The 72,089-nt window shown below is 34.7% G+C and overlaps 1 protein-coding gene across 2 annotated transcripts; it reads left to right on the top strand.

The window, feature by feature from the left end:
• The first annotated feature begins 10,398 nt into the window (after positions 1-10,398).
• LOC149807854 (nitric oxide synthase, salivary gland-like) lies at positions 10,399-49,637 on the top strand. 2 transcript variants are annotated; one of them, XM_089971384.1, is made up of 26 exons: positions 10,399-11,433; positions 12,799-12,941; positions 15,772-15,934; positions 17,099-17,190; positions 19,339-19,480; positions 20,856-20,995; positions 21,793-21,967; positions 22,222-22,323; positions 23,181-23,375; positions 25,106-25,203; positions 26,135-26,279; positions 28,455-28,559; positions 28,970-29,019; positions 33,044-33,163; positions 34,410-34,584; positions 36,155-36,296; positions 36,630-36,708; positions 37,154-37,347; positions 37,685-37,854; positions 38,587-38,797; positions 39,132-39,219; positions 40,064-40,203; positions 40,820-40,977; positions 43,862-44,053; positions 44,800-44,967; positions 47,571-49,637. In XM_089971384.1, the coding sequence occupies exons 1-25, from the start codon at positions 10,714-10,716 to the stop codon at positions 44,923-44,925; spliced, it is 4,065 nt and encodes a 1,354-aa protein (XP_089827510.1). In that variant the 5' UTR covers positions 10,399-10,713; the 3' UTR covers positions 44,926-44,967; positions 47,571-49,637. The 2 variants fall into 2 exon arrangements, with proteins under 2 accessions (XP_089827510.1, XP_089827509.1); XM_089971383.1 differs by having other exon boundaries at positions 10,401-11,433; positions 44,800-44,971.
• Positions 49,638-72,089: the final 22,452 nt, after the last annotated feature.

Below are 72,089 nucleotides of genomic sequence, written 5' to 3' on the forward strand. Positions count from 1 at the left end.
GCTGTATAGGAAAGGTATACACAAACACAAACAAGAATACATACCTGTTAGGCTAACTGATTCATAGCTTTTTCAAGAACTGTGGTGACTATGAAAAGGCTGTTTATTTCTCTGGTTCACCTGCTGACCATACATCCTAGATCAAAATCCAGGCAGACATCGTCTACTCTATCGATCTCAATCACATTGGTTAATGGAGATGGAAAACGCTAATGGGAAATATGTTGCTTCACTATCCCAATCTTAGTTTGAGGGACTGTGGATAATGTTGTTGCTTTCCTCTGAAGTCGATGCTGTGTTTGTAGATGTTGTTCTGGTTGCTGCATCTGTTGTTGCCACTGTGTTGCAACTTCAAGGGTCAGTTTTGAGTTTTGGGGACCCTTATCAACGGCTGTTGGAACGACACCTTCAACATGGCCTCACCGAACAGATTGACCGTATCTTAGGGTGCTTTCTTCTTCTCCAAATATCTGTATCATCCTCTACTCTTCTGCCAGAGTTGACATAATCAGTTGGTATGCCGTTTTTTTTTTTCTGGTCATCAATATGTAGCCAACGCAACACTTGTTATGTCTTTATCACGGACATGACGTACAACACACTCTACGAAAACTTTAATTAGTTCACAAAACAATACCAATACATGTACAAATAATTATTGCGCGGGCCGCAATGAAATTATATCTCTACATTTTACATGTAAACAACTTATATTCCACACAAACACACACTGGATAAGATTCAGTTTATTTTGTGACGAAAGACAAATACTGCAAACATATAATCCTGCTAAGCACACACTTTCACATTATTAACGGTGGGAAGTCCTTTTAGAAACACAACTATATTCTTTCATACAAACAAGCACATACGAAGGGAAGGATTTTTCGTTGGGGAAAGACAAACACATACACAAACAGCTACAAGTTATGAAACATACATTTTTGACAAAAAGTATTAGCATCTCTAATTTCTAGACAGTTAAGTGGCACTGTGAAAGGCCGTATTGTTTTGGTGAATCGTCACTTGTAACTCTTGCGGGGAAGACCCGTCTTGCTGGAGACATAACCATACGATAAGGTCTGCTTTCTCGAAATGAGAAAGGGAAAGCATCCACTCTACTTTCAATATATTCTTCCTTTTGCTGCAGTTGTTACTGCTATGCCAGGTGCTGCTTTCTCTTTTGTAGCTGCCTGTGTCTCTCCAACCACTTCATTTCTTCGTGAATAAATCGTATAATATGGCTTGCATCATTTTCAAGAACACGATGGTTTTCCTTTCGGCAGGCATCTGAGTCAGTCTCTGCCTGATATTATGCAAATGCACGTGGCTGGATTCGATCATGTCACCATGTACGACATTTTGTTAGCTATTGACGAGTCAAGAATTGGTGTAAAATAATCATGCGATTTAGCAATGCGTTCATTAAAATAAACATCACGCAGAGTGATTAAGAGAAGGATGAGAGAGCATATTCATACAGTTTAAATAAAAACTAACATACCAATTTTATGAACGTTTTCGAGTCGGTACCGACCGCCAATGATGCACACACCATTTACCAAAAGACACACACTATCACAATGTTCGTAAAATCATATTTCTATTTTATCATGGTGTCTAGAATACTTTTGATAAAACATAAGTCGTTACATGTTCTAAGGAATATCCAAGAATGAATTACAAACAATAATGTCCACATACAATGGAAACTGTTCCTTTCAGTCTTACATTATTGAATCGAGTCGGTACAGCATTTACTCTTATAAAGTCAATGTGGTTGTCCTCCACAGGATGTGATTAATACGAAACAAAATAGTCTTCACTGTGATCGTTGGCACGTAGACGGCAAACCAATTAGCTCATGGTTGATGACAGTCGTCTGTGTTGATGACGTTGTGTTGAATGTCTATATGTTTGCAACCAGGAGGTTTGTTTCAGCACACACAACATCAGTGCAAGAAGAAGTGTACGAACTGTGCGCCAGAAGATAATAAATTTCCCAGGTATCCATTTTCTTCACAGGTAAAAATGGCGCATCCATTCACATCAGAATTTATCCTTGAAGATGTCTGTCAAGTAAATCGTTCTACAGCTCGCCTACGTACTCTTTGTTAAGAAAGCGTCTAGATTTCCAGAGAAGTCATTTAATAAAAGGATTTGTCACTGAAGTCTTTATAGCACTGGCTAAACACTTTATAGCACTAGCATACATACATACATACATACATACATACATACATACATACATACATACATACATACAGTGGTTAGAGCGTCCGCCTTGGTTGCGAGAGGTCACGGTTCGATCCACGGCCGTGTCATACTAGCAGCTGCCTCGCTTGGCGCTCAGCATTAAGAGGTTAGTGTTAGGACTTGTCGGCCTGGTGTCAGGATAATCAGTATAATGTGACTGCGTGGGACATCATGCTACATGTCTGTGGCACGATGCCTCAGTGCTAGACATCACTATAAACTGTCACACTGCAGACATCGTAGCGATATGACTGAAAAATTGTTAAAGATACGTTCAAAATCCAAATCACACGTACACACACATAAATATATACATTTATTTATTATTGTATAGACTGATTAAACAAATTACATACAACAATAAAATTTAGATTAAATACGTCTAAATTTAAAGTATCATTTTTGGACATAGAGGTCGTTAAAAATGAAATTAATTACATCACTACCATGGTTCATTTTGAAAACACGAATATTCATCTATATGGTGAATATTCTTCATGCCATCCTATATCATGCACAGACGGGATACCAGATAATCAAGCACAACGATATAGAATAATTATTTCGGATTATATTGTTTTTAAATCTTCTTTGACAGAGTTAGGTCAGCATTTTCTAAATAGAAATTACCCAATTGACGCCATTAATTCTGCTTTCCAAAAAGTATCTACTCTTACACAACTTGAATCTTTACAATGTAAAATCAAAAATAGAAGTGAAGATATCATTCATTTTGTTATTTAATAGAATCCAAGTTTGCTTAACATAGATAAGAGTTATCAATACATATAGGGATTTAATAAAATTATCATGTAAATCAAGTGTTAAGTCGCTACACGAAAGCAAACCCACACTTGCTTATAAAACAACTAAAAATCTTAAAGGTTTCCTAATTAACTCTAAACTAGATAAAACATCATATAAAATAGGATCATCACCAAAATGTAACAGTTCTAGATGTTCGAACTGTATTAAATTATGTTCCCTTTTTACAATTAGTTAAGAATATTTATATATTATTTTAACTTTCAGAAAATCTTAACTAGTGAAACTGTAAACTAATGTCATAAAAATAAGTTTAATAATTCTTTAAAAATGAAAGGGCATTTTAAAATTATTTCTCAATATAGTATGATCAATTATTTATAAAATACTTGATTACAAGTGTTATGCACATCATAATCTTTTATTATATACATTTAGTTCTAAAGACATATTGAACTGGTCAACAATAAATCAATATACAATATATTAAAATATTTATTTATATTTTTATTTGGATTAAATGTGCATTATATATATATATATATATATATATATATATATATATATATATATATATATATATATATATATATATATATATATATATATATATATATATATATAACTGTAAATCTATATTTATTCAGATAGTTTTGAGATAGTTCTCAATAGATAGACGTGTCTTTAAGATGCAATTGTATGCAGTCTTTTGTATTAAAATATCATCTATTTGTACTGTAAGTGCATATTTCCATGTCAACTATTCGTTGAAGAATATGACAATTAGGTTACAAATGCAAACTATTACGTCATCTTGGTTATGTCATATTATTTATAGCATTGATCACTTAGAAACAAAATTTATTATATGCTCATTTTATTCTCAAGTAACTTTGCATTGTCAGAATCGTTCAATATTTTATTGAACTCTCGCCAAACTTTATATTGCACTCATATAGGAACTACTATCTATTGTAAACAAACAGTGGACGCAGACGCAAGCACTTCTGATTTATGGACACAGACGCAGTCGGCGGTTTACATTTTGGTTGATTACATTTCTGTCTGAATGAACTAAAGCATATGTTTCGTGGACTGTCACATACCAGCTGCTTTGCTACATTCTGAGTAAACCTTTTTGGTACAATGTTCGCATTTAGGCGGGCGATTGACGCCAGATTTCATAAATTTGCTGGGTACTTACAAATAACATGCAATTGACAAGGCATAAACAGTCTTATTTACCTGGTAATAAGAATGGCAAACAATATACTTACAGTTTTACATCATAAATTTCCTGAAAACGGACATTCTTAGTTTTACAAATCCGAATTACATGAGCCATGTCATGGGTTATCAAGCTTGATTACATATTTCGAAATTGTACTGAAATTTCGACTATATTCCATGTGTAATTACAAACTCACTACAGCAATCAAAATGTAATGAACATTAAATTCCATAGTGAGATTTTGATAAACTCAGTTGAAAGACTTCATTTTTCTCCAACATTATTACTTAAAACTTTTAAGACAGAACAGAAACACATTTGCAGATGTCAATACGCTTCTTCCTCGCTGCATCAATCCGATATATTTCATGTAGAATTGTCAGATAAATTCAGTCCATAATCACGAAATTTCGTAGAATCGACAAAACGTCAAATTCTATTAATTTCAGATCAGAAAGAAAGGCTGTTGCAATGCACATTCATCCAGAAATATGTCTCCAAATTTCAATCTTAAGTAGACAAAACGATATTTTCTTTCCAAAGTTATGTTTAGCGCGCGACTAAGTTCAACTTTATATGGGCGGAGTTATGTGTGCATTAATAATGTTGTTGTTGTGTAATGATGATGTTGTTGTTGTTGTAGGGTTTAACGCCATTTTTCAGCATACGATAGGCTATACATGGCGGCCAGTATTAATGGTGGAGGAAGAACCCGGGAAAACCCCTGAAAGAATCACCGACCCACGAGAAGCTACTGGCAAGCTTTCTCACATACCCACATTGGCTGAATCCGAGACTCGAACCCACGCAGATATAGGTGAGATGGCAGTGATTCATAACGGAGAGCGCTTTATACCACACGGCCACTCGGGGCCCCTTGTGTAATGATGAATGTGCGCTTGTGTATTTAGTTTGGAATACGGTATACATTTAATTACTTTGTTTCCTGCAATGTATTTTGTTTATATAATTGCGCCTTAGGTAGAATAACAAAATTAGCATATAATAAAAAGTTTACTGCATTTTTATGGGAAAATATGAACACGTTTTGTCGGATGGATATACATCACTCCCAAGGTCGTGCAGTTTTTCCGTTAGAATAACTCGTTCACATTTTACCATACATATGCATTAACCTATAAATATTTAATTAAGTTTGGATTCCGTCTGATGAAGCAATAAAGCGAAAACTGGCACACATTATACGTGTTTATTTTTATTTGTTTTTTATTATTATCATTATTATTATTATTATTATTATTATTATTATATATATATATATATATATATATATATATATATATATATATATATATATATATATATATATATATATATATGTGTATGTATGTATGTGTGTGTGTGTGTGTGTGTGTGTGTGTGTTCCTATATGTGGGTAGGCCAGAAGGGTTTACATACATCATGTCAGGATCTACCCTTGAATCAACAAATAAAGCAAAACGATAATTCGTGTAGTGGTTCTAAGTACGAATATGTAATGATATCCTGTCTTACTGTGCTAATATGTGTCATTTCTTCATATGGCGACACGAATAAAACGTTAGGGTGATAGAAACATAGAAATGCACACATTTTTTGCACATAGACTTATTATAACAAGAAAAAGAATCTATCCAACAAGAGGCAAAACACGTGCTCATTTTGGACGTGTCTTTTATAATGCACATCACTGGGATATTTTATTAATATGGCTGATTCGTTCCTGTTAAGTACATAATAACATATCTATTTAGAGTGCAAAAATTACTACAGTAGAATGGTGCGGGAACGACATCATCAGTTGCAAGGATCATGATTAGTGTTCTCCCAGGCGGCATTTTGGCGTAATAGCTTTGAAAATACACAACCTTTTTTAGGAAATTATCTTTATACAGCTTTTTGCAAAATTGAAAAAATGTATTGAAAACATTTCTACAATTGACTAAGTAAATAAATTTGGAAAGGAAAATTCACAACATTACGCCGCCTAATATAAGAGTGGTGCACACACTTAACGACCTTCCATCTAACTTGTATCATTTAAAATATAATATCTGTTTTTAAAGAAAAAAACACACACGAAAAGAAGTATTGAGCTAAATTAATTTTAATGAATGTTTCGTTTGAGTGGATGGTTGAAACCCTGTTAGGATACAACTCTGAGATCTGTGCAACACGGTTATGCTAGCCCTGGAGTAGTGATTATTTGTGTGAAGAGTTTTCATTAAAAGCTCTATAATGTGCCACTATAAATGCATATGTTAGATCAACGACGACAAGAACAATTGAGTTCATCAAAAAGGGCGGACCTTTAACTGATTTTATTTATTTATTTATTTATTAGTTTATTTATTTATTTATTTATTTATTTATTTATTTTTTTATTTATTTATTTATTTATTTATTTTATTTATTTATTTTAGTAAGGTCCTATCCGAAACCGTGTAAATCTAGCACCTACTTTGAGAATTTGATTGCAATCGCCAGCTATTATATTCCTGGGAAGAAGTTTTACTAACCCACGGGCATTGGTATATATCCGCAATACTAGTATATATCACCAGTAAACCTGGTCACTTTAGTGGGTTAGGTCAGAATATCATGTCACCATGATCACTTTCATTTCATTTAGTCCACACTAACATGTTTGAAGTATATCTATGAGAAATGCTTATGGTTTCTACAGCTAACGTCTCTGAGCGGAAAACGTTTTTCTTAACATTTCTCCTTGTAGAGAAAAAGCAAAAAAAGAAAGAAAAAATGCTTCTTACTTGTCTTTGCTTGCAAGAATTGCACACGTATGCAATCTAATGCCCCTCCCCCCGCCATTTTTTAAAACAATCTTACTATACCACAACTGCAATCAGTTGTATTGATCTGTATGAAAGTCAGCCATATATATATATATATATATATATATATATATATATATATATATATATATATATATATATATATATATATATACATACATATATACTGATCAAATTCAAAGCATATTAATAAAGATGTTAGCACATTTTGAATTTTAAATTTGTTCAATGCTGATGTCAGTTCTTCGTAGTGTATATGTGCATGATTCACATTATTATTTTTGTATTTTGGTGATGTTTGTCAGAGATGAAGATTGTGAATTTAACGTTAGGAACAACATAATTTACACAACAAACAAATCGTTATATGCTTCATAAAATGATCAATTTATCGGTAAGATACGAGTAATGGTTATATATGCCACCATTCCGTGTCTATCGTACATTTTTATTTATTTTGTAGTTCTAATTTTTTCCATCAAACGCCTGTTCTATCTTTAGCTACCCTCATGCCCAAAATCAGCCTTTCGTTAATGTGTGTCCCAAATCACGATCTGAAGAAAAACTAAATAAAAAGGAAGGAATCCTCCACATTGACAGTCGACATTTAAATATTTTGGTTTCTACTAAAAGTAGGAAAGAAAACTGCACGTATATGATACGATGTAGTTGAATGTATAAGCCCACAATACAGTTTGTCTTCGTTGTTTTATTTCGGTCCGAAACTTGCGCATGTGTTAGATTATACTCTAGATGGTTTCTTAAAAAAAGTTTCTTCGGTAAGAAAGCTAAACAGGTCTCGATTGAGCTGCTAGTTTTGTATAATCTTGACCTTTACTATGCACAGCTATTGCAAAATATTCGGTTGTTGAAGATTAGAATACATTAAATGTTTAGTTCACTGTTTCACTATATGATATGTATATCTGTTCCAGTAGATATAAAGTCATTACTATATAGCATAAAAAGTGCTCCTACAATCATTATCATTTGACATTAATGTGGGGCCGAGATCGGCTCTTTTACAATCTTTTCATTTATACTTTGAAATCATAATCTTAAATAATGTAACAACTTTTGTATAAAATATTCCATACGAATTTCTGTCTTATTTCACAATCATGGTATATGTTCAATGGAGCATATATGTCAAGTTAAATATAGGTCATATTTGAACATTGATTTAGTTAAACATTCTCCCTATTTTGCATTGTCCACGTGCGACAACCAAATATATATTATTGTAATATATTTTATACATGTAACATTAAAAAAATAACCCTGGCTGTTACATGTGGACCGTGTCTATTGTTTGAAAACATAACTTTAAACATAATGGATATTTTATAGCTAAATGTGATTTCATGAACACTTGTACATGACGCCATGTTACAATAATTCAAAATATAAGTTCCAGGTTTAAGATTTTCAAATACGATGCATTTTTTGTCTATGATTTCCTCAGATAAGCCAACCTTTAAAAATAACAAAATGTTTGTGTCAACAAGAGCCCGTGTAATGCGTACCCTTCTTTTCCGGATATATGTGTTGACACAGAAAAGCGTAGGTATTTTTTCCCCTTACCATGGGTACAACCCATAAACAAAGAATAATAACTGTAGATGATGGAGGGCTAGAGGTCATTGTACGTAATCGATATAGGCAACAGACGAACGATAGGAAGGGTATTATAACATAATAATACTTGATGACGCACATTTAAGAAATGTCTTGCTTTATAAATGCACTAAATTTAGAACTGTGTCTCATTTTGATAGAACGTCATGTAGTTCACATGTGAGAATTATATTTTAAGACCATATGGCATGCAGTGTTATATTGTGTAATAATGGATGCAGCGTTTTAATTGACCAATTTTATTTTCTCCTTAGCTGGACAAATATGCCGTCAAATATCAAAGGTAATGATAATACAAACTATGGTATTACTTTCAGGATATGCATTGTGCAGGATTCAAAGAAATGCATGCTAACAAGAATATTACATAAGATCTTATTTGTTTTTTAAAAACATATTCTGCGCATGGATAATTGAGTATGTATTTTATTGTGCTCAAAGTATCTATGCAAGTCGCCGCCCTCTCCTGTGAAGTGAAAAAACTATAATAGTATTAACATTTCCCTGTAATTATATCTTTTGGTTATATTCCGTGCATAGTATTATATGTTACAAAATAACTTATGTAGCTCTAATTGTTACTATTTCAAGACGTTACTATCTGGATACGCTAACATTACCACTGCAACTGCTGATCTTTATTGCGTCTAATAAATAAGAGCATGATCGAAGACGTCAAGATAGAATTATATATGATCATGTGGGTACCAATGTAAAATCAAGTGTCTTAGATCTGCACTTACGCAAGAAGATATCATTTGTTAATGTTTCTTCTACGCTTGTAATTGTATTTCTCTTGTAATGTTGTATTTTGTGATTAATGTTAATATTAAATCATTACTTAACGACAAAAAGTTTATAGGCGAAACAGAACTGACATCTGGACTATGTCAGCATGTATGGCTATACCTAAATTGGTTTTGCGCAAGCTGTGTATATTTATCAAGAGTTGAATTTCCAAGATTTTTTTAGTTAATTCAGATATGTTTGTCAAGTGATATCAATTTAATGGAAAAGTCCTTCACGTGTATGGCCATTGCATGGGTGTGTTTTGCTCCATTTTTGTGTTTATGCATTGATGGTTTAACTAATCCTTCCCAAGCTTGGAATATTTCCACGCTACGTGTATGAAACATATTTAGCCCACTCCGAGTATATTTTACAAAAAAAATAAACCCCAAACAGGTTTCCAAATAAGCTCTTTAATTTCCATAAGGAAAATCTACACCTTTGACATTGCTGTGATAAATTATCCTCTTTTACACCTCTCCTTTCTGTTTATCCTTCAACAGGACATCTGCACACATACAAATGTAATACTGACCAGAACACTGCACAGGCGCTAATGGTGTATCAGATTCAGGATAGGAGGATTTTAAAAGCTTGCGCATTTCCAATATTTTCTTCCAACATAGTTGTGAAGTTGATATTTGCTAAAATATTTCGGCTGGTGAAAATGCTAGCTAAATACATTTTATAAACATCCATTCTGAATTTATCTTAATTAAATACTTGCCAATGGATCAATTGCTGGATCCAGTTCACACACACACACACACACAATATATATATATATATATAGAGAGAGAGAGAGAGAGAGAGAGACAGAGAGACAGAGACAGAGAGAGAGGGTTGTGTCTGTATGTATAACCTCCTTAATAGAGATATTCATTAGGGACAATATAAATCTGTAAGTTAATTATCCCAATCTTAGATATGTTGTTCTTAAACTTCAGGTACAAGCCAATACCTACTCCAAAATAAGTCGCACTATACATACAATATAAATATTATGTAAACAAGCTTTGGGGTAACTTTTATTTCAGACGATAACCCGCTTTTCGATGAAAGTTTGTGATAAACAATAACAGTATTCTTTCGTTGGTAGTGCTGTAGTTTCTGAACACATCACTCTACAGAATAAAGTTCAAATTACTTTGCAAATCAGACTTCCCTGGAAACAATTATCAAGACATAGGTTGTTCCTGACTTGATCGTATCAGCGTCATAATGGAAAACAACACCTCATCCGCAGGTCTTATACAGGTAACACTTATCAAACAGCGGCTTGATGATCTGGGCTTATATTTACACAGCGACAAGAACAGCTCTATTATAGTAATTTCTGGTCTTGTTAGAGGTGGCAGTGCGGAGCAAAGTGGTTTGGTGCAGACTGGGGATGTACTGGTCAATGTGAACGACATCAGCCTTCAAGGCAAGTCATCTGAAGAAGCAAATATCATTTTAAAATCAATCCCAGTCTTGTCCCCGGTCGTTTTGTTGCTTCGATGTCAACATGGTTACACGGCTCATCTGGAAACGCGTTTTGGGGAAGATGGCAAACCCAAAACCGTGCGAATTACAAAGCTGATTAATCCACCTGAAACGTTCATGTCAAGAATTAAGAGAACATTGTGTTCGTCAAATAAGGTATCAGGCACAAGGGAAGATAATGACGATATGATTGAGGATAAATATGTCATTGGTCATAGTTCGAGGATCGAGACACAGAAGAGGAATTTGCATCAAGATAACCACGTGTATGTTGACGACAATAATGATGACAAAAGAAAACTATTAGAATTAGATGGCGGACATTTTCCAGATTTGCCGAAGGACAGAAGAAGAATATACATTTCTGCGAACGCTCCCCAGAAGGCGGTGAAGTTGATAAACACGACCAATGAAAGACCTGCATATATGGATACACTGCATATGAAGGCGTTAGAGGTATTCTTTCTCTCTTACTTTCATTTTTTTTATCCTCCATATATTTAACTCTTTTCTGTTTCAACGTCATACATTTCACTAGTGCATTATAGTTAAACTAAATTATGTCCTATGAATTTCCATTTGGTGCAGACGCAGACTTTGATGAAATGTTATGTGAGCAAATTGTAATTTTATACTTCCGAGAAGACTAGCACAATCGGTTCAACATTGGTGTTCTCAGTAAATATTTTGATAAACATATGCCTGTTTCTACATCCATATTCTAATTATGTTGCAAATCTATCATCTATAGGTTTATCCATGGACAGATATTCATAAACCCGAGTCACCCAATAATGTAACAGAGCCCAACTGAGACGTATTTTGAGCTGTAGTATGAACGAGTGGAAGAACGACCAAATCACAAATATAACAAACACTTTGTAACGAATTAGCCCCCATTCATGAGTCATAAAAAGTTTAGAGTGTTTGATTGAAAAATGACCAATGTTGTGAACATCTTACACTAACCCCACCCCTGGAAATGTTTTCCACTAACCTGAATAGCAATCATTAGCTAGCATAGGGAATTATATAATTATAGTTATTGTTTGTCGTTAGCGACAACACAGGATTTAGGATTGTTTCATTATAAATCTTTCGTCTGGTCACTATATTGTTCGCTGCAGATCATATAAAAAAGCCAGCAGAAGAAGCTGGTTAACACTGGTTGATGTTATGAATTCTATTCCATGTGCGACATTTGTTTACACAAAATTGCATCCATTAGATGCCAGGTCTAAAGTATCGAATTTTGCAATGGAGAGATTTCTAACATTGATTAATTGGGCACTTCTGAAATTCTAGCTTTTTAAGAGCGCCATCACTCTAGAGTTCCATGCAAGTCAAATATGAGAATGAAATGACAGGTTCACAATTAACCACTGAAGTGAGTAGCATGAAAACTTAGTTATGTCTTCTCAAGTTAGAATTCGGGAGATTATCAACGCAACTACTAATGCTGGTTTACGACCGTTTCATGACTAAATGACATATTTTGACTATTCTGCAATGATCAGAAATTGAAATTAAACATGGATAGTTGATATGAATCAATGTTAAGTATAATAGATACAAGGATATAAAAACACGAACAAAATAAAATAGTTATATATTGGGACTTCGTTCAGTAGAAGATCTTTAAAATTAGATACAAAATGTTTTCCCCGAGAAGAAAGGTTAGACTTTGATACATCAATTAGTCCCTTTCCGAACCAACACATCAAAATTTATATTACAATCGATTTATAGATATGAGTTCACTGATGCGCCGTTAAGCCTCTATCCATATAAGAATAAACAAATATTGCATCTGGCTTTCAGGATATATGCTGCAGTGCAGAACGGTGTATAGGGTCTATGATGATAGCTCCTTTAAACAAAACCACAAGAACATCTCGACCCAAAAAGGAACTCATCTACCATGCAAAAGACTTTATAGATCAGTATTATGCCAACTTTAAAAGGTAAGATGAAGTCCGATATTCCAAGCATAGATTGTATAGATCAGAACTATGCCGACTTTAAAAGGTAAGATGAAGTCAACCATTCCAAGCATAGATTGTATAGATCAGTACTATGCCAACTTTAAAACGTAAGATGAAGTCCGATATTCCAAGCATAGATTGTATAGATCAGAACTATACCAACTTTGAAAGGTAAGATGAAGTTAACCATTCCAAGCATATATTGTATAGATCAGAAATATGCCAGCTTTAAAACGTAAGATAAAGTCCACCATTCCAAGCATAGATTGTATAGATCAGTACTATGCCAACTTTAAAAGGTAAGATGAAGGCCGACATTAAAAAAAGATAAGTTTGAATCAGAATATGTCAGTTTATCCAGTACATTTTCTTTTCTTCAGATCACTACTCATCAATTCTGAAAATAAAATTATATCGTCGTTGACTGTCGAGTGCTTGGAATATATAGAACAGTCAGTAATGTATATAACTAATTGACATTTTATTTTTAAGTCTGATAAAAACATTTTCAATAGGACTTGCATGCATGCAAAGACGTAGATGTGTGTATGTATGTATGTATGTATGTATGTATGTATGTATGTATGTGTGTGTGTGTGTATGTATGTATGTATGTATGGATGTATGTATGTATGTATGTTTTTATTTTTGTTGGGTTTAACACATTTTTCAGCACACGATATGCTACGCATGGCTGTCAGTATTAATGGTGGAGGAAGATCCCGGGAAAATCCGGGGAAGAACCATCGACCCACGAGAAGCTACTACCAAGCTTTCTCACATACCTACATTGGCTGAATCCTAGAACCCACGCAGACGGAGGTGAGATGGCAGTGATCCGTAACGGAGAGCGCTTTAGACCACTCGGCCACTCGGAGCCCCATGTATATATCTATGTATGTATGTATGTATGTATGTATGTATGTATGTATGTATGTATGTATATATGTATGTATGCATGTATCTATGTATGTATGTATGTATGTATGCATGTATGTATGTATGTATGTATGTACGCATGTAGGTATGTATGTTGTTGTTGTTATAGGGCTTAACGCCATTTTTCTGCACAAAATAGGCTATACATGGCGGCCAGTATTAATGGTGGAGGATGAACCCGGGAAAACCCCGGAAAGAACCACCGACCTACGAGAAGCTACCGCCAAGCTTTCTCACATATCCACATTTGCCGAGCCCGAAACTCGAACCCAAGTAGACAGAGATGAGATGGCAGTGATCCGTGACAGAGAGCGCTTTACACCACTCAGCCATTGTATGTATGAATGCATGTATGTATGTATGTATGTATGTATGCATGTATGTATGTATGCATGTATGTGTATATGGATGGATGGATTTTAATGTGCATATGTATATTATATTCATATGTGATTGTAATTTTATTTGGATTCTCTAATGATATTATATAATTAACTGCCTGTATGTGTATAAGTTTTCTTATTCAAGTTACTTGTAATTGTAATGTATGCAGCACGTCAAACAGCTCTACGTATCTTTGTTTCTCATTATGAAATTGGAAACCCTCCTGAAAATGAAGTATTGTGTATTGTCTGTGCATGCCGAAAACGAATCAAATACCACTTAACAATTTTCGAAATCCGGTACTTCGTTTAGAACAAGAGAAGGATCAATACATTAATCAGAGAAAGCTTTCAGAACAAGACTAAGAGTTGACTGGGTGGATGGTTTAAAAACAATTTTAACATATTTATTGTGTATTTTATGCCAAGGATACTGAACCTATATGATTTTCGCACGAATACTAAGAGAAATATATCCGGGATGGCTTCGCCTAGTGTCAAGTCCCCGACCGTGTGTTAAGAGTTCTTCGTCACAAAATCAACTATAGGAAACCATCACGTTTTGATGGCTTACAATTTAGACAGACGATCGACTGGATCGAAAACAAAATAAAACAAACAAACAAACAATAACTCAAGTAAAGGAAATAAATGTCAAAACAATGCTAATCCATTGATGACTGTTTGCACTTTATTGCAGTGACTCTAAAATGCTAACCATATAACCATTCTGTGGAATAATATTTGGCCTGTGCTAGTGGGAAGTGATATACATCGGTTACATTTTTTTATGCTGATGGCAATAACAATTTGCAAAGGTTCGGATAATGTTTCATTTCTCTATCTTTCAGAAAATCAAGTTATACATTGACGTGCTTTCTCGATCCCTTTATTTAGGAATCAAGGTCACATTCATATCATCCTTACGTCAAGCATTTGGTTTAATTGTTTTTTTGTTTATATTTCGCAAACTCATATATATATATATATATATATATATATATATATATATATATATATATATATATATATATATATATATATATATATATAGTGCGACACACTTATTTGCCTGTTTGATTCTGGGTCTAAGGTCAATCATGGAACATTTGTGAAGCGGTTCTGGTTAAGTATTATGGCTTTATTCCTACGATTCATTGCTCGTATATCTAGACTTTGAGTCATGATGACAGTTCATGAAAAGTAACTTTAAGACCATGTTCTACTCCTTGATTGTTTCTATTGATTATATTTTTAAAACCTTTTGATAGACTATCTTAATACTTTGGAAGGATTGTTATGAAGCTAAATTAATTCATTCTGCAACATGATCGTTCAACATTCTGACCTACAATTTAGCGGAATATTAAGATATCAACATTTTATGTTGAACAATTATCGGATTTATTTGCCAAAGTTTTCTCTGCTCAGGATCGACTATAGTATAGGCATTTATTTTTGAAAGTGAAATCATTTTTCCCTTACAGACAAGATAAAATTGCCCACGAAAAACGCTGGACTGATGTCCTCAATGCCATTGAAAACACGGGCACATACGATCTGACAGTAGATGAGCTAACCTTTGGAGCAAAGACTGCGTGGAGAAACGCATCCAGGTGTATCGGCCGGATTCAGTGGTCCAAACTTCAGGTATGTTGAAATTACATCTGCCTAGCTACCATATACACCACATACGTACAAATATGCATGCAGACTTTGACCATTACTGATAGAAAGATAACAGAGAAGATAATTATAACCATACTTTTAACGCTAACTGTTTTCTGTATCTGCAACCTCTTAATTGTCCGCTAGCGTGCCCAACATATAAAGAGATGCGTGTACATTACATCATTTTCCATCAACTTTCATCTGCATGGGACAAAGTGCACATTAATAAGTCCTCTATATATCAATAATTGAATGTTATGTTTGCATTTGCTGACGTTTGCATAAGCTATTTATATCTAACCTATATGAGCAAGGGTTTAACTCTTAACCTTTTATAACGCTACAATGTTATTAACACATGACGTAGAAAGTATCCTACTATGATTCAGCTGTCTTTGTAAAGATGTTTAAAACTAACAAAATTCAATTTACATGGAATGAAGCGATTTCCTCTGTATATAATGGATAACCTACTGAGCTTGAATATTGAAGGTTAACACGGCAGCGGAACGAAAACTAAATATGTTAAACGTAATTTGAACAAAAACGTCTGGAATACGCATTTGCGAAAATGTTTGTAATGTATTTATATTTGTACCAAAAGGACTAATGCTACCAGCAATGGTGTTAAGCTTGTTATAGTATGTAGTTTAATCAATATGAAGCCATTCTTACAAAGCAGGTCACTGTTACATGATTTTCTGAACTCATGTTCTTTCCTATGTTTAATGTCCAGTACTTCTGCACCTAAGCACCATTTCTGAAATCGCTAATATTTGCTGACAATGTTAAAGCCAGTTAATTAGCTAAATCTGCAATTCAGATTAATGTATTCTTTTACTTTAATTTTGCTTGTTTGCTGTAACGAATAATGTGTATAATGAAGCACATTTTATAGCTAAGAGTAACACGATATCAACTATTGCACGAATAATCCATTTTGAGGTCACCGCGTATATAGAACACCATTTAGCGATCTCTTCTGCATTCCCATTTATATTTCGTCTCCGTATAAATGACGCTTGTCCAGTAAGGATACAAATGTTGTATTGACATCTTTTCTTTGTCCGTCGAGTGTCTTCCATAGATACATTTCAATATCTTTACATATCGGACCAAGGAATATATTTCTAACTTTTTCAGTTGTTCGATGCTCGTCATGTAACCACTCCGAGAGGGATGTTCGAGGCTATTTGCAATCACATCAAATATGGAACAAACGATGGAAATATTAGGTATTATAATATACACTCCTGTTATTGACCATCTGTCCTTCATCTGGCAGTGTGCCCAACGCAACGTGCTACGATGCATCCTGCACAAATGTGATATCACACAATATTGATAGAGTATGTATATTGAAATGCAAGGTAACAGTATATGCAGAAGCATACGTCATCATAACGCTTTCAATTACACACATGATTGTACACACCATATCATAAATAGCTGACAACAATATGAAAATTGATACACAAAATTCCCATTTTAAGTTCATATGGATCCTGCTATTGTATTTACTTTAAGAGATTTCTAAACTAGTAACATCAACACTCCCCAACATATCTGCATAGTTCATCTTATGTACTAATGTCATTTCCTCTGTATATTTTCACTGGCACAGTCATGATTAGTATGTTCCTGACACAAATATGATACACTGAAAGGCTATGCCCTCAATGACTTCCACATCTGTTCACATGGCTTCCTCAACCCCAATTTAATGTCGACGACAATCTTGAATTTGTTTATTTACATTTGACACATCACTAACCAAAATAGTTAGCTACTCTTTCGGAGCACCTGAATCAACGTGACCAGTATAGAGGTATAGCCTCAGATTGTCTTCTTCCCGATGCCTCATTAACAATCAGACAGGTACTGGTCATTTGTAATGAGTGAAAAACTCTTTGGTGCTCGCACATTTTATTGCACTGTTTTCTCTGTAAGATTACAACTATGTGCTACGAAATCTGTCATAACCTCATCAGAACCATTTTATGTTCCCCAGGCGTTACTAAAATCGCTGAGAGACAAATGAGATATCTAGTCAAAACCGATAAAGGTATAATATACTGATAATGTCATGCATTTTTCATAGACATGAATAAACCTCTTCTAAACGCTATCCGCAATACACTTAAAGTGTGCTTTCGTAAGATGGAGTGAGTTGGAACACTACAATCTGCATACATTCCACAGAACATGACTCCATTTGTGAACATATCATACTACTGCACACAGCAAAAGCCGCCTTAAATCTGTGTCTTCGTGTACTGAAGGGAACATACCAAAGCTATCCATGTTAGGTGTTTAGCCAATCAAACGTTGAGCCCTGCTTTGTTCTCGTATTATCTGAGGTAAGCATCCCAGATGCACTGTAGATTAATATTGCGGTGGACATCACTCTCTCGCTGGCTTTGGTTTGTAGCGAATGGGATATATGGAAAACAATCATAACAAATCAATGTCAATTACATTTATAGTTTGTTGCTCTGATTTGAAATATTAAAAAATTACATCTCTATGTTTTAACTACGGATGAAATGGTCAATCATGTATCCAATATTGCTTATGCTTCAAGACAATGGTGTAGTTCGCTTTCAGGATTGAACAAACAACGCTTTGTTAATTGTTAGATGAACTAACGGTTATAACCTTTACTTTCTACACATATTTTGGAAAGCTAACCTATATGATTTAGCAACTTTTGTATAAAAGATTTAAAATGTTTTGAAAAACCCGATATATTCTTGAAAAAGTGTTCAATGCACAATAAAACACAAATGCCCTTCGTGTATCATGCGCGGAAATATATATCAATGAATCTGAGAGTCTGCTTTGCAATTGATTATTTATCTTAAACAAAAAGAACAGGAGAAACGACAGCAAAACATATATTTTAGAACCTTTCTAAGAATATCTACCAAACATATTAGTAATGGTCTTTGAATCATATGTCATTAATAATGTCATACTATATTCTATTGGTGTATGCGTAATCTTTTGTTCTATCATGGAAACAACGTTACAAATACACTTCAAAAATATCTGATTATGAAATAGTTTATTAGGAATGGACTTTCAGTAGAGTCGCTTACTTTCTCCACGTTTTTGTGATTTCTTTATTTTAAACAATCCATGCTGAACATCGTACGAGAATAATTTTTTAAAATTTAAAACTGTCCAAACGAATATATAAAAGCTGAGTCTTTATAGAAACAGTGTCGTGTCAAATTTAATCGAAATTCAGGTTAGGTTAGACGACGAAAGGGTTCAGTAGGATTCCAATAAATTAGACTTACATTCGTGAAATAATTTTTTTAGGAGTAATGTCAGCTTACAGACTGAATTTGATTGTACGAAGAATTGCATTTTTACAGATCCGCCATAACAATATTTCCACATCAGATCAGCGGAAGACGCAACTTTCGTGTATGGAACTCACAACTGTTCTCATATGCTGGCTATAAACTATCGGATGGAACTGTGATCGGAGACCCAGTCCATGTTGAATTTACTGAGGTATAATGATGTCATGATGTGTCAAAGATTATATGCATCGTTGTACGTGCCACGTCTACACAACCATTCATATCTTATTTCCTTAGAATAAATGGCTGAGATTTGGCCAGGGTTACGAAGGTAGTTGTTCATCACATGGATATATCACACGATCTATAAGTATACATCTTTGCGAGAAGCAATGTCTTGATGGGATGTTACCTTAACTCTTGACCACGTGAGTTTTACACTAAATGAATGCACATTAATGCATATAATTTTTCATTTAATCATGAAACGTAGTGTAAAGAGGGTTTGGGGTTAAGTCGTATATATTGATAAGTACTAAACATCTTTAAAATAAAAGGTATATTTGACATTATTTCATGCATGTATTTATTTAACTATTGCGTTTAAAATCATATTTTGCCCGATGTTCATCCTTGAATAACGACACTTTATTGGATGCAGCCCTGTTAGTGGAATGTCATTGTGACCAACGTTTGATGCTTCACTATGTTCTGTCACGTAATTTTAGTAAGCTCATAACCACATAGTTTGTCCATGCTATATACATTCTAGCTAACACAGTGATCCATTTGTAGGCAGTGTGGTTTCATATAGTAATAACTATCTTTAATCATTACAAAGTGCCATATAAATGATTACTCATCTACACGGAAACTTTGTATAGCGTAAGTGGCTGAGCAGTTACGAGAAGAGTTGATTGAGTGTATTTCGTGTTAGGTCTCATTTCTAGTGACAAATCTTTACTTAGTGAAACATGCTTGCAATTGTGGTCATATTGGTTGTCTCTCTAAAGTTACTCAAAGCATTTTATTTGCAGCCAATACAAATCATTATAGAATAACCACTGAAGTAGAGTGTATGACCAGTCGTTTTGACACAGAAATATTTGAGGCTTGTACCATCTCAGTATAGTTCCTTTGCATTTGTATTATATAACTGAATTCACCTTCTTATGCCTTGTTACACGAGGAACGATTTCTCAGGTCAAGACCACGTTTGCATGATATTGCTTTGCAATGTTTCTACATTCACTTCTTAAATGGTAATTAATGTTTGCTGTAACTAATGAGGTATATTAAAAGCTTCATAATGTGTGATCGTCAGTCTTTATATAAACACTGCGCGTGACTCTAAATGACATGACCGAAACAAATTGATGAAAATGCATCGACGTAAATTGCTTTAAAGTTAGATATGTACTAACTGAGAAATTATATTAAAGGAAAGTACACGTTTAAAGTTTAATTTGATATTATAACAAACCATTTGAGTTTATGAGATTTTAATTTTCTTTATCAATATATATGATTAGTTTCAACAGATAATGCATGGGTTTCCTCACTTTGGCATTTTTTGTTTTGCACAGGTCTGCCAGAAACTGGGATGGAAAGGAAAGAATGGACGATTTGATATCCTCCCACTGGTCCTACAAGCCAATGTGCATGATCCAGAATTTTTTGACATCCCGCCTGAATTGGTTCTGGAAGTTGCAATGAAGCATCCCAAGTAAAGATCTCTTGAATCCTTTTAATATCGTATATACTTAACCATCTTTTATCATAAAATACGGCTATTTACAAAGAGAGGATCCTGGCTGTAAATGTCATACTTCCCATCTGTACCAATGGCTAACTTTTGACAGAATTGGCACCGTCATCATTCATCGTTTTCAAACAATTGTTTCAGGGTGTGCAATAAGTTTGAGTTCAATGACAACCCGGAAGATCTACATCGTTTCTTAGGTGCTTGGATAATCGTATATGTGTATCAAATACAGTCCAGTCGGATTATGCAGCATTACTTTATCTGAAAATTGTGTTCGTTTTGCCTGAAATATTGAGAACTAGAGTGTTCTATTATAATTAATCTCGATGCAGCCAAACATTCTATTTTCGACCGATTCAGTTCACATTTGGATGTGACATACACTTATATAATGCAAAATTAAACATTTTGTCAGCCAAGCAGACCTCATGCAGTGAAATATTAATGTCATCGTGGATCTTTGGAATGCATTTCCAAACAGTTAAATACGAGACTTGATTGCTCGCACTATTTAAACTTATTAAACAAAGATCTTAATATTGGAAGGTTTGATTTGAACCATACAATGGGTATAGCGGTCTGTAAGTTGGAATGCGACTGGTAATTATACCATTTAAATAGTGGAAGGAGTTATATAATATTTCAATATAGATGTTTAACCTTCTAATTTTCTCGTCTGTGTTAATACTCAAATGTCGAATGGTTTCTTAGCTTGCACCACAATCACAGGAAGCAAGACGATGTCTTTTATTTCACAGATTTCCATGGTTTGCCGATCTCGGCCTAAAATGGTACACGCTGCCAGCGGTATCAAATATGATGTTTGACTGCGGCGGTCTGGAGTTTACAGCCGCCCCCTTTAATGGGTGGTACATGTCCACAGAAGTAGGGGCCAGGGACCTATGTGACCCTAATCGCTACAACATCCTGGAGGTAAGTCTAATCTTTAGTCTAGTACAAATATATTAAGCCATTATAATCGTTTACTCAGAATTGTCAGAAAGACTACCATGTTCTATTTGGCTCATACAATATAATTCGTAGTTTTGTCGAAAGTGCTTTCACTAATAATCTGAACTGTAATGCTCATCATATTTGGACGAAGATTCATTTCAACTCTTATCCACACAACATATCACGATGAATAAAAACTGTGATAAAGCTTGCAAACATACATTTTATTCCAGACAGTTGCTCAGAAGATGCAGCTAGACACAAAAAAGAATTCCAGCCTGTGGAAAGACATAGCCTTGGTGGAAATAAATGTTGCTGTGCTGTATAGTTATCAGGTTTATATACTTTTATCTTATGTAAGAGGCATGGCGATCACCCTGGCGAATTTATTCCCCAAACTGCAAAATTGAGGCGGAAATTAAATGTATGTGGATATTTCAGAAAATGTGGATAACCATTAATAACGTTTTCTGTTTCACTGCAATCTTGTATTTTTTCCGCCGTAGTTGTTCCGATGGTTATTTTAATTGTATGCAAAGCACGCATATCTAGACAAATGTATATACAGGATATTACAAAGGTCCACCACTGCAGAAAATATATATGCAGTGTGTTTATTTCGATAAAAATCTATTTGCATCGTCGAAAACTTTTCTGATATTTGCGATATCTAGTATTTTCACTGTGTAATTAATTGTTTCTAACATGACTTGTTTTCAATAGTACCATATATTATCAGGCTCGCAGAGAGATTCCATTAGAAATAATAGCATAATTGGACTGGGATAGCTGACGTATTGTACAGGTAGGTCATTGTTGGATAAATCTATCACTGCTATAGGTTTGTTCCTCTTCAAATACTACATATTACCATATATTATCAAGACACACTGTCATCTTATTAGAAAATCATCTTTAACCTACTAGCAGTAAATATAGTACGCATCCTGTAGTGAAACTATGATGGTTTTAATTGATCCGTTTTAATAAAGGCTGCAAATATTTTGTTGAAAATTTAAATATTTTTCTCACAGCGTCAATAACCTTGAGAGCAATTTTATTTTGGACAAAATGACATAGTGTCGTTACTTTGTTAAATGCAACAACGGTGATTATTTTTGTTTTGTTTTCCGAGTTCAGAACTCCATTTTAGGCATCACTCATATCAGAGGAAAGTCTATTTATATTCCAGGCGAAAGGTGTGACCATTATGGATCACCATACTGCCGCCGAGTCTTTCATGAGCCACTTAGAGAACGAGCAGCGCCTGCGTGGTGGATGTCCGTCAGATTGGGTCTGGATAGTACCTCCCATGAGTGGCAGCTTAACGCCTGTCTTCCGTCAGGAGATGCTAAATTACAAGCTCAAACCATCATATGAGTATCAGGTACAATGACAAGATAAATATATAATGCAATATAAAGATTAAGAGTACATGTCCTCACACTTCGTTACCAGATCGCTACAACGATAGATTACATACACCTGATGTTTTACATTGCCAATATATCTTCGATTTCAAACGGGGACCCCAGTTAAAATATAATCTCAAAATTGCATTCATCAAATATGAAATTTGCCAGATTTTTTGCACAAAACCAAATATGACACGGGCTGTAGACTTTATTAAAATATTAATATTTATTTATTTATTTAAAAAAAAGGTAGTTTTATAATCTTGTTTTTTTTACCTTCCTTAGAGATCATACAATTTGCAAAATCGATTATCAGCTAGTGGTTTGCGTTCAGTCAGTCATAAGACGCTTTATTTTTGAATCATCGTGTCTATATGATATATAATGAATTCAAGCACGAATTCGAACTGGTATTTATTATATACGGTCAGGAATCTATTTGATACATATCACATTTTTATATAATGATTTGTTCACAAACATCAAGAGTCTAAGCTTTGTGTTTGTTGTTAACCATAAGAATACATGCAAATCAAAGTTTATCGTATGTATACACATATTCGTTTTAGCATATTTTGTATTTTCCCCTCTGTAACCTTTACCTTGATAGATGGGCTAACACTCTAGAACGTACCCTACACATTGTTTAGCTGCACAAGTACATAGCTAGATAGATAGAGAGAGCGAGAGAGAGAGAGAAATGTAGGTTTTAAACCTTTATTTCACAATCCTCGATATTCCTGTTGAACTTCTCAAAATATTGGATACAGGAGTCAGGTTCAAAGGAATACTTCACCTCCTACATACAATATGCTCTTTGCATCCAGCTTTAAGGCGGTTTTCGGTAGTTTTAATAAGCATGCCTGTCCCAAAAACCTTTGATTTACAAAGTTTTACTAAATGATCTGAAATCCTTATTCAATTACTAACATAAAACATCTGAATGAAACCATGAGATCCTTCAGACAACCACACTTATTATTCTTGTAATTGATCGATACAAGTATGAAAGTATACTCATAATGAAAAGCATATGCCTTGAGAAACTTAATATAAATATAAAATGCCAGTTTCGTTTTCCTGATTCTCACAAGTAATATGTCAGACTGCAACCTTTCTCTCTCTCTTTCATGACATGGCTCTGATAATTTCTATATTGATGATAACTGGAAGGGAATTTACATAAAGCATAGCTAATATAACTGGACGGCAATTATAAACAACCTTGTCTTATTGTCAACATTAAGAAACGAACAAAACGAAACCACTTAAAACTGTGACACACAAAAATTTGTATCGACATCGTTTAGAAGTATAAATGATTGAAACACAAATTATAATTGCACGTCGCGCATATATTAGATCTCATTACAGAACGCGATGGACTCGAGAGAGGGGTTATTAGTCTTTATTCCATATAGTCACTGGTTTCCTGAGCTATTTACAAATCACTGTGCATTTTGAGATCAACATATGTATGTGATGAGAGTAGTTAAGTTCTCATTAAAAGAAATACTATACAAATTGGTTCACATCTACTAGGATAGGAAGGATATTTAAATTCACCTTCTGTTTACATTGTTAGTCTTCATAAGTTTAAATTCACGTATTGCATTGATTGCCAGGTGAATGTATAAAGACTTTCACACACAAATTCGAATAATCGGTGCTGCCAATATACACACGAATACTTTATTTACAGAACGCCCCGTGGAAAACACACGTCTGGAAGAAGGACAATGATGCAACAAATAGTGTTGACAAGCCGAGACGTAAGATTGGATTCCGACAATTAGGCCAGTAAGTGAATCCAGAATTAAACACCAAATATGTTTACTACACTGCATTTCGTCGACTTGATTCAGTCCAATGGACCTTGTCCATGTGTACATGTCATCATACAACTTATGTTCCTCTTCTGACACTCGTATTGTCGTTGTTCACACTGTCAGAAAAAGTCAGTTAACAAAGTTCTTGTACGTACCAGGGCTCAGCTACTTGGAACGAATGTATCATATATCTAAATACAATGAATCTGTGAGCTCATTAATTAAATTAACCTATTAAGACTACATGAATACAATTAACGACTTAATAGATCTTACTTAATTATTTTTTGTCAGCATTTTTATGTTTTGTAATTTCATAGTGTTTGCTTTTGTAATCTTATCGTTATATATATTTTCGTGTTATCCGATATTGTAAAACAATTAGAGCTCTAAAGATTAGGCGGTGCCAGTAAATCCGCAATAATTGTTTTGCTAAGAGTGTAGATACAAACTTTTCATAGTGTATCCATTTAATATGTAAAAAAACATTTGAAATTATTCATATACATACATAATATATTTATAGTTGTACTGGGCAAGTATATAAAGAAGAAACCAATTTTCCTCGCCAAATATGTTTCGTCGAGAATATTTTGCTTAATTATGATACATATACACCCTCGTAACCTCCGTGCAGTTACATCCATATAAAGCTGTGCCAGCCGCTCCAGTAGGAACTGAATATATCTTAGAATTTTCAGCCAAGTCTTATACCAAAGGAAAGATCACTCTTCCCGACCGCCACATAGGTTAGCAGATGACTGTTAGCTCCCATTTTAGGTAAAGGTAGTGTCAAGGGAGGATGGATGTAAAGGTAGTAGTAGTTCTCCTAAGGTATTATGATTGGGTAAGTAGTCTCGACGAAACATATTTTACTAGAACAAATTGGTTTTCATTCACAGTGCGGTGAAATTATCTGTTCATTTTATGAGAAATGCTCTTGCGAGAAGAGTAAAATGCACCATTCTGTATGCCACGGAGACCGGAAAGTCGGAAGGATTTGCTAGGACACTCTGCCAGATCTTCAAGCATGCCTTCGATGCGAAGGTCTGAATATTTCTGAAATCACACAATGTTTATTTCGCTAGGGTTTTATGCAGTATAATTTCACATACACAAAAGGAACCTAACACAAAACACGTTATATAGCTTCCGATTCCTGCTTCATATACGTCGTTATCATACATATAATTAAAAAACACTATTACTGAATATAGATGTTTAATGACTGAAAGTAGCCCTTGTCATATATATATATATATATATATATATATATATATATATATATATATATATATATATATATATATATAAGTGAACTTCCTCAATTCAACGTTTATAATGAATACCCATTTAAGGTCCTATGTGAGCATTTACTGTCAATGTGGTTGCTTTCCATCTCACATGACAAACAGGTAATTCAACACACAATAAATAAGTTCCATTACCTGTTAGAAAACAAGAACAACCCCGGTCAGCCCACAGTACACGTGCCTATAAAGTCTTGAGATTGATCACAAATATCAAACACATACAATTCCTGTGAAGGATTACGTTAGTTACTTCGAAATATTCTGCAGTAAAGCACACATCCAAACATAATAGGCATTAGTCGCAATTACAAAATGGTTATTGTTTTTATATATGTTACTACGAAGAAAATACCAAAACCCTCGTTTGCCACGTATATCATAATGTCTTTCCGAATTATCCATAAATATCGAAGCCTGGAAAAGGAGATTTAATCTGGGCTCCTATAGAGGAAACCATCAATTTAATTAAATTCAGTGGAAGATTATTTCGTCAGGTCCTACCGATTTTAATGCATTGCTCTTATCAGAACAGTCCATTGTTATTGCTCAGAAAGAATCAGTCAAAGAAACATTTTTATTTTAAAATTAAGTTACTTTTATAGCAAATAAAACATCAGGTTTGAAAACCACCTAATAATTTAAACTGTTATGGCTAGTACTTTGAATAAAGTGAATATATAATATGTGAGACAGTTCGATTCTCGTTGGTCCTGATCTTCCCTCAGTTTTAATTACTCACAGTCAAATATACACGTCTTTTGAAATAAAAATCATTGAGTCTTACTTTCTCTCTATTGTTATGTAAGTCACCTTAAACTGATATGACTGTACATTATATCATTGTCGTTTTGGGCCAGTCTTTTCAATGTGATGTGCGTGCAGTTTCATCGATATTTGTGACACTCTTCCTAAGAGCTTCATACGGTGCACATGTTGAATGAAACCAGCCTTATACTTAGCTTTGTTGGACCCATATTCTCAACGTTTGAATTATGTCTTGCGAAATTTACACTGATGCTGAAAGTAGGACCAACCTAGTTATCTCCAAATAAAATCGATACATCAGTGTTTTTGGCTGACATTCAAGAACATAATCAACCTCTCCTTTGTGAAAATCATTGTGATTATTGTAGTTATTAGCAGGCCACAACATATAGTTAAACTGATATATAAGGAAATGATAATTAACGGCATGAGTGAAGGATCGTATAGAATTCAATTCACCCGTCAATATTGTCTTTCGCAAGATGACACCCGGGCAACATAGGCGCTTTACTGCCTGTGTGATACCGAAATTTTCGCACCTTATCAAAGGATTGAAACAGAATGCGACACAACATTCACTATAATAAATGCTCTATATTGTACTGTTTAAAAAAATAATATTGCCTAATATCTGAAGGGGGATAAAGCGATTTCTTTATACAGTTTGTGCGCTTTACGTGATGTTGAGTTCCCTGCAGGTGCTATCCAACCTAGTTAAAAAGAATACATCAGTGTTTTGCTGACATTCCACTATATAACCAAGATCTCCTTTCTGAAAGTCAAAATGATTTGTGCAGTTATTAGCAGGCCTCAACATACAGTTCCACTAATATATAAGGAGATGTTAGTTAACTGAATGAGTGAATCATCGTATAGAATTCAATTCACCCATCAAAATTGTCTTTTGCAAGATGACATGGGCTCTTGACTGTTTCTCTGATAAAGAAATTTTCATACCTTATCAAAGGTTTGAAAAAGAGAGCAAAAGATATTCAGCATAATAAATGCACAGTATTAATGCACAGTGTTTAAAAAAATAGTATAGCCTAAAAGTGCAGTGTTTGACTTGCTTTTTTAATATCGGATGGGCTAAAGCGATTTTAATACTGTTTTTGCGCTTTACGTAATGCTGATTTCCCTGCAGGTGCTATCGATGGATGAATATGACTACGTTGATCTTGAACACGAATCACTTTTACTGATCGTGACCAGCACATTTGGTAATGGAGATCCACCTGAAAACGGACAGGTAAGCATAGGTAAACGCTCATGCTTTGTGAGCATGTGTCAAATACGTATCAATATTTTGTAATGATTTAATGTGAAAAATTAGTTTCTATGTTATGTGATAAATGAATCAAATTTACCTTGCAACGCTAGGCAATGTAAGAATAGGTGATACGCTTTTTTCCCCAGAATTGATCTGTATCGACTGCAAATAAAACACGCATCGCTATTAATATCAATGTTTCTTATATTTCATTGTTCATTGTCAAATTATACAGTACCATCTTTTTCAATAATCTCAAGATTTATCCTTATTTTAATAACGACAGGTTTGTTCGTGGCCATGAGTTAACGCATTAACCGACCACAACATGGCACTCAACTGACTTTATTATTTTTGTCTTTAAGATATGTGTTACTTTGTTTATACAGGTATTTGCAAAGACTTTGCTCGAAATGAAACATCCAGAGCGCCAGAACAAGTACGTATAGAAGAGAACCAATAATACATGTTCACAACGTTTAACCAAAGTAGGAATGGTGTGGTGGAGTATACTGGCGTATATTTGTTCGTCATCTGTCACGTTTTTCATTTCATCTTATGAATCATAAAAGTATTGTTTGGAAGCCTGGTATGCTTTTGTACCAAGGGAAGCAATATATCATGTAAAAAATGGAACCAGCCCAAGAGGAACTTTAACTTTCCCATTTTTGTTGCTCACGCATCTCCGAATAATTCTTTTTTTGAGATATTGCTATATGTTTAGTGCAGAAGATCCAGCAAGACAATCAGTTTTGTCCAACTGCAGATGCGGTTGTGTCCAATTACTACTTTTCAAATGTTGTGTCTGTCCGTTAGATTTCTCTCCGATTAATATATCCTTGAGTATTCGGGATATGTTCAGAAAACCTGACAAGCCTTTGTAGCATTGCACGAGTTTGTGTCCTATATGATATTTCGTGTTGTAGTATTAGTTCTTTTGGAACCATCATACCAACTTTGAACTTTGAATTGATAATAACCTTTCACGTAACCGTTAGGACGTGATGATGACATTTAATACATTCATGTATTTTAACTAGATAGCGTGTCTTATATAACATCTGTCGAAGTATAACTTGCATTTGAAGAGTTGTATCTAGATGTGTATATAGGTAGGTAGGTAGGTAGGTTGGTATGCATGTATGAATGTATGTATGTATGTATGTACGCTTACGAAAGCACATATCCAGGTCGTCGTATTACGACTGAATAGTTAAAAAGTAAGTAATAGAAAACAGCGAAAACCAACGATGTTTGTAACATTCAACAAATAAGTTACGTACGTATAATATAAATAAAAAGTAATAAAGAACTTACATAATCGCAATTTAAATCTCAAAGAGTCTAAAATTCTAAAATGTTCTATAACGAAGTCCTAATAAATTCAGTTATACATTATTTCAAGTAGTGTTAAGAAATAAGATTCACCACGGAATTTGTCGATATGCCTGTAGTCTTAAACGAACTAATGTACCGGTTACATGATGTGTGATGATTTAGTAACAGTTTTCCAATTATTTATAATTATACAATCCACGGTGTTCCTGTCTGAATTCACTATAATTCAAAATTACTCTCTCTGTCCAAACATAGTATTTGGGAACACTTTGTATTGCCAGTGAATGCATAATTTCAACAAAGAAATTCCGTCCAACTGAAACTCAGAACACATCAATAAGACTAATTTCTGTTTCAGATGCTGTTGCAGAAATGAGTAATTTCTCAAGTTAACACGATTTTAAGCCCCTATGTCCCAATTCTTTTTTTTAGTATTTGTGTTTATCTCAGTTATTTTGGCATGCTGTATGCATTCTTTTTATTGTTACACTTGGACTAAAGCGAATTGGTTCGTTGTTATTTCTCAAAGAATATGATACCATCAGACTAGTGTGACATATTTTGACACTTCGCTACATTGGGTTATATTGCATGTTTTAAGTTAATTTTTTAAATTATGTCCAATCTGAATCCATCAAACTATATGAGTGTGCCTACCTCTGTTAGTACTATAGACTTACAATCAACTAGGTTTATTATGAACTACGTATCACATTTAGCTGGCTTAGTTTCAGGTATTGCGTTAGCTAGTACTCACTTCGGCATTCTTTTCACCATGTAAGCATTCATTTAAACCCGAAATCATGACGCTTGGTGAAAGGATACATTTTAAAGAATATTTCAACATCATCACAAAGGTGTACAGTGAATTACATTTCATGCTTTCTTGACTTGGGATCAATTGCATGCTAGTTATGTCTTCATATTGGGGACTAATTAATTCGTTCCATCTAATTAGTAATGTACCCCTTCTACCAAAATAAAAGAACAGTTTTGTTTTTTAAATACATGACTATAAAACATTTATATTTTATTTATGTCTTGGCCGACACAGAACCTTTTTTCTAAAATAAGCAGATACACGTTGGAAGAACTACTCTTATTCAGTCGTACATGTTACATATACATGACCAACACTGCATGCATTGATTGGTGACAGTTAATAATGGCATATTGTATATGAGAAGGAAAACATTAATTAATTGAATTAAGTGCGTGTGTTTCGTGCGAAACCACATCTGTACTAGTTATTCATGGTAAGATCAAATGCATGAACTGTTCTTCTAATACTGACCGTCACTGCTCCTAAATAGGAAAACGGCGACATGTACCCTGTAAACGTTGACTTACAGTGGTAATAAGTAATAATACCGTCTGACTCAGATTGAAAAGGTTAAATTTATTAACAAATATTATTTGGTTTTCCAGACCATATCATATAACAACCTTTAAATACAGTACAAAGAATGTTATATTTTTACCATCATAAAAACACATTATATGTATTAATGTTTTGAGTCTCTCATGCAGTGTTGCAGTATATATATATATACATATATATATATATATATATATATACTGTCTTTGGTTTAATGACACGTCTGAACAAAACTGTCAATAAAGTTTCGATTGATATTTGAGTTTAAAAACTCTTTCAAATGAAAATTTGCCATCATTTTGTCACAATTAATATTTATGTTTGTTCGTGTACAAGCGAACGTTGTAATCCTTTTTTACATTCTTGCTGGCAATGTTAGACCTGCTGTATGTACGTAAAAGCGGCCGAAGTTTTTTAATTAAGGTTTCAAATCCCGATCGGTTGAAGAACCGGCATTGTTCAACAACACACCGCCTGCACACCATCAGACCTCTCTGATTACGATCAGTACGATCTATAATTAATATTAAGTTTCAATTATGTATTTGTGTGGTTTAAAATGGTTACATTAGTGTTCAAATTATTAATTAAGCTCTATCAAGCATACGTATTCCAGACTTTAAAGAATTCCTTATACATGAACCATAGAAAATATAGCCGGCGAAGTAGAGCAACTTGATAGGATTTTCTTTCGGATACACGATCAATCCATACAGGTGTGACCTGAGTAATGCGACTATATCACATTGTCTATTCTCTCTTGCATATGACGTGTCTATGGTGTTCAGGTTATTGTAATACATACATTTTTGTGATCTCTATCGTCATCTCTCTTAGTTTTGATAGCCAAAAGCCGATATGTTAATATTGTTTCGAGCAGGCATATATATCAGAATGTACCTGTCGCATAGTATTCTTTCGCAAATCTACACAAGAATCGCCTTCGTATTGTATTAAATAAACAACTACTGGAATACAAGTTATTCAAACTGAACCCACTTAAACCGTTCACATGTACGGCACACTTACACTTACATAGTAAATAAACATTAACATAGAACAAGCTGCCTGAAGGTAGTTTGTATAAATCTTAAGCGATATAGATTTTTCTTATTCCATGGGCCCAAATTTAAGACACCAATGTCTTCTGTTTTGACCATACCGTTGACTGTATGCGTTGGTTTTTATATGGGGGTGGGCTCATGTAAAGCTTTCAGATTGCATAGATTCCATAAAAGGTTTAAAAACGAAATGCATTTAAACGATAGGTTGTATTGAGAGGTGTTATTGAAAGCTAACGTATATGCTAAATAATGAATCGAATGCAATGTTTCAATTGTCTGGCACATTTGCTTGAATTTTTCCTGTTTTGCCTTTTTGCATATATTACACGAATGTCATTTATGAAATTGTTTGGCGTTATTGATGAGCACGGTTTCGAGTTCCACCCTTACTTATACACCTTTGGGTATTGAAAAAGAAGAGTTAGTGAGGGGTCCATTTGATGTTACACCATATTAAGAATAAATTTATACAGATCTAAACATTTGTTTCTTCATGTATTGTTATTTAGGAATGAGGTACAATCCAGACAAGTATGCAGGTAACATGTATTAAATTCGCTTTAGAATCCACTGAATATATAATATAAGTAGATCATTTGTGATGATCTACTGCATGCTTTTTGATCTCTATAATACAATTCCAGCTGTTTACTCTGACATAATGTATCATTTTCTTGCTGTAGTGATAAAGGCAAACAGTCTGCCTTGAAAGGTAAGGACGCTTCCTTGGACCACAAAAACGAAGAGTTAAAGAAGAGGAAGAATAGCATGACAATTGGCACAGTGTCTCTACAGAATGTCAGGTATCTAATCGTGTGTTGTTTGCTTTCTGTGTTTTTGTATTTGTTTATCAACAGGACAGTGCTGTCAAAAGTCAAAGGTCTGTATATCGTATTTACACACAAGTGTCATCATGGACCCACCATGGTGTCTGGAGAAAGTACAGAACAGTTAATACATTAGCATAAGGAATGATTAGCGGTCTTATATAACTAGTACAAATTAAAATCACCTTTAGTTGTTACTATAGGAGTTTAGATAGAATTTCCATCAATTAAAGCACATAAACTAGTGTATGATTTGATGAAATGAGTAGTATACTTGAATAATATATTTGGTAAATCGATCATTCTTTTTCGATCTGTTCATATGTAGGCATCGAATAGAAAATACGTGTTACGAACCGTACTACTTTTATATGCGGATACATATGGAACTGTGCTGCTTGGAAGTATCAATATTTGGATGGTCACAGTAATAGATCCAAAATTACCCTTGTAAAAGGAAATACCATAGCTTGTAATCTCTATTTGCGCCGTTCACTTACAAAGAGTTTGAGGGACACATACTTTTATTTATATTTGCTATTATAATAAACGGTTAAATTAAAACAGGCGTATGAGTCTGTTCTTGTGTCTGTCCTTCATACGTTCTTTCTCCTAAATGGCGAGCTATGACAGCTTATAGCCGCACTCACCCATTTTCCTTTCTGCGGAGTAATCTTGTTATTCATCTTTATGTTGATGAGCTCGTTGTTCAGTGTAATTTTTTAGTGTTAATTCTATACTATATTTACATCACCAATTAGTGATTTGTGTGTCCTTTCTGTGAATGCCAGGAATGATTGTTTCCGCGCAATAATTTCCTTAATTAGTTTTGGAATTTAATCTGATTGAACAATTGGTGAGCTGACTTCAGCAGAACCTGGTTGTAAGCTTCCGGTGTCGCAATTCTGTTAAAAACTAGAGTAGAGGTTTTTAAAATTCCCATGGAACATAAAATTCTACCACCATGTTTCTAAGCGAAGGTAATCAAATGAGAATTATCAAATACCATGACACTGTTCATGAAACTATTTTCAGCAGACGAATACGAATAATACAAACATATTGGTCAACTTGGGGCTAACTGGGCGAAACCAATCCACAGGGCATACTAACAAATCGGGTTATGGCGCTATCCTATTATTTTGAATGAACTCTCATAAAGCAACATATAAGTATCATTTGTGCATTAAATGACGTCATTAAGATGAGTCTTAAATTCTAGGTATTCGGTGTTCGCCCTGGGCTCGAGTGCTTACCCTAAATTGTGTGCTTTCGGCCACTACTTAGACAACATACTACATGATTTGGGTGCAAAGAGGATAATACAGATGGGTGAAGGGGACGAGGAACACGGACAGAAAGAGTCTTTCAAAACCTGGGCGCATGATATTTTTAAGGTAATATAACGTATGATCTTAAGAAGCAATTTAGTTATTTACATTTTCAAGAACTGAATGTGACAGTCTTCCTGATAATTCTTGTCACATGACATACCGACAAACTTGTATACTTATTACTTTGAAATATTAGTGAACTGATTGTGGGCGTAACAGGCGTTGAAATATGGGTTTAGAAACATATATATTCAGCGTTTCACATCGACTAAAGTTAAATTTGAATAGTAAGCCAGAGCGCTTAGAGACATGCATATAACGGACTGCACTGTGAGAACTTGTAAGTGACCTATGATCTATCCTATCGAGCTATCACTGAATGGTATTTTTTCCTTGGATGGTACTACCAACTATTGGCAAAAGTAGATCATATTTATCAGAGGCACGAATGACTATAAAATCATATATTCGGATGGGTGTGGTTACATTTGAAATCACTTCACTCTGGCAGGTTGTTTTTGACGATTGAATTGGCAGACACTTTGCATGCTCTAATGAATTTGCGTTCGATATATATGTATGCAACACCGGGTCGTATATATTATTGTATTTATATTAACGTAATTTCAAGTATGCATACACCTTTATACATTTTGGGATCACCATTAGGGCATACATTTGTCAATCATTGCATACGTGTCTTGAACAGGTGATTATGCTAACCTTTTGACTGTGTACCGGAGAGACGGGTGCGATATCGTTTGAAAAGAAATCATGTTGGTTTGTTTGTATGAGAGATATTCAAATATATATCAATAATACGCGTAGAAAACGTAGAATACAATATTTAATGTAAATTACTCTCCTTGATTAAAACAGAGGAAGAACAATATTCGGCACAAATGTAGTCTCATCCTATCTTTACACTTATCTAAAATATGATTGTTATTCTTGTGGCATTTAGTATTTGGCCGCCTTATATACTACTGAGCATTATGTACAACTCTCCCAACTTCCTATACACGTCTATATTTGTCTTCAGGATAATAGAATCAGCATAACGATACATCCTCCCTATTTATTAAGACAGCTGACAATGTTGCAGGCCTTACCCTCATTGCAGTCATTATTTTGTCTTTTCAAAGAAAGATAGTATATGATGAAAAACAAAATTTATATTTCTCTGGAAAACATCTGCTTTATTTACCGTTTTGACTTTTAGATCAAATGGTACTAATGTCTTGATCATCATGAAAATATACCTGACATTTGTGTCAATCAAAGATCGACGTCTTTTTTGGACGAAATACGGGCTTTGTTCGGTTTCAAAGAAAAGTCGCCATAAGGAATGACTTGAATGCATTTGAAAATTTCCTCAAAGCGTCGCATAAACGAACATGTGCATGTTAGATGTGAACGACATGAGTGTTAAAATATTTGTGATATTTCATAACGAGTAAATGGTACTATGCTTATGCACCAAACCACGTCTTAGTAATGATCTGTTACGTAAGCCCACAAACAGTATACATACGGTTGCCTGGTTAATTCCATTATTTCAAAATACACCTATAAAGATATGATTTATACATGCATTTATTGCTCTATATTAGTGGATCATTTATTTCCTCAGGCTGCGTGTGAGACATTCAGTGTTGGAGATGAAAAAACAATTCGTGACGCCGTGGGCTCAATCTCTCAAACCGATCTCACATGGTATCCTGGGAAGTTCAGGCTGACACCCTCAGAGGAAATGTCAGGTGACATTTGTGAAGGTATGTGCTTTGAAATAATGGTATAATGTCGCCGTTGTATTTAGTGTAGGTTTTAAATATCTTCACTACGTAGCAGGACAAATATATATCATCACTGTTTAATTGAATTTTACCTTGCATAAGGAACAAATGCATACATACATCATGTTAACTGTAAGAATGATTATGGAAATATATTCTTATGGCTGGCTTGCAATAAAAAATGAATGAGATTAAAACCCAAAACATGACATGACCATTTGCAGGGCATAGTACGCAGAAGTACCACATCGGCACTTAGCGACATACATGTATCAACTCATAATCTTCAGTTAAACGTTCTATTTGATCTAGGTCTGTCGAAGCTACACGGGAAGGATGTTGTTCCATGTCGACTTATCGAGAGTAAACAACTGCAGTCTTTGGATTCGAGGTATTAATTAGCACACATGCTGAGTGCAGATTTATACGTCACGTTTCTACAATTTGCTTTTCTTTTGATCTCAGAGCTTGGGTAATACACTGTTTTCTCTTTTACATATAAGAACTGCAAAGCGTCTGCTTTTGCTACAAAGATCTGATTTTCCTCGAATGAGATATACAAAATATTATATGTCTGCATATACACAGGTTTCGTAAATTTCAAATGTACCGCATATAATGTCCTGACAATTATACATTAATGAATGTGCTTATATCGTACAACCCCAAACAAGTACCACACAAAATAAATATGTAAGAATTGATGCACCTTTCCTAACTGGACTTCAGGTGAGAACCAATCGCCACTTGAATGGGAGATAATTAAAGTGTTCGCATTTCGCGAAATTCTGCTCTCAGCAAACACGTTATATTTCTTTCTTTTGTATTGTTTGCAGTCGGCAGACTTTGCTGGTGCGATTAAATACACAGGGTGCGTCAAAGCTAATATACTCCCCCGGAGACCATTTGGCGGTATTTGCAGAGAATTCACCTACCCTTGTAGACGGGATCCTTACCCGCTTGGATAACGCTCCCCCTGTGGATCAGAATGTGAAGATTGAGATGCAGATAGAACTTACAACTCCACTGGGTAAAATTATTTGGCTTGAATGCCTATACACTATATTTTCTTTGATTAAACGATACAGAGCAAAGAAGAGGACTGAGAGATTATGATGGAATATCACTAGAACATATTCGGATAATTCGTGGCTTATTTTTATTGTGTTCATACCTATAGTGAGAGGTATAACGTATCTGGAGGACAACTAAACAGTATCATGCATGACCCTTCATATCATCAATGAACACATTTAGTTTTCTGTGATAATTTAGGCAAATGTTACTAAGCATATATGTGTCTGCATGGCTGATATTATTCCGCTTCCAAATACAAGTTAGCTGTTTCGTTGTACGTATGCTTTCAGGCAATATGAAAACATGGGACAGGTTTCCGAAGTTTCCAACCTGCACGTTACGGACAGCTTTGTCTAGATATTTGGATATTACAACACCACCTACACGAAGCTTCTTGAAGATCTTAGCGACACAAGCATCTGATCATAGGCACAGAAAAGGGTTGGAAAATCTCTCCAATGTAGGTTGTAGTCTTTTCGAGAAATAGCACAAAACATTCTGGCAAAATATCCGTATAAAGTACTGCTGAAACAAAATATATCAGACAATTAACACACTGAATATGCGTAAACATGCATGCAAAAGGGTATATTTATGTTGCTTTATATCATCACGACATTTTCGTATAAACTTTTGCAATTTGCCAACACTTTAACATCACTATAATGGGTCCATGAACTAACAATAGTCCCAAACACTATTTTACAAACATGTGCCAACAGTAACCACACAACAAAACACAAATTAACTGTAATAGTAATGGTCAATGACAGGTGGGGAAAATTTTTGTATTACATGATTTTCTGCGCGATATATTTCAGTTTACAATTTGTGAAAGATGAACTCAGTTTAGAAACATTTCAGAACCAAAATGTGACTCTTATTTTAGAGCTCATTAACCGCTACTGTTCTTTAGGTTCTGATATTGATGTTCTGGGTTTTTTGTATGACTGATTGCATTCCTTGCATTGGTGTTATTTGATTGAAACGATGGTATACTGAATTTTTATTTCACAACATTCAACGATGGGCCAAATTAAACATATGTCATAATGAAATATGTAAAAGACCTGTCGCCGAAGAGCAATGATACATTATAAAACTAGTATTCCAACTTATTGTGAATGGCGTGAATATTATCTTAAATTGCTGATAACGACTGTGCACATAATTATAACATTGTGTGGTTTAGGACCTGCAAATGTACGATGAATGGAAGCAGAGCAAACGTTCCAATCTTCTCGAAGTATTGGAGGAATTTCCATCCCTACATATTCCGGCGGCTCTCATTTTGACACAGCTCCCTTTACTGCAGCAGCGGTACTACAGCATCAGTTCCTCCCATGCTGTATACCCGGGAGAAATACACGCTACAATTGCTGTTGTCAAGTACAGAAGTAAAGGTATGAAATTACAATGACTCATTAGTATAATAGTATACATTGATTCATGGGAACCATCAAGGTTACTTTCATATAGGAGATATCCACACTGCACTGATATCTTGTTGCAAGCAGCGTCGTGTTTTGATGTATTATGTTGTACGTACAACTACATATTAATGTCATGCTATATTTCAAGGAACATTGCAGTTGGTTCTTATTATCCTCGGAACTCAATACAGTGAAATAACTTAAAGTGGCATTTATGGTGTGAAACATTTCGTATAGTTAATTGGGAGGTTCTTTATCTCATTTTATGTAGATAATTGATTCCGCGTGCTTTGATTGATTCCAGGTGGCAAGGGACCCTTGCACGAAGGCGTCTGCTCATCATGGCTGAACAGAATTACGTCTGGAACAATTGTGCCTTGTTTTGTGCGAATGTAAGCATAACATTTGTCTCGTACATTGCAATCAGACATTTATTTATTGCAACTGCAGTTCCATACATTAAAGTAGAATAGGTAACTACGGTTATGACAGGAGTATCCGCAATTGCAGTATGCTTTTTATTCGGATATGTCGTTGTTAGGATGCATACTTGGTGTTTAATCATTTTATAATGTATCTGCCTTCAACGTTTTGAAGGAAACATTTATCATTTTAAAAGCGTATTTTGTATTTGATTAATTAATTTGAGAATGAAACGCCCCTCCCCGAATAAATCACTATTCTTGGTTACAATTGCGAACAATGATAAGTGTATCAAAATAACTAGTTCAAACAAAAGAATATATATATATATATATATATATATATATATATATATATATATATATATATATATATATATATATATATATATATATATATATATATATATATATATATGTGTGTGTGTGTGTGTGTGTGTGTGTGTGTGTGTGTGAACATTAAGCTCGACATGAAATATAACAAAACGGAAATTTCCCAGTAATATATGGTACTGATGTCACATATTTGTGTGTGTAGATGTATGTAGGGTTTGGTTTGGGAGGATCTTGAACACCTTTAATTTTTTGTACTACGAGTAATGACATTTAAGATAGAGAACCATTCTTGGAATACAATATTAAACTCGCATCACCTACCAGAACACAAGAGCTATGTATGCGTTTCAGTGAAACTTGAATCTGATTGGCTTCACATTCAGTAAGAAATCAGACAGAACTTACTTCACTTGTATAGAAATGTTGTCCTGATAATGTAGAGATATTGAATATCATTCTCAGGTGGATTATATTTCAGTGCAACATCCTTCCACCTGCCCAAGGACAACAGTCTTCCAATCATCATGGTCGGTCCAGGCACGGGTATTGCTCCACTCCGCAGTTTCTGGCAACAGAGGAAAATCGACAAGAAACCGTTACCAGTACCTAACAAACAAGGTACAGCAAGTACTTCTCTAAGCAAGATTTAGTCCATATCCATATTGCCGTTATAGGGAATACGAGTGTGAATAAACTCTATCCTATGTATAGCGTCCCTAAATATAATGAACCCACAATAAATTAATGACAAATGTCCAAATTGTTGGAGTTAAACTACTTCATCGTTATACACAATCACTTGGGGTATTGCTTTTATATCCGCTTGCACCAGTTATAAGAAAATATCTTCTGTAAAGCTCGATTTCATTTTCGTGATATAGATGTCGTTACTTGTATTAAAACACATTATCAGGTTTTACTATCAAGGATCTGAAGGGATATTCCAACGAGGACGTCTAAGAAAATGCCAATAAAACTATCAAAAATTCTTATTTCCACAATTAAATATAAAATAGATAACTATATGGGTTATTTCAAATAGTTCACGTTTTGTTATTCTCTAATCTAGTGCTTGCCTGTTTGTTCCCCTTCTTCTCACCACTACTACTAATACTGCAACTACTACTCGTACTACAACTACTACTACTGCTACTACTATTAATACTAATAAGATGAACAAGAAGAAGATGAATGCAGGATAAGTATGTTATAAAGAGTTGTTTCTTCACTGTAGATACAAATCAGTCGGCCTGGGGAAAGATGTACCTGTATTTTGGGTGTCGAAGCTCCCTGGTGGACGATATATACAGGAAGGAGCTGCAGACAGCTAAAGAGGAGGGCGTGTTGACGAATGTCTACACCGCCTATTCTAGGGAAGCGGATAAACCTAAGGTAAGACTGTGACTAATCCTCTCATCTTTTGCTAAACTTCAGTAACATACAAGGTGGATTAAAATAAGATTTTTCAACATTGAACTTTGGACAAAGCACATGAGTATAATATGCATCTCGTTTAGTTCACCCGACAGTCCGACCGATGTTCAAATATTTAAAGATCTTGTACTATGGAAACTTAAAACAAAATGCAGCTAGAGAATGAACGTTCTCGTATCAGTTACAGATCCATTGTCCATCCATGTTGAACAACAAATCGTTAAATTGACATGCAGGGTTTCATCAAATTATCCTTTTGCTTGGTAAGAATACCAAAATGAATAAGATTTTATTTGGCCACATATGATTGAACAATTGCTTGGCTTTTCAAAGCGGAGAAAGCTGATATAAAAATCATACTGTTGTGTATATTAAGATCATAGCAGCATCTATTGATAAGGAAATAAACGAGAAAGAAAACAATGTTCTAATATGTTTTACAAGTAACAGGGAAGGCATTGAATTCGTTCAGTTTTTTCATAAATGTTTAGTATCATAATAAACATAGTACCGATGACTACAGACCATGATAAATGTTTTATATTAAATAACATAAAATCACTAAACCGTTCCATCATCGTTCATCCACTATTCAATATCAGTAAGATTAATCTTAATTCCCGCAATGAATTTCAGCGAGCTTGATGGCATACATTTGTACGTAATGTTTACCTTCAAATCCATATTCAATTGTTTTTCATTCCTTTGGATTTTCTTTCATATCAGGTACAGAAGTAAAAACAATTTAGTAGATTCATATGTGAATAAATATGTTGTTGCCTACTGTCACATATAAGTATTATATCACCTCCAAGACTTGTAACTTTATGTTTTTTAAAAATTATAAGGGTATAATTAGGTAAGATGAGATTCACTCTCCTTGTCCGCATTACATTTCCACTGAATATACATCTGATGTACAACCGTTTTGTATGACAGCTGAATATATGTTACAATATCGAAATCGAGGTTTGTACAGAATTTCCAAAAATAAACTAATTTTCAACTCTGTTTGAAAAAGTCAATTTAAAAGTATAATCGATATTAACCTAATATTATACCTGATATATTTACATTTAATGAGCTGTGCTTGACACTCTGATAAATTAATCATTGTATCATTTTTAGTACACTAAGTAGTTCAGTTAGTAATAATCCTCCTTCCTAAGAATTATATTGCCGTTTTATTAGTTTATGGATATTATAATATCTCAGTAAAGGATAAAGATCAAGATCTGAACTATCTATGAGTGGAAAATATGGTAAAATAATGTAACTTAAATAGTAATAATTTTATTTTGATCTAATAACTATTTTCTTATAAAGTTTATATGCTATTCATACTTTAGTTGATAGAGTGTCAATTTTTCTGTGATACAAACTTTATCTTGATGCATTCTTCGCCTACTTAAACCCCTCGCGTCTTTTTTCTAATCGCATAATGTTTACTTTATGGTTTCTAACATTTTGGAGAATTTTCTTTTCTCAATTAAATTTCGCTACTATGTGACTGAAAATATATTTTAACTCACATATCTCATTACCTAAAGTTATACCATTTTATCATTCTTTTCTCATATCTAGCACATGAAATTACTGTTCTCTTTATTTCCTTTAATCCAGCTTTACCAAGGAGAGGATTATCAACTAAATGCCATAATTAATTTGTTTAAGCATCACAACTATACACAGATTCTATAAACCAACCAAATCATTTTCTATTATTGTAATTTAAAATCATTACTGAACCTTATTATTGAACTTACTCCTCTTGAAACAGGTTCGTGTGATTTTACATAATTATATATCCACATTGTGCTTCAATAACCGTATCTTCCTTAAAGATGAAGACAGTGTCTTGAAAGCACAAAATACAATATCCTTTCCTTTCAAATAATTCAAGACATCATTAATCTTAGCGGGTATTGCGATTTCTTGAAACTGTAAAGCTGGTATTCGAAATATAATTTCCATCGTTATATTTTGAAAATGTACCTTTTAAATATTATTTGTATATCAAATAGCAAAATATTATACTTGAATGGTTATTAAATATCGATATGTTAATATATTTAGAATGTATTGTCTCCTTCGAAATAGAGCGCATGAATTCACAATTTCAAACATTAAAATGGTCAATGAAGCTAACATCAAATACTGTAGAATTTGCATAAAGTAAAAAGAAAACCAGTACATACACCCTGATACAAGTACAAATAGACAATATTATTCCAAACGCAAACCACGCAAATTCGTAGCACACCTCAATGGAGGAAAAATCTGGTAAGTATGCAAAAACATCCTTGAAACAAAAACACAAACACTTCTTATCAATATTTCTGACCCTATTGTTTATACATTTATTTTTGTATTCGGAGAGAATAAATTAATCCCTGGTGGAACTTCCCCAATAACTGTCCTTATATGATTATACATTATCAATATTAGAAAACATTCTTTTGAGACATTTATGTCATTTTGTATAAGATTTTAATATAAAACTATCTTGACCACGCGCATCTCTTAAATTTACACGATCTCTTATGATTTTTTATTTTTTGAGCTAGAGCAGTGTAACTATCTGCCTAAATTTAATTAACAGCCCATATGGATAGCATTTGTATTTGTAGATTTCTGCCTAACTTTATTTACCGCACCATCTGGATTTCATTATTATTTGTAGATATCTGCCTACGTGTATTTACATCACCATCTAGATATCATTATTATTTGTAGATATCTGCCTAACTTTATATACCTCAACATCTGGATATCATTATTATTTGAAAATATCTGCATAACTTTATTTACCTACCCGTCTGGATATCATTATTATTTGCAGATGTACGTTCAGGACTACTTAATTCAGAATAGTTCCGACATCTACAATATCATGGTTCGAGAAGGAGGACATTTTTATGTATGTGGTGACGCCAAGATGGCAAAAGACGTCATGTTGACATTGGAGAAAATTCTTCAGAAAGAAGGAAATATGCGGGCAGACGATGCTGCAAATTACATACTGAAATTACGGGTAAGTGTATGCATGATTGATTTGGATTTTTAACGTAGCTTTTACCATTCGTTCAGTGCTACAATATCTCAAGTGTGGCAGTTTATAGTTATGTCTAGCAAAAGGGCATCATGCCGCAGTCATGAAACATGATGTTTCAACCGGCCACATTATCCTGATACCAGCCAAAAAGTTCTAACACTAACCTATTAGTGCCGAGTTCCTAACGAGGCAACTGTAAGTACCATTGTTTTGAGTCTTTGGTATGACTCGGCCGTGGTTTTTATTCAGTGATCCCAACGTCGGAGGTAGAGAAGGCCACCGGATCAATATAATTACGGTTATTAAGAAATCAGTAAATTTAGTTACATGTATAAACGTGTACTGATCAATTACCGGATCATATATAATCTAGTGTCAAAATGCACTTTTCGTTGAACCAAGACCTGCGGCGTTAAAGAAATATAGAAAGGCGAAAGACTCAGAATACGCCAATCTTGATTTCAAGCATAATGACGTAACATTTTGAAAATCAAAATTCATTGGTTCACAAATGGTATATAAAGTGTATTTGTGCATAGATATCCTAGATGATATGATCATTTGTAAATCAAGAAGACGACGATATTAAATAATATATTTTATTGAGTCATTTTGATATTACATAACCTGAGTGTAATAAGTTAATGTGAACGTGAATAATCTGTTACATCATCAACGCCTTCCTCTTGTATTAAGTACGATTACATTAACATTTTTCTTTATAGGATTCAAATCAGTTCCACGAGGACATTTTCTGGAATGACTTTAAGGAGCTCCAAGGTAACAAACATGATCTAGTGGCAAGCGAGGAAACTCTAAAAGTACATCAAAGCCAACGTAGAAGCGAATAAGTTACTGTGATTCGGGAATTTATCGTCTCCATACAAGCCACGGTAGGTAAGTGTGATTCGCTGTTGGCTCAAAATGTTATCTTAATATCAATATATCTTCTGTTGATTTTATCCCCATTTCGCATAACCTTCATCGGCATAGTCAAGCTTTTGTTTTTGCCTATGGACACTTCGAAATGCGACGTTAACTCCTGGCGATAACGGTTAATGTTGTCTATTATCTGTAAAGTCTTTAGTTTAGATGCAACTATTATTATTTATGATGAAATCCATTACTTGGGTGAAAATATTAGTGTTTCCAGCTTACATTCTAAATAAACGGTATATATAATCTTATGGTGCTTCTCTTTCCTTGAATCATTCGGTGACAAAAATGTAGATATTTACTTATTATGTTAACATTTTTACAAATCAAGAGATCCTGTTCATTACATAAAATTAGAATTTGAATAGACAGTTGACTAGCATTATGAACAATATGCCATTTAAACAAGCATAGAGCTAAAGATGTTTTTTTTTTTTGTTGTTGCCATAAGCATTGCGTTTCATCATATGGAACAGTACTAACAAAGTTCGTCATCCATTTAAGAGGATTCTTATGGCAGAGATTGGGGCGGCACAAGGACACTTCGAATACCAAGTTTAATCGTTTGAATTGGGGACATTAGCTGTAATAACATTAGTTATACTATCTTATTTTCAGTGACTGCTTTCAGGGTTTTCTACTGTTGCATTTATACTGTTGTTTTCACTGATGCCATTTCGATATCTTTGATATCCCTGATTGCAATCTTCAGAACTCCTCCGATATTAATAGCTGCTGCAGCATTTAATTACCCTCTGTGCTCGAACTAATATAAATCAAGATGAGCATGTACTGGGTATTGAACCGTCTACTGCACCTAACAGTATAGGTTCTCCTAAACGTCAGCACAGTTGTTAACGAACGTTGCAATAAGAAACAAATTGTTATCCAAATCTGGATTGCTGCATAATTTTAAGAAGGGATGAGAGGTATCTTCACATTCAAACCCAGAGTTCCAGATATCATTAAAATTATGTATCAAACTATCTGTAACAGATACCATTCAGTGTGACGCATGCTTGTGATGATACTATCTGGATCTCACATCTCGGATAGAGTGTGAAAATGCACTTCACCCTCTCCTAGCAACCAATGCTGACAGATGTATAGATCAAACTACGTTCGAATCATCTAAGTTCAACACATCGGCGTTTGGGAGAAAATAAAGCTGATTAGGCTTTGCTAGTCTTGTAGTAGTTATAATCTGCTCAACGAATCATAATATGTTTTTCATCTAAATATCTGATTCATACTTCTCTGATCTTACGATTTTGACAGAGAAACTGGTTTGCTTTACTTGCGGTCTCATACATTGTTTGACTGGTTCTTATGAATGAATCAAGTATCGCTGGGAGTTATTGAGCACTGTGAAACGTGCTGCACATCATAGCACATAATCACAGGCTGAAATGCACATATTATATCTCATGGGATTTATGTGCATATTTATGCCTTTTCGGACTTGACCTCTACAGCTGGATCCAATAAATGACAATAGTTGAATATTGACTAGTGTATGTGATGCCTGGTACATGTATTGGTTATTTTCTTGGTGTGCAATTGACATATTTCTATGATCGCAAATGTATGGGTATGAGTAATAGCTCTTTGGATACAATATTATTATACAACACACTCTATTTAATGACTCTAGTGTCGTATTTCCATTGAGGTATACGAAAAATAGTACATCAAAATGCGCAATGTCTAACCAATGTGATCTTCAAATATTGCGAGAGATATGTTTCCCATTTTTACGTGCACTTCCTCCAGCAATGGATTAGATTTGTCAGAGATTGTATGGCGACGGGGTTTCTGTACAACGTCTTCGTCATCCAATCAGATCTATGCAAAGGTTGATCCTTTTCGTGTAGGTTTTCATAGGTCTGATTCGATGACAAAGAGAAACTGAAAAACTATAAAAACCATCAGCTTTCATCGTTTGATTGGATGGCAAAGAATCTGTATAGAAGCTCAGTGGCAGAACACTGCTCCTCCCATGGCCACACTTTCAGTGATATAACACTTAGAGCAATTGCTCACCCTCCAAATGGAGTTCCGAAACCAGGAAACAAAAGAAATCTTACTAGATACGCCGTCTTAAAACATTGAAATCAAGCTGTTTAAACCAAGAAAACTAGAAAGAGACGGCCATTCACAAATACAATTACCTTTTTGCAGCCGGCATGTTCTTTTTCCAATGATTCTCCAAATTTAATTATTAGTCTCCCAATAACCTATAATTACAACTATGACAATGAAATATCCTGGACATTATTTGTGTGTGCAAACATTTACACAAAATAACAGATGGCGCTATGGCTCATCGATTTACAAGCTAATATAAAATATATTTCAGCATCCAAAACAAGTCATAGTCATGTAAAGTCAGATTACCTGTTTTATTTGTTTGTCTTGTCTATTTATTGTCTTTGCTCTGGAAAAAGACTCATTAACAGCCAAAAGTGCTTAAGCCTGCTAGAAACTAGTTTTGCTTTGTATACAATAGTATTGGAAACTTCACTTTATTGAGAAATACTGATCACTTTGCTTTTTACAGGATTCAAATAGATGCCACAAAAAGGACAAGAACATGTTTATATTCTATAAGAAAAGAATGATAATAATATACCCAGAAGATAGCGAGGCAATTTCATCTAACCCATCAACTTTGAATTTGACGAGACTTATACAAACATGGCTTCCACCAAGTGAACTATGAAATCCGAAGAGTTATGATCAGATAAAGCTATATTACAATTATTTGTAATAGGGAACTTGTACATAGGGGATGCATAATCACTGTTTATTTTTAGTATTCACAATGAAAAATATGTAACTATATTAATGTTCTTAACATGCGGAATATTGGGCAGAGGTATTTGCTGTTATTCAGTTAGTTTGGCAGTATAAACAATAATATGTTACTTGTAACAGAAACGGTAAAGTTGATGTTTGTTGTTGACGAATTTGGTTTATAACACTATTTTAATATAATATTTTTATTACAAAGTAGCCTGAAATATACATGTCATGTTCTATATTAAATTACTAGAAACGTTAAAGCGGAAAAGGCAGAAGATGCTGACAGAAAGTATGTCCGTTCTATTCAGTGTACTTTGCAAAAAGTTTAACGGTACTTAGTATGATAATGTTTAGTGAAACTCTATCCACAATAGCAAGATACTACAATCGACTGAGCGTGATTATTTAAAAACATATGTGTCACTTTTGACTTGTATATATGAGAACGTGTGACAAGATGACGTTCACTGCAAACCTTGTTTGGCAGAGTAATGATCTCACGTGTTTTCAAATCTGGATTACATTGTCTTCCCCGCGAAATATCTCTGCTTGCGTGAATAAAGGCATATGGATGTCACCGTTACAATCGTTGAAGTATGTATCCTATACTTATGTGTGTCTGGTTTCAGTTCAAACTTTCGTTCATTTTGTTTCATTTATTCCATGTCGAAGTTTTATTAAGGCTGTGTGCATCTACTGCGTACATTTTAAATATATAATATTAATTGTTGTTACATAGGTATGGAAGTCTGGAAGAATGTAATTGATTTTATTATATGCACATGGTTTTCTCCGTTAACTTTGCATTGTCAGAATCGTGCAATATTACCCGATACCGAACCCGCGCGAAAATACACATATTGCATTCACGTGCATAAAGGAACTACTTTCTGTTGTAAACAAACAATGGACGCAAACGCCAGCACTTTTGACTTGTTCTCAAATCATGTACACTCGTGTAGTAGGCACTTTAGGTTGTGGTTTATTTAAATTTGTTTCTGAATGAACTAAACCAGATGGTTCGTTGACTGCCACATACCAGCTGATTGGCACATTACGCGTTAACAGTGTTGATACACTGTTTCGAATTTAGGCTAGCTATGCAACAGACACATAAAGAGTCCTTACAAATAACATACCAGTGACAAGTAATATACTGTCTTCTTCAGCTGTTGATAAGAATGGCAAAAAAATATACTTACAGTTTTACATCCTGAATTTCCTCAAAATGTACTTTCTTAGTTCTTCAAATCCGAATTTCGTGAGCAATGTCATAGGTTCTCAATCTAGATTACACATTTCAAACTTGTACTATATTTTCGAATATAAGTCTAATTGCATCCTCCTTACTGCACTCAAAATGAAACAACAGTTAAATTCCATAGCTTCTGTTTGATAATTGCAATTGAAAGACTTCATATTTTTCCCACATTAAGATTTCAAACATTCAATGACAGAAACATAAACATATTTGCAGATGGCAACATGATTCTCTCTCTCTTCTTCAATTGATGTATTTCATGTGGAATTATCACATTTAAATCCAGTCCATAATCACGAAATTTCGTAGAATAGAACGGAAAAAAAATTAATTCATTCAATATCAAATGGAAAAGTTGTTTCAATGCGCAATCATTCACAATATGACTCCAAATTTCAATTTTAACTAGATACGCACTTTTCTTTCGAAAGTTATGTCTAGCGCGCGACTAAGTTAAATTTTATCTGGGCGGAGTTATGTGCGGAGTAATAATGTTGTTGTTGTGTAATGATGAATCTGAGCTTGTGTATTAAATTTGTACCACGGCATACATTCAGTTAATTTGGTTTTTGTATTGTATATTGTTAATATAATTAAGCATTAGGTATAATAAAAATAGCATATAATAAAAGGGTTACTGCATTTGTATGGGAAAATATGAAATCCTTTTGTCGGATGGATATACCGCACTCCCAAGATCGTGCAGTTTTTCCATTCGAAAAGTTCGTTCATATTTTCCCATACTAATGCAGTAACCTATAAATATATACTTTCTTATATGGTTCTCTTATAGGTACCAAAGCACCATTTTAGTTATCAATAGACCTCATTGTGAACGTTGATTGAAATAAATACTGTTTCATCTACATAATAATGCAAGTCACACACTGTCAAATATGTTAGCGAGCAATCTTTACCGATTGCAGGATTCGAGAAAGCACCATTGCGGTCGAGAGACAGGCACGCTATCCACTGAGTCTTTAAAGAATGACCTCCAACATTTGTTAACCAAATTAATTTTGCTCAGAGGAAGACCAACGCCCGCCAGCCCACACCTTTTTCCTTGTCTGGCTTGCTCATGTGATACTATTAAGCATATAGCCAATCTTTCTTCTTTCAATATGTTTAGAAGCTCCCTAGACTGTATATGTGACAATAGTAAATAGTGTCACTGGTCAAACAACTATTTTATGAGATATACCTTTTTGTTCTGTTTTATGTAAACGAAAATCTCAGACAGCTCTTCTAACAATTGTCGCTGACAGTAAAAGCATTCTTTTCGAATAAAATGATTTCTTTCAACTAAACGTTGTGTTCGTTTGAAGACTTCTTGAACTTCATTTTCGTGATGTCTGATAAATCATATTATGTCAAAGTATAAGATAACCAGGTCAAAGATCAGCATACTAATCAGTATGTATCTCTCCTACTACCAAAACGGAGAATTCATCTCATATACATAAACGGTCTTACTCTAGTAGATACAAATCATAACTTTATGTGAAGATAAAGGAACTCCGGTCGTATCATCAAACAGACGTTCATTGATTTTTATCTGTCCACAAACATACACGGTCTCTATTCCCAGTTTTTGCCCACATGGACATCCCGCCCGATCATATCTGTTATACGAATATAAAGCTTCCCCACTTTGTGGATTCCATCAATGTCAGGCAAAAGGCCAAACTCTTTATATGTATACTAAATAACATAATCTGACTGAGCTCTTAGTGGGGCCCCGAGTGGCCGAGTGGTCTAAAGCGCTCTCCATTTCCTATCGCTGCCATCTAACCTCTGTCTGCGTGTATTCGAGTCTCGGATTCAGCCAATGTGGGTATGTGAGAAAGCCTTCCAGTCGCTTCTCTTGGGTCGGTGGTTCTTTCCTGGGTTTTCCCGGGTTCTTCCTCTACCATTAATACTGGCCGCCATGTATAGTCTATCGTGTGCTGAAAAATGGCGTTAAACCCTACAACAACTGAGCACTTAGTTTACATTTTTATCAATCGTGCCAAGAAATAATAACTTTTACAAGTAAAAGGGGGGTTTTACTGATTAAAATAAAGGACTTCAACTATATGTGAGAGTTCCTGAGGCGTATATATTTAATGTAGTTGTTGATGGTCATTCCTCATGTGTGTGGACCACGGTTCTGTGAAACAACTCATCATCGTAAACTATATTGGGCTCCTAAAGTACTGATTTAAACTGATTGGACAATCAAACTCAAGCTTGAAATAGTGATCAAAATGTGGCAGTGTATTAGATATTGATTCTTGTTTTGTAATATAAATCAGTAAGTATCATTGTGGAAATTAATTAACCATTTATATTAAACAGTCTTTAAGTTGTATAGGTATTAAATGGTCTAAGAGACAAAACCAGATAAGAGATAAATGATAAGGGACAGTGTATCACCAGTACATACATAACAAATGTATTGTCAGTTGCTAGTCGGTCCAAGGACAGTCCAATAGCACATTTGCTATATCATCATTCATAATCATCAAAACTCAACATCAAGCAGTATGCATTTCCATACGAAACAAATCATTTCGATCATAATGATGGATGTAGTTCGGCAGTACACGTGAACTGAAGATTATTCACATAAGTTATGGACAAGAAAAGCTATACAAAATAACGCTGTCGTGACAAATTAATCATTCAGTTGTGCTAAAATTGAGAATTGTATGTATGGTTTATATAGCAATTGATGCTAAATCTTCTTGGGAGCCCTTGATGACTGAGTGATCTAAGGTACACGCCTTCATAGATCAGTCATATCTTACGTCTGCCCAAGAGCATCGGTTAGGCCAACGTAAGTATGCGAGTTAGCTTCCCGTGGGTCAATGGTTCATCCCGGATTCTTCTTCGAACCAATATACTGTCCTCAACGTATAATCTACCATGCACTGAAAACGGTGTTAAATCTACAAAGCCAAACAAATCAGTATTTTCATTTTCACAAACAAGAATCTAACATAAGCATTTTGTCTGAAATATAATATGTGATGTAAGGCAGAAAACATTATTGAAATGCCTATATATTCAATAATCGTCTATACTTTACTTTGTTTCATGCAATGCAAATTAGTTAATGCCTGTAAGCAATTACACTATTATTACAATATTGATAGTTCCAGAAGCGAATATTCCATATAGAGCAGAAACATTAAGGGTGGTTATGATTTAATTTCCCACTTGTAAGATAGCAAATGTTCATCGTTAAGTCATTATGGTAAATTTGGCATTCTGTGAACGTGTTGACATGAGCTAGGCTCCCGCGATGCTCTTTAGCGTCGGCTTGTACGCAATGTACAGACAGTATGTGACCGACGTGTTTATCGCTAAGTCAGCTTTTGGGATGGTCTTGAAACAGACAAACAATTGAAAATATTGACGGTCAACGTCTGTATTATACATTATGCTATTCATGTTTCTAAATGACGCCTGCATGTTTGTAACAAGATAACCGGGTGGGATATTTCGGATTAACAACAGAACACGTAATGACGACACATATATATGATTTAATGTGGCGATTTATATGAATAGTGGATTATGAAGATGTGTGCGTATTTATAATCCAAATATTGGATCTATTTAACATAAAAACGCACAGTTTCAAAGATGGAAAAAATATACAAATAAAATTTAGTTCAGTAACCCTAAAATACAGGATAAATGATTTCACAAATGATTCAATAATGGAAAGATGAATATAGTTCACTCAAATAGTAAACAATGTAAGTCTTTACACATAGTAAAAAATGTATTCGCTCAGGTAGCGAAATTATGTCACTAAACAAGAACGGATATACAATCTATCCTTCCAGTCCTGAATAATACACTGGGTCTTACTAACCCAAAATTAGCATACAGCTAAAAATACATGTGTGGAGATGCACTCCGTCACCCGTGCACCTTATCCGCTCCACAGCTCCTCTGAATCAATTTCACAACCAATATAGACTCCGGACCCTCGGAATACTATGATCACTTGAAACATTAGACCCTCCGGACACTTGAAATATTAGACCCTCCGGACCCCCTGGTCCTTTGACGGCTCTACAGCTGGGTCACCTTAGTCACTCTTGACATTCCGGACGCTAGACATTAAACGCTCCGGCACCTTAAAACGCTCCGGACACACGGACGTTTCTACCCTCTGACAACACCGGACACCCCGGATATTCCTACCATCAAAACACTCAGTCACTCAGCTGAAAATATACCCGATACAGTGTACTAAACTTGATACAGACATAACGTAAGGACGTTATACATGGTAAGTTAAAAAGATTATATTATTATGGCAATTACAAAACAGGTTCAATAGTAAACCTAACCCTGCTTGATAAGACAATAGTAAACAATTCTTTTAAAAAATGTAGCTTTACATTACTAATATAAGTCCTGCACTACGTCGCAACAAGAATAAAAAATGCACGCATTATGGTATGTAAAGAAAACTATAACAAATATGCAAAGGCAAATATGGTAATACAGTAGTTATCACTTAAAACCCAAAACATTACCTACCCCTACAGCTGGAGTTGTGCGAATCCTTTTAGCAGGCCGCTTGCTGACAAAACCATTAGTATTGTAAAGGTCCTTTACATGTAGTAACGTATTTATACCTTTAGAATTTTCGTTGTTCTTTATCAAAGGCCACTTTGCACGTGTGGCACAGGACGAATCGTACTCACGATTTCGAAATACATAGACCATATTATAATCACCCTCGGGTATCGTTGTACAGAGAAAAAGAAACGAAACCCGAGTACATGTATTTATTTATAATCCAAATATTGGATCTATTTAACATAAAAACGCACAGTTTCAAAGATGAAAAAAATATACAAATAAATTAGTTCAGTAACCCTAAACACAGGATAAATGATTTCACAAATGATTCAATAATGGAAAGATGAATATAGTTCACTCAAATAGTAAACAATGTAAGTGTTTACACATAGTAAAAAAAATGTATTCGCTCAGGTAGCGAAATTATGTCACTAAACAAGAACGGATATACAAACTATCCTTCCAGTCCTGAATAATACACTGGGTCTTACTAACCCAAAATTAGCATACAGCTAAAAATACATGTGTGGAGATGCACTCCGTCACCCGTGCACCATATCCGCTCCACAGCTCCTCCGAATCAATTTCACAACCAATATAGACTCCGGACCCTCGGAATACTATGATCATTTGAAATATTAGACCCTCCGGACACTTGAAATATTAGACCCTCCGGACCCCCTGGTCCTTTGACGGCTCTACAGCTGGGTCACCTTAGTCACTCTTGACCTTCCGGACGCTAGACATTAGACGCTCCGGCACCTTAAACGCTCCGGACACACGGACGTTTCTACCCTCTGGCAACACCGGACACCCCGGATATTCCTACCATCAAAAACTCAGTCACTCAGCCCTACAGCTGGAGTTGTGCGAATCCTTTTAGCAGGCCGCTTGCTGACAAAACCATTAGTATTGTAAAGGTCCTTTACATGTAGTAACGTATTTATACCTTTAGAATTTTCGTTATTCTTTATCAAAGGCACCTTGCACGTGTGGCACAGGACGAATCGTACTCACGATTTCGAAATACATAGACCATATTATAATCACCCTCGGGTATCGTTGTACAGAGAAAAAGAAACGAAACCCGAGTACATGTATTTAATTAACAACATTTACACCATTCCGTGACAATGTTCATGTTCGTGGGTGTAAACTACGAGACATCTATTCTATAAATATCACCTTATTAGTTCGTGTCTTTTTTCTTTCCGATTTTTTTCCAATAGACATTGATGCTAACGTTTGGTGAAATAAATTCACTTTCTATCCTACCTTAGTAAGCATGTTACGCTGTCTTAGAAACCAACTCCAGATTATCTATTGAACGAGGGCATAACGAAGTCCCGGCTTATTCTGTCGCAAAGGATTTGTATCACGTGGAAGGCAAAGCATCATATAAAATACGAAACATGATCTACATGTGACCGAAAGACAAACTTGCGTCCTGCTAAGATACATAATCTTTTTTAGCCGAACGAAAAATGCTAACTTTAATATAACACAATAAACAACTATCTGACAATTAATGGAGATAAGTATGGCCACTATCCCCAAACATTGCACACGAGTGAACTTGCCCAGTCTTATCTGTACCGTGAATAAAAGACAATCCTTCCAATTATAATGAAATAATTTCAGCCAATAAACAACATATATATCACATCTTCCTTTCACTTGACCTATTATTTTTCGATGAATATTTAAGACTATAATGAAACATCACTGCGACAGGCTTAAATGCATTCTAAGTCAAATGGGGCTAACGACAGCAAGAAAGTGCATTGTTAAAATATATATGCAGTATGTAATTAAGTAATCAAAGAGGACTAGAAACAAGAAGAAAGCATTAAGACGAGAAAGTGTAATGTTCTAACCGGAGACTAATACGTCCAGACGATGCCCCAGGTAGACAACAATAAACCCAGTGCACATGTGCGCTTTTGTCCTTAACAATATCCAAAACTTCAGATGACGCAAAGTTCATAACCAAGTGAAATACAACGATAAATAATTCAAATATTGAACATGCGATATGTCAATCCATCGCACATAAATTAAATATGGTAAGGAATTTTCGAGAAAAAATAAGGCTTATAAATACCTCTCAATCTTTCATAATGTGCCTCAAACTATTATTAAATCAATGTTATTTAAATGTACATATTAACTGACAGCTAATATAGTATACGATACTAGTTATTCGCATTATTTGTATAATAAACGAACGCAGAAAATATCTATTTGGTATCCTAAAAAAATTGCATATAGTACAAGGCATAAGTTAAATGTCTTTTCCAAGTGATGTATTTTAGTGCATGAAAAGAGGAATGTCTGGTGAGCAATTGTACATTTTAAAAACAAACAATTCGTACAATGCCAGCCTTTTATATATAAAAGGGATCCTGCGTCTATGGCTTAATTTTATTCTTTCAAAATAAAGAGGCTGACCCCTATCAGATTGTTAATGTTCAAGAGTATCTTTAATATGGAATTCAGCCTTCTGTGTACATGCCAATATTATGCTGGTTCCTGTGATGATGTTCTAGACTACTGAGATTGGACCCAAAGTTTAAAAAATAACATAATGTGCACGGTCAAGATTTGGTTCGCTGTCAGATAATCAATCAGTTCGTTAAAATGGGCTACCACAAATGTCCAGGGGAAACGATAGCATTAAACAAATATTGTATAGTCTGACAGCATACCAGGTTCGTCAACACAAAGCTTGAAGAGAATATTATGTTTATTAACTATATGCAGAATCTAAAGAAAATAACAAGCACATAAAAGAGCCTGTGTTTGCAAAACAAATCTAACGACATGTAGGATGAAGCTCATATATATAATTATTTGCTCAAAATTACATAGAACAGCGCATCCCATATGAGTGTTATAGTGTGATCAACAACAACTAGAAGATCTACCTTTCGCTGTTTATCGTTATCGATCCTGGTTTATCGCCTGCATTTATACGACTGAAAGTCATTGCGTATATGATGTATTATGAGATATATTCTAAATTTTCGATATGTGACCAAATTCGGCCACATGTGGTATACTGATTTGAATTTTTTTTATTTCGAATGACAATTAATGTGCCGAATGCATTGCTTCTAAACTATCAGGAAGTTCAAATCACTACCAGTCAAACGTCATATTTCTCAAAGTCCCTACAATCAAATCTAGAATGTATTCGTATCTAACATTTATACACTATTTAGGATTGTAAATGACGCGAACTCCGTCACTATTTATACCGGTAATTATTTATAAGCTGCTGTTCCATAAAGATAGCACAGTGCCAATTGTTTTTTTTTCTCTTTGCAGGGACTTAAAAACTAGAGTTTGATCAATTAATTATACTGTCTCTATTAGTTTAGTAAATGTGTCACATTCAGTCGTAGAGAGCAATATATTATTATGTACTAAAGGTGCACAGAACCAAGTTTAAAATATCTCTTAAGGGAGATATATCTGCTGAAAATAGAAAAATATATATTTTTACATGTCCTAAGTGAACTGTGTGACAGTAGTAATAAGTCACATAAAATACTAAATATTATCTACATATGAACTGAAAAAGATTCACATGAAGTGTAGGTCTAAGACTAGCATAAGCTGTACAGAAACTCCAACATTTTATATAAAAAATTACCAGTGATATCATTGTTTTCTTTGAATCCAATGTTCTTTAAATATTTAGTGTTGTCCCCTCAACGTGCCTAAACCATCATCAACTTACTCCCAGTTTCACCACACCCGCCTTAGTGCTTGTGCTGGTGGCACCATTATATTTCTAGCATATTTGTAGGGCATTCTTTGCCAAAGATTTATAATATAACTCTAGAATGTATAAGTAGCATGCTTTTTGGGATAGCTTCGCAAAAATCAGTGCATGGGTACAACTATTTGCTCTTTACCAATGCAAGTAAAACAGTACTTGCTCAACTTTTTAAATAAATGTTTATTGGTGAATATAATGAATGTTTTAAAGTAGGACTTGTGTTTAATTTACTATCAGCGCCAATTGATCATCAACTTGGTTTAAGCTTCTGCAAGGTTACACATGAGCTTACGGTAGTATTGCTTCTTCCAAAAAGGGATACCTAAACAACATCTGATAAACTTGTAAAATCTGAATGGAAGAGCAACATTAAAAGTTGGCTATTATTGCATGACACTAGTATGAAATGTAGGAAGTAAGCATGTATCAATAATACATTTTTCAAAAGAACGTACATTAGCGTATCTTATATGATGGTATAAAATGGCCTGCTACAACTTGATCATCACCCATCATCCCTATAGTTTATCGATTCTAGTCTTTGAACAGTACCTTTGGGACTGAGTGTATTTTTCTCATCGGATTTATATGACATATTCTAAATGTCCAGCAAGTGACTGAAAGACCGAAAGTAGCCACATATAGGGCATTGATTTAACCTACGTTTTCTTGCCTGTACGACAAACAGTTTGCTCAATCTATTGATACATAGCCATCAGGGTATATAAACGTTTGCCTGTCATATACATTATTTAACAGAGGCCAAACGTTGAAGGCAATTTCTGCAATTTTCTGAATGGCTATTCTTTTTCTCATTCAGAGTCAGTAAATAATTGAATAAATTTGCTGCATTTATATTTTTCTATAAATCATACAATTGTAATTTATAAATTGATCGACGTGTTCAAGTTTCTTTGGGAATACATTGGAAGATATATCTGCCTGAACAGGACATGGGTAAACGTTTTCATGTCATACGAGATAAAGTTTAGTTCTTGTGTCTCACATTTTAAAGAAAATACGAAATATTATCTAGATAAAAATAACATAATGACATATGTAGAATATGGATCGACGTTCTTCAAGATGAACAATCACTCTAACATAACAGCACTAACTTTTGATATATTAATTGCTTATTTCTGAATACAAAATTCCTGGAACATTTATCATCTTCCCCACCCTCCGCACAGATGTATAAAATTAGTATATTTAAAAAAATATATGTTCGTACATTTTAGTGATAATTAGCAAGTAGATCACAGCTCAAGCCTCTACAGCTTATGTTTGATGCTTTAAACGGTCTGTAGAGTCGTATATATAAGTCATAATATAATGGCACATCTGTTATAGACAAGACGAGACTGTATCACCATATTATATATGGAATATGGAATGTGATCACCCTATTCCAAAATCAAAGACTTATTTAACCACAACAAAGCATTTTCCATGGTAAGGGTCACAGTGGAAAGTACTATCAATAGATTATTTTACCTTCTTTCCCATTTTGAACATCCTAGACTCCTCAGAGGATCAACCCTCACAGTAACATTCTCCAACGGGTCAAGAATTAAAGACTTCCTGCGTTAAATATTTTTATATAATTTAGATAAAAAGATACAACAGCTCCGATTGAGCGAAGTACACATGCTTTGTTATTAAGGGCCCGGGTGGTGAGTAGTCTAAGGTGCTAGCCTTTACAGATCACTCACTCAAGCATTTCATCTCTGTCCACGTGATTTGAAATCTCGTCTCGAATATCTTGGGTATGCGAAAACAAACATGCCCGTATCTTCCGCTGGGTCGGTGCTTCTTCATTGGGGTTTCTGTTATCAGTCACACTAACTGCCATTTATAGCCTATCAAGTGCAAATTAAGAACCAAATACCACGTTGTTACTAAGGATAATACGACATCGAGTAGGTAAGACCTTTTCAGTTCTTTTCTGATGTAAAATCTAAGCATAACTATCTAGTTTACATATATTATGAAAACAATAAAGCCACATATTAGAACAAAAATTCCTTTTCCATTATCACCCCACAGAGCAATATATCCATCGACTCCTGGCATTATAACTGTTATCTGCCTATGATCAAGTCATGGACCTGTATGATCATTCTAATTTTACATGTCGGGAACAGACACATCGAGTTCATAAAGAAGCAGGTAACGCTTCACATTGACATTGTTGATCTCAATTGGTTAATGACGTCCTAGTAATCAACGGCGATAGCGTTATCCTCTTCGATGACATTTGAAATTAGTTATAATATCAACATGTTCTATTTAAAAACGTCCGCATTGACAGCAACTACGTATTCACTCACCCGCTCTCTCTGTCTCTGTCTCTCTCTGTCTTTTTCTCTCTCTCTCTCTCTCTCTCTCTCTCTCTCTCTCTCTCTCTCTCGCTGGATTTATACTGTTTGCTATATGATATCATAATTATATCATTCTGAACCTCATACAATTTATTGGATAATGTGGAAGCATCCGGTAACAGAGTATCTGGTGACGTTCAGTGTACCGATATGAGTCACCTGGAAAAATTAAAATATTTCCCATGCTTCAAACAAGAATGTGCAGCATAAACTTATATGTTGAAGAGATATGTCATAGGTGAAGTGTAAAGGAAGCGTAAACATGTATCATTTACATTTCTATGAATAAACGTGTGATGATATCAGACCATTTAAATTTTAACTTTGCACCTAAGAAATCTTGGCTAGATATAGATAAAGCTAATGCAATTCCAGGCCACAGTGGTTTTCTTTTCAATTTTTTGGAAGTTAAAGCTTATTATAAATGACAATGTTTAAAGATTTGACATTGCGTGTGAAGGACGTCATTGGGGAGAAAAATATTGAATGCCATGATATAAACAAGGGTCCCAGCAGATGCTAATGTTCTTCCACAGACAGGTACTGAGCTACATCTCGGAGTTTAAGAGATATAGCTTACAAAATATACGATATTATGTTACGTATATAAATCATAGATTATGTCCTAACCTTTGTCTATGACTGAAAACTGTATCAACACTTATACATGGAACGTTTATGTAGCAATTGAGCTCCATGTTAATTTCATTTACAATTAGAGCAGTTTTTTTTTTGAGTCCTCCCTATTCTTTTACGGTGTAGTGAAAGGGAATATTTGTATGAATACGGATTTTATATTTAAAAAATAACACAAACATCATTTATATCATTCTGTGGGAATCCATTTATTATCAGAGTTCACATTTGTATTTTTTTAAATATTGACTTTTGGATTAATACATTACTTTGAATTTTGTTAACTCATTCCAAGACATTATAGACTGCGTCATTGTGTTATATCAGTATATTCAAAACTATTGGACATGAGTTCGAAGCAGTCTATATTGTTTGGCGTGTGATAGGTCAATTAGGAAATTTAGGAATATCTTTAAATTTAATTCACAATATTTAAAGTGTCTTATCAATTTGTATTTGGATTGTACGGAAATTAATTGCTAATTGATTTTACTTGATTTTACTTAATTTGTTGGTTTCACTTTCTTTCTGTTACATATTTTAATACCTACAATCGTAACAATACGAAACTGTGTCCACCATGCATAGTTTTAGTTATGAAGTAATACTGCAATTGATTCAAATCTTTTAATGGATACATGCTAATATCTGATCGATATATAGACTGAGACAGACGTACAGGCGAACAGAAGGCTCCCAAGTTTCAAAATGATCCGTTTGGAAAGAAACAAAATATCGTGCTCAAATGTTCGTATATTATGCAAGGAAATGTAAACTAACCTTTTCTTTATTGGTCTTATACCGTATTGTTCAATTATGCACTAATTATAAAGCACGTGCTGCTTACTTTACATTAACGAATACTTCATTATTTTACGACTGCACTGTTTCTTGCAAGATAATAAACATTTATACAAGAATATCTGTACCACCAGTAAATAGGCTCAATCAATTTGCACATTATGTTAATGACATAAGTGTAAAAATAATATTGCATATATATATGCACTAGTCTTGACTTACGACGATATATATATATATATATATATATATATATATATATATATATATATATATATATATATATATATATACATATACATATATATATATACATACATACATACATACATACATACCATACATACATACATACATACATACATACATATGTTCACCCTCTCTGCTGCCATATGGTTGATAATTGTTTAAACATACAAAATCTTTCTTGAAATGTTAATACAACTATATCAAAATTTCGAAATAATCCAATCACACGAGTTGTTTTACCACAACATCACGGCAGATTGAGAAAAAACTGTTATGTTCAGCTACAGGCTCATATTCCGATGGCGCAGATGACAATTTTGATATTTGATTTTTTTAGTAATACATATTCTTAATTTCAACGTCTGCGGATTCAGAATAATCAAGTATATTTTCTTGTTCTATTATCACATAACACGTAAGTGCCGATATGTAGCTGTTCTAGCAATCATTTATTTTTTATTGATATAAAATGAATTTGTAGCGACTCTGAAAGCAAGCTCAGAAACTATATATGTCATTGATAGTATATTTTTTGAAACGTACGTGACCATTGAAGATATGAATTGAGTAAACTGTGGTGACTCACAATCAATATATCTCACCATTACACCTAATTTAGTTCCGTCCGATAAATAACATTAGGTCGACATATAAATGTGTTTCTATTCATTGTATCAGCAATTATAAAATCTAGATCAGCATCAGCTATAATCAAGGTTGTGCAATGTCGTTCATGATCATTTGATCCTCCTTGGGTGCATTTTCCGATTATTTGTATGCCAAGATCGTTTGCAATTTTATACTCACAATCGGTTAGATCAGGAATTTCATCTGAATATTTGTTTTGCTGTGGTAACAAAACATTCGTCTGCAGACCATTCAATATAATTGTTTCATTTACTGTTAACAATAAGGGTATTTTAAAATCAAGGATATTCCGTATTAATACCCTTGGTGCCCACATTGTTTCTGAACAAAATATTTGCCAATCCAGACATAACAAACCGGACAAAGATCTTCGGCAAACTTATATGACTCGATACAATCGAATCCAGTCAAATCAAAATCCAGTAATAGTCCATTTAGCGATACCCTGGTTATCTCGTGTATTGGATATCAAAATCGCTCAAAATTGAGTACTATCCCTTTCCATGAACTCTTCCGGGATAACATGCAACCATATCGCCCGACAAAACATCCTTACAATCGTTTATGGTATTCCATAATCCACCGTGTCTGTTTTTGATAGATCTCGATATTATATCATGGCGTAAATTTGTTCACTCTAACAAAATAAGCATCAACTGAAAGAATCGTAAAACAGTTACTAAGCAACTTTTTCTGCATGAAATTGTCATGGGTGTATTTTGACGCAATTCATTTTCTTCGTGGAGAGATTATGTTCTACTAATATCTCCATTTGGTTCTACAGACTGATCATTGTTTCCATTATCTGAACTTTGAAACAACCACAAGGATACAGGATTATTCTTACTTGTTACGTTAATAAAATACATCTCCTTGGTAAAATTTAACAATTCGATATCATGAAAATATAGTTACTGCATTAATCCTCGCATCCGCATTATGATCAATAATTTCAATCGTAGCCCCTATCCAGTTATACCTTGATTCGTACAAAATCTCTGCTGTTAGCGTTTTTATCATTATTGGAAATTGTAATATCTTTCCTAGCTCAACGACGTCTTTGATAAACGCTCCGGTATCTGTAACTATTCCAGCCCAATCATTTATTAATTTACGTATTTTGTATGTTAAACCATTTCCACGAGTCGAAAATGTAAATTGTTTCGTTACTCGTGCAGCAACACATAATCTTTTCGAAAGTTCAATCGGTTCTAGGAAATGAAAGCTGGGTTTATCAATCAGCGGATATGTGGCAATAATAACTGCGTTCACAGGATATGCTCTTTGAAAATACGGATTGTCAATATAAAATTTTACTTGATACGGTGATTTCGTCATTATGAAGGACAGGATCACGTATGTGAATGATAATCCAATTATCATTTACTTTTTTAATATACTGTAATCTGAATAAACATCATTGATTGTCCTGATAATTAATAATCAGTTCCATATTATAAGATCAACATATACTTAAATGAAAATATTATATATATATATATATATATATGCATATATATATATATATATATATATATATATATATATATATATATATATATATATATATATATATATAATGATTAAAACAAACAAAAAATGCAAATGTTTATGATACGCTCTACAATTCCATGTAACAAAGCTTGCGTAAATGAATTATTTGGACTTTACTTACAACCTGCAAAGAGAGGAAATTTAGGACCTAAGCCGTGTTTGAAATATGGCGCCGGGGTGAAAAGAAACACTATGTTGTGTGTGCAAGGTGGTGGTAAAAATAAAGACAACTGAAAAAGATATTATGATTCATTTTAAAAACACTGGTAATGAGGACAAAGTCATAAGAAAGCGCTGAAGAGTATTTAGCCATATTTTCAAAAAATCCTTTAGACAAATAATCATTTAAACAAATAATATTTCTAGAAATGGAGGAAAACAAAAATCGAGAAACATCATCAAGTATTATGAAACATCTCTTGATGGTGTAATCAGGAAATGTCGACTAAGAACCAGTCGGTTATGACACTTATACTGGTTATATAATGGTAGGTAGTGACGGGAATAAAACATATTACTCCCATGAATTTAGTTACGAATGTTTTCTGGGTAATAGGAGACGGTCTCGTGATCGATCCTATTAATGGAAAAATTTTAAATTTGCAAAATACTGCCCTTAGTAGAAAGATCGCCAGAGCAAACCAATCTATAAATGTAGAAACTGGCGAAGAAGTAATATTTAAATCAATGTATGCAGCTGGCAAATATTTTGATATTTTTATGCCTTAGATTCAGCGCGTGAGTGGATTCCTCGAATACAGTTATCATTGTGAAAAATGTGACTATGGTTGTAACACTCGAGAGCAAAACAAGCGTAGTGGATCGAAATGTGAGTGATATTTAGCCTCTAAATCCTGTCGTGAGAAAGGACATGAAAGAGTATATTTCTAGTCAACGAACATTTGTCAGTCCACTCAGTTACCAACATCTGAAGACGCAAGGTTCTCGGCAGAAAAGTACGTGCCAATTCCAGATATTGTGTTCTACGTTTGGACAAATCATACGTAACAACATTACCAAAGAGCATGGCTGCTCAGGAAATAAACGATGTCACATTTGTCACCAAATCGTGGACTTGGAACATGAATGCTTCATTAAAATATACCAACCCCAATAGACGAAGGAAGAAGTTGACAACAAGAAGAAAGACAGTTTCAACTTTTTCGATTTCGATGCATGATTGAGACCGGCATTCACATTCCTAATTTCAGCGTGGCTCATCAAACATGCGAGAAGTGCATCAAAGAACCGATCTTTTGTCATAGCCCTCACTGTAACAAGGTTCGAGGACCTTTCACAATGTCGACTTCGACTTCGCCCAGTGGATCTTAGACCCTATCGACGAAACGTCGAGTCAAGATGACATCAAACATTACGGAGATTGCCATCACACTGCCACGGCGATGGCTCACAATTTCTCGCGATACGATGGACAGTTTCTTCTGAAATAATAAACGGAAAAAGAAGCACCGTACGTCCTAAAGTGACATTGAAAGGAGCCAAGCTCATTTCCATTCAAGCGGAACAACTGAAGTTCAAAGATTCGATGAGTTACTTGACCATGCCTTTGAGTCAAATGCCTAAAACCCTTGGAATGACAGAAATGGCCAAAAAAGGATATTTTGCGCACTTTTGCAATACCGAAGCCAATCAACAATCCTCCCTACCCCATCTGCCTGATGCTCACTACTGCAACCCCGACAACATGCGCACCGAACAACGAGAAGCTTTTAAAGCTTAGTAACAAACTCACGCTTTCTTAGTGTACCGCAAAAGATTCATTCCCGAGAAGACACTGGCTGTCATACGCCCTCAAACGACCAATCTTTTCAAACGTTAATACCCGGTCAAAGCACTACGCTGGCTACATTACTTGTGCGACTAGGAAGAGAAATGGATCAAACACGCCCGAAACGGAGGAGGAGAAATGACCATTGGAATGTATTCGGTGGATAGTTGGGACTTAGAAAACCCTAAGATTCGTGTACGAGTTTGCTTACTTCATGTATGTCCGATCTGCTACCATCAACGGTACACATAAAACAGTTTGTACAACGTACCATGGAATACTCGTACAAGGCAACTTGTCAGCGACGCTTAAAGTTAGAACATCAAGGATACTAAGTTTTGGAAATGTGGGAAGACAATTACGATCATTGTTTAAAAACTGATCCAGACTGTAAGCGCATCGTGGAAAGTTACATGTTGGTGGACCCTTTGAACCTGAGGTACAGTTTGTATGGAGGACGGACGAATGCCACCTGTTTGCTGTACCATGCCGACGAGGAGAAAAGAGAAGATATCAAATACTTGGACGTGTGTTTGCTGTATCTTTACATGTGCAAATACTGTCACTTTACCACAGGGTACCCACAATTGCTGACGGGACACATCGAATTAGAAAAACATTCGACAGTACAAATGATTCATTACATTAAACTTTTCGCATCTTACGGACTTGTGACATTCCGCTTTACCTCAGCATTGCCATGGAAAATTGATGTTTCCATTGTGCCGTAATGTGCCGAAACGAGCAACCAAGACCAACATTGTCAGCACACTCATTCAGAACGCGTCTTGACGGGAAAGTGGATGAGAGTGGAATTGTTAAAAAGCTCTGGACATGGGATACAAATTGATAGAAGTGTTACCACTTTCCCAAGACAGACCAGTACCAGATGCCACAACGACAGTGTTTAGCCGAGACGGAGTACATCCAGATAATTCACGACAACACCAAATACATGAAACACGTCTACGTCCTTCGTGAAGACTTGATCCCTGTCAATTACGAAGAAGAACTAGATTTTGTACATACCGACGAATTTGGAAATGTCATTATTGCAGCCTACGTTACAGCACATGGTAGCTTCAAATTGTACAAAGCCTTATAAATGTTAGGAGATCGTGTGCTGTCCTCTGACACGGACAGCTGCGTCTACATCGATCGCTTTGGTCATCGTCACCCTGACATCAAGGCAGACCGTGTAAGAGCCTAGACAGACCAGCACCCGGACGACAAGATTCTAAGTTTTGCTAGTGGCGGTCCAAAAACATTACTGCTACGAACATCGGGACGATCAAGAAGAAGTGCACACCAAGTGTCAAGTGAAAGGATTGTCTCTAAATTTGGGGTATTGAAAGAAGCCTTGCAGTCAGGAGAGGATAAATATATTTAGGTGACTACCTATGAACCGCACACGATTGTACTTTTAGCCACTCATGAAATAATAAGTCGAACCTTGGCAAAATTGTATCAGCTCGTGTACCAGAAGCGAATTCGACATACCAACCACTTCACTAATCGTACGTACACACTGGTATGACAGAATGGTTCCAGGACGATAGCCACCAAAAAGAAGGGTGACTTCGCTACAACAAGAATCGTGTGAGAGACCCACTGCGAACTCGATACAATTTTCCTGTCTTTTTGTCTGACTGTTATGATTGCGCCAGTCGAATAGCCCAAGGATAAGGAAGGATTACCTTCACCGAATTTTTTAGCTAGAACAGAATTTGTCTACTTGGACCTGAGGCTGCATTGGAATAAGAAGTATAGTGTTTCAGTGTAGTCTGAATTTGCTTATGGATCAATGTCTCTATAAAGAGTCAGCTATTCTGGAACATACTCGGTGGTCTCTGTACTGTCTTTAACTTTCGGTGGCCCTTCCATCCATCATACTGCGGCACATTTATGACGTTACTTTATAGAAGATAGTATCGATGTCCAATAAGAAAAAAGGACGTCTTCAGAAACGAAACATAAAATGGAATGCTTCGCAAGCTCAAGACCTCGTTATGGCTAGTATATAAAGTGGAAATCTTCCAAGACCAATAGTTCATTGTGACTACATTTCCAAAGCGAGAAAGATGAATCCTTTCAGACAGACACAATTCCAATTCAATCATTTTTAGGTCAGGTGAGATGCTGTGCCGTGCGATTGGAGCGATACCATACGCTGAGACCTAAGCGATGCAGCACAACATCAAGAGAACTGCGCTATGACTATTACTACTACACGTAACATAGATGGAGATGCTACTCGGTTTCGTGGACTCATTACTGGTTTTCATAGTCAATGTCATCCTCAACGTGAAATCATGCAACTACTAATCTACGGCTGTCATCCATGCCTGAGCAAACTACTTCGAGTAGTAGTATTGCGCAGTATTTATAAATTGATATCACGTGGCTCGAGACTCTAACTGTGCAATACTTCCAACACATAACAATTATACTGATTTAGTAATTATAGTTTAAGAAATGTTTACCTCATCTTTGATAGTTTATGTTGATGCCTTTTGAATTATCTTATCTAGGATAATTATAAGCGTCAGTGAAATTATGTTTTGTTACCTTATATGTCTACTTAACATATCGACCTTTTTCGTTTAAGCATAAATATGCATATTATATAAGAAAGCAGTCAGGGATTGCAAAACCTGCCAGACTGGTACCTAATGACAGAAACTTGCATACAGGTTGTACACATTTTGTATATGCAACGATAGTATTTATCAAATGACATGTCATGGCAAAATAAAACTTGCTTGTAATGAAACATTTCCTTTCAAAGGTGACGATAATAATGACGATGATGAGGATGATGATGATTATGTTGATGATGATCAATATTAAAATACACAGAAAGAGCTGCGCTGTCTAGATGTTTCATAAATCTCGTATACTGCCCGTTTTTCACTAAATGTCGCTGATTCTGTTCTACATGGTACATTTATGTGTTTGAAAATAAGGTCTTAACCCATTATCCATGATGATAAAAATTGCCCTGTCGGCTGTTTTAACGTAATATTGGATATAACAATTTGAAGGTAATCAAATCTAAGTGCCTGTTCCAAAGATAGGCAACCTTCGTGGGCATCCAAATATGGATCCTTTGATTCGGAGTCGTATGCCCTTCCAACATGCCCTAAATTAGCATCATGTACACATTACGGTTGATCTCTGACAATTATAACTAATTTTTGAGAAAAGTATTATATGATGGTATTATCTTGTACATGGAAATCAGGCACATTTCACGAACTGCTATGTATATTTCTCAGAGAAGGTTCTGCTTTATTTGGACTTCTGTCTCAAATTGTTTACTATTTTAATTGTGTACTTGAAAGGTTTTGACCGGGACCATGCTATTTTGATTGTATTTTTATAACACACTTTTGTTTTTTTCTGAGCTTCAGCTTGTTACTCCAATGGTGCAACCTGCGGTGCGTGGGAGTGTTTGTATATTCTCGTAAGTTATCTTTTTGATGTCGAATTAGACTTAACCCGAATTTCATAATAGAACAATTAAATTTTTATTTCATAGTTTTAATAAAATGTTTTCAGTACTTCCCTCGCTTTTATTCCCTAACACTAGGTAGTACTGATGTATGTTCTGTTGCCCAGTAACAGCACCAGTAGTGGTGGCTAACCCTAACATCGCAAGTTTATTTGCTAATGGAGGAAATTGTATTGGTATGAGAGGTTTCATAAATCGTAGAATAGCGCTAATGAAAATTCCTTGTGTTGTTAAAAGACAATTTATCAGCCGAACTGCTTTCTTGTTGCTATAAGAAATTTAGATGATAGGTGTTTATTCATACATAATTCATCTGTACCACCATACAATTGTCATAATGTTCATGTTATTTATATCGATTGGATTGTGGTATAAGCTCTCTCAATAGCCTCCTTGTGCTATTGTGTTGAATTGAAATTGACCCTCTGACTGAAATCATACATATAACTAATATTATTATATATTACTATTCATCTTACCATCTACAACAGTATTTATATCAATCTAAGTGCAAATAACCTCCTAAGTGTCATAGTAGTTCAGTACATGTTGCACTAGTTAATTGCTCGTTGTGCTATGATAATCTTGATTGACGATATAATTAATTCTCTGTTGAAAAATCATCTATTTTTATGTAACTTCCAGTGCTGCTATCCTGATTCCAGGGAAAAGAGTACCTTTATCAAACATGAAAACAAAATTGGATCATGCTAGCTATAGATCATTAAAATGTCCTTTGATAAAATGCAGTCAGGTGCTTACGTCAAGGAAAACAGTCACAGTTACAGTCGTAAGAACTCTCTCCTTGCTCAGCTCAATACGACAATATCAGGACGACAGCCTAAGAGCATAGTCTCTTCCAATTCGTTCTGATATTGCAACCATAGTGCACGATAATGGGTATGAGGAGACAAAGAGAGAGGGTTGGAGGGATGGAGGGAAAGTGATGTATTCAGATTGTATATTTGCTAGGACAATGGTTGCATAAGTAAGTTATTAGGATTCTGTGTCATGCATCTAATTTTCGTAGACATAATATGGAACTTGTCTAGTACCTTGAAAGTAAAGGAAGGACAAAATATGCACCCAACGCAGCATACATTCTATTTACCAGATGATGAAATACTTGGTTGTCAGACTAGTCTCTGATGGGAACATTGACAGAGAGTACCTAACATATAAAGGAGCCGTCGGAATCAAAAGGATGGAAATAAGTATTGCTTATATCGGTACGTAGACAGAAAATATAGTTACAACATGATTTAATCTACCGGAAAATATCAGGGTTTGTCACATCCGATACGTTTCGAGAATGTACTCGATACGATATCTAAGATCAGAATATCGACGAAAAACCAAATTCCTGTGTCAAATGACGGGGACAAGTGGCGGCCCGCCTCATTCGAATTTGGCATATCTGATCTAAGATATGTATTGTTTGTATATCATTCCACCATATCAGTTGTAAACCAGGAAAATGTAACATATTCCGATTGACTTGTCCCCGCCTAACCTAGTATATATTTATGTTAGCGACTTTGATGATGGAAAAAAACTTTACACTTGCAATTTGAACCCGAAACAAATAGTTGTTATTTAATCCAACATACAATTAAGATAGTAAAGTGAACATTTTCATTATTCTAATTCTAAGATTAAAGAAGTGTCTTTACAATTGTGCAGGATATATATATATATATATATATATATATATATATATATATATATATATATATATATATATACTGATGTTTTTTATAAGAATAATTGCAATTTGTGATGAATCCTAAACTGCTGAAATTAATAAAACTTCAGCACAGCAATCAGCTATATAACCTTACTGAAAATCTCTTCTACCTTTTAATTTCAGTCACATCGTACTGCATCTTTTTGATTCATTGGTGATTCAGCAGTTCATCAGATTGTAAAGGATTTAGCTTGTAATTGTCGCGTGCGTATACCACATTTGTAAGGCTATGTCATATATGTGGTCTTTATATGAAACGTATGTAAACTGAGTGACAAACAGAGGTAATCTTGAAACCTTATTTCTGCAAATAATATTCATGTAAAGTAACCTACAACGTTCAAAACCCATCTCGAAAAAGACTCAGTACCCGTCTAACTTGTATACTATGTATTATCTCCAGGCCACACTAAATAGTAATAGTGAATAAAACATCAGTTTCATTGTTCAGTCGGAAAAGATATCATACTAGGACTAAGATTTCAGTATTATGGATCACAGTGATGCCACTGCGCCAATCTGCTATTGTGTTGATCGATGCTTTTTCGTCGATACTTTCAGTAACGAGACATACTTTTTTATACGATACATGATTTTTCCTCGATACTTTCAGTAACGATACATACTTTTTTATACAGTCTATATTAAATAGAAATTGAATAAAAGAAACATTCTGTTAGTTTAATTACAAAATAAATTATTGGTATTTTTCTGAAACTGACCTAATATGTTCAGATGTGATGTGATTTTGATTTGTAACGTAGCTTTAATAATTTTTCAGTCATATCGCTACGATGTCTGAAATGTGGCAGTTTATAGTGATGTCTAGCACTGGGACATCATGCCGCAGACATGTAGAATGATGTCCAACCCAGTCACATTATCCTGACACCAGGCCGATCAGTCCTAATACAAACCTCTTAATGCTGAGCACCAAGCGAGGCAGCTGTTAGTACCATGTTTTAAGTCTCTGGTATGACTCGGCCGGGGATCTAACCCACGACCTCCTGCATCCAAGGCGGACGCTCTAACCACTAGGCCACCGGATTTAGAGACTTGCCTTATCTGATGTGACTTGTCTGAACGTGTTGAAATTTACGTCATCACTCGTTCCTGACATCATGAAGCAAGCTAAATGGCTCAACAACTTTCATATCATAGGCTGTCACTAAAATTGTTCAGCTATGATTTATTTAGCACTATTGTGGTTATCGTGAATCGAAGAATGCCTTTAATGAAATTGAAATAAATGGAAGTGAATTTTTCATGGTATTTTCAAATATTATTTAGTTGAAAGAGCATGTATAGTAGACACAA

Source organism: Sinohyriopsis cumingii, chromosome 1, assembly GCF_028554795.1.
Source record: "Sinohyriopsis cumingii isolate HCF-2022 chromosome 1, ASM2855479v2, whole genome shotgun sequence".
Lineage (NCBI taxonomy): Eukaryota > Metazoa > Mollusca > Bivalvia > Unionida > Unionidae > Sinohyriopsis > Sinohyriopsis cumingii.

Coding starts and splice junctions, on each gene's coding strand:
- LOC149807854 (XM_089971384.1), top strand. CDS start 10,714: ATGGAAAACAACACCTCATCCGCAGGTCTTATACAGGTAACACTTATC. Junction 12,942..15,771: donor TATTATGCCAACTTTAAAAG/GTAAGATGAAGT, acceptor TTTCCCTTACAG/ACAAGATAAAATTGCCCACG. Junction 22,324..23,180: donor CTGTGCTGTATAGTTATCAG/GTTTATATACTT, acceptor TTTATATTCCAG/GCGAAAGGTGTGACCATTAT.